Source organism: Phaseolus vulgaris, chromosome 5, assembly GCF_051622355.1.
Source record: "Phaseolus vulgaris cultivar YP4 chromosome 5, ASM5162235v1, whole genome shotgun sequence".
Classification (NCBI taxonomy): domain Eukaryota; kingdom Viridiplantae; phylum Streptophyta; class Magnoliopsida; order Fabales; family Fabaceae; genus Phaseolus; species Phaseolus vulgaris.
This window is the reverse complement of record NC_143502.1, coordinates 12,526,544-12,598,632: the sequence shown is the minus strand read 5'-3', so window position 1 is coordinate 12,598,632 and position 72,089 is coordinate 12,526,544. Positions and strand designations below refer to the sequence as shown.

Below are 72,089 nucleotides of genomic sequence, written 5' to 3'. Positions count from 1 at the left end.
TAAATCTGTGCAATAGTGCACACTGAATGAGATGAAAACTTTTTACTATACACACTTCTACCGTGTACTGTGATGTCCTTGTTTTGGCTTTCTTCCTTTGCTGAATATTTATATTATTTTCCTATAAGTTCTGAATTTATTTCACACTTCCTTTTGGAAAATCTTTATCTTTGCATTCTGTGTGCTCATTCATTTTTTTTTCTCATTAGATTTGTTTTTTTATATAGCTGAAAGCATAAATAACCATGGTAGTTAGAATCTTACGATTCGTACGATACGAATTGCGATTCGATTCAAAACAGGACCTTATCGATTCAAATCGGGTCCTGAATCGTTTTTGGGCATGAATCAGACCATGAATCGTGTGAATCATGGATTCTCGATTCTATTTCCGATTCGGTTCCGATATTTTCGAATCAATCATATTCTGGAAAATTCGAAAAAGGAAACGAAAGATAGTGAAAATCCAAAAAAAAAAAAAAAAGATAGTGAAAATCCGAAAAAAAAGAAGATAGTGAAAATCCAAAAAAGAAGATGAAAGATTTAATTTTTTCCAAAAATCTAAAAAAACTTAATAAAAAGAACAAAACGGACAGTCACAGAGACCATGAATTTGCCTATAAAAGTCAAGAACGCCGTGGAGAAGAATGCAGTGGGGAGAATAGAAAAGTCATGAACATTTTAACTTCATATTTTGATTTTTGATTTAAAAATATATCATATTTTATCTATTATGTATCTTAATATTCATAATAAGATTTGATTCACAATTCAAAAAAATCGAAAATCGAAAAATGATTCACGATTCGAATCTCGATTCTATAACCATGTAAATAACAATTTTTTTTTTTGCAGAAGAGGCAAGGGCAAGCTAATTCTCAGAGCAGGAGTGAGAAGTTTAACCCTCATCCTGAAGAAGTTGCTTCTGGATTTCCCATTGATCCCCCTAGACCATCACAAGCTGCAGCAGTAAGTGTGGATCCCCCTGTTCATCAACATAAAAGAGCCTCCCATTCAGGTCCACTGACTCACCGTGCAGCATGGGCAAAAGCTGGCAAGAACCAGGACGATGCTCCCAAGATTTCAATGGGAGGAGACTTATCAACAATATCAGGCTTAGTTGCGGCAAGGAGGAGTATGTTGTCTGATGATCGCAGAGAAAGGTCTGGATCATCACAAGCAGAGGCTCAAAAACTGATAAGCAGGTTCCCAGGATCCTTCAAGGAGGCCTCTGAGTCAATGTTGCAACAGGATCAGAAGCATCATGCACATGCTCCTCAAAAGGAAGAAGGAAGAGCCAGCAGCAACAAAGACTCAAGTCTTGTAAGTAGTTTCATTTCTTCCTTCCTTCCCTTTCCATCTTGATTTTTTGTCTTGAGTGGTTATGTCCACTTGGATACATGGTTAATTATGTGTAAATATGATTTACTTTTTCTCACAAGTGCTTAAGAATAAATACACGTAATTATAGTGACATGAGTTTATTGAAATGCTAATGGTGGTTAACTTTGCCTCGCAAGTGGTTAGTAGAATCAAGTTATTGAGTGTCACATGTGGTTAACTACATGTGTAAATGGGTGGAATTTGCCTTACTAGTGGTTGAGATCAAATAAATGTGATTGTATATAATCATTGATGTGGTTAATAACATAACAACACTATTGAAATGTTTATCTGTAGTTAACTTCTTCTTGCCATCATCTATTTCTATCTTGATATTCACATCTTGATTCTAGTTTTGTCTAAATGTTATGCTTGCATTATCTTATCACAATCCTGCAGGTTGGTTATGGCTCCAAGGGTCATAAAATTCATTATTCTGGCCCTCTGCTAGTTCCATCAAGCAACATGGATCAGATGTTGAAGGACCATGACCGCCAAATCCAAGAGGCGGTTCGAAGATCAAGATTAGACAAGGCAAAGATGAGAAGACTCCAAGCTGAGGGAAACCAGATAACCAATTCATTATTTGTTTCTGGTCGTTGAGTGTAGAACCTGATGCTGCAAAGCATCTAAGCATCATTTTAAGAATATTTGATTCTTTTTTTTGCCCCTTTTTTTTCTTCTTTTCTATTTTGCCTGTACAGGGAGTTAGTATCCCTCAATGCCCTTCTGTGGCCATGTTAGGTAACTCTAGCTCAGAACTCTTCCCTCCACTTTGTCACATCCCCATGTATTTTCCTTCCACTTACAATCATTATATGGCCATTCTTGCAAAGCTTATCAACATAAGCTGTAGTAGAATATTGGGAAACCTTGTCTTACTTGTGTTTAACTTACGATAGAGTAATTATCACTGTTGTTAAGTTGTTAAGATGGCTATGCATTTATGTATATATATATATATATATCTGTATTCTGTGTCACATGCCCTTCTCTCAAGGATGCATCATTTTGGTACATGATTGCATAATATATATTATAAATGCAATTAACAGAATTCCAAGCCTTTTATGGTGGCAATAATTTTTGGACATACTAAAAAGAGATGTTGTTGCCGAAAAGGAATCTGGGTATAACTAGGTGTCTACATGAACTCAGTCTATTACTTAACATAGATCTATATTTTGAAGAACTTCAAACATTTTTTTGGCTGATTAGACCTGGTAGAATGAATTAATTACCCACAATTTTTTTTCTCATCAACACACTTTAGGGGATTACTGCACATGTTCAATCTGCAATTCCAAAACTAATATGTTGCATGCAAATACCGAAAGTATCTTTAGTGATATTAATGAATATATGTTTTAGTACATTCTTTCTAATACTCTTTATTATTGTTTGGATTTTATTTAAAATTACAAAATAACGGTGAGATCCATTAAATAAGAAACTAGGTCGCTAATTTTTTTGTCTTTTAACAAATATTAGTTAATAAATAAATTGTTTCTAATTAAATCTCAAAAAAATTATTGTCCAAGAGTGTTACTAACATTTTTTTAGATAAATTAGTTACTTATCTCAACACTCATTCCTCCAAATTAAAAGCGTTTTCTTTGTAAGCCCTGATTTAAAACATTGCATATAATGGGTGTTTCTTCCTCCACCCCATCAAAGTTCTTCCTACACCCCCTCAAATAAGTGAAAATGTCCCATCTAATTCTATCTTAGTTCGAAAAGTTCTTTAGAATATATTCTGAAAAAGTTATTCTAGAAAACACATTCTGGAACGTGTTATATACGTTTCGAAAAGTTTATTCTGAAAATATTTTTTCAGAAAATGTTTTCCAGAAATTTTGTTTCTTTCCAGAAAACGTTTTCTAGAACACATTTCATAAATTCTGAAGAGGGTGTTCCGAAAAAGTAGTCCGGAAGTCATTTAAAAAAGAGGTAAAATAGTCTTTTTGAAAATTGATGAGGTGTAGGAAGAGTTTTGATAGGGTGCAAGAAGAAACACCATGCATTTAGTTTATCAGCAGATTATACATGGCAAATGCTCCCTGCACCCAACACTTTTCAACACTTTTGAACCTGCACCCAACATAATTTCAAAAATTCCGAAAATATCCTTTATTCCGGAAATAAAAATCTGAAATTGAAAATAATGCATTCCAGAAAAATAAATCTGGAAGAGATTTTTGTGTTTCAGATATAAAAATTCGGAAAAAGAAAATCAAAATCCCATTCCGGATAAAAAAATCCAGAACTGAAAATAATACATTCCGAAAAAAATTATCCGAAAGAGATTATTGTTTTATGGAAAAAGGGGTCCGAAATGTAATTTTATATGTACCCTATTTTTTTAAGGGTATTTTCGGTTTTTCCCTGTGATTGGGTGTAGTGATATGGTGCAGGAAGCAATTGCCATTATACATTTGGGTTAAGAGCCATCATATTCAGGTTCAGTGCAAAAATAAAAGGCACATTCTCCCTACACCTCTATACCTTCTCCCTTATCTCCATAATTTTTAATTTCAACACCACCTTTTTGAGTATATGTTAGGGTTTTGTTTTGGTGGAGAGTGTAGTAACTTCTTCTTCATGTTCAAGTGGTCTTGGGTGCTTGTGGTGGTTGCTGGTGGTGGACGTTGGAGGTTAAGATCAATTTTGTGGTGTTTTTAACATTCGTTTTATGTTCACTTATTTTTTTGGTGTATACTAGATTGTAAAATCCGTAACACCCCTTACTATAATATGTATTTCGAATTGTACAATCTAAAAGGTAATTCTGGATTTAGAAATATCTTTCGGATTATACAATCCAAAATACATTTTAAAATTATATTTTGGATTGTACATACAAAATATATTTTAAAATTATATTATGGATTTTCAGATTGTACAATTTAGAATGTAATTAAATTTGTAATGCATTATGGATTTTACAATCTAGAAAGTACTTCCGAATTGAGAAATACCTCACCCTCCTATAGTCTCATATCGACATGATTGGCAAAACTAACTAGGAGAGACCAGTCTCAACATCCTCCAAAAAATCTTTCACGCCGATAATATAGTTGTTCTGCATCATTCATATGACGACCAGTGTGATCTCTACATCTTGACGACGATCTCCTCTACAAATTGATGTCGTAGGCCTCTCTCTACCGCTAGGTTGTGGTCCACCACCTAGTCTTAGTCATAGATTTCTAAAAAAACCATAAGCAAAATAAAATATTTCAATTATGCTGACAAATTCTCTGCAAAATTTCAAAAAAATATATAACATAAATTAAAAATATATTTTTTAAAAAAATGAATCTGGAAGCAATAAAACAAAGAAAAAAAATATCATGTGCAAGAAATGGGTGTAACAAATGGAGTCCAAAACAATTTGTTTTACCTTCGCGTTGTTATAAAGAATGCAACTGCTCAAGCCTCTTCAACTCCTTTCAAATATGTTGGATCAACCAATAACCACAAAAATACATTAATTGAAAAATGCCTCTCTTAACTTTAATCATTTCAGAAAGGAAAATTTTTAAAAACTGAAATGAGTTTTTCCATAAATTAAAATGATGAATTTTGTAAAAATTATTTTCTACAATTTCTCTGCTTTTTAATTTGTTATAAATTAATTTTAATTTATATATAATTCATATTTTTTCCTACAAGTGTTTTATGAAAAGATTGTCTAAATAATCTAAATCATGTTTATGATATAACCTATATGAAATTCAGAATATCACTAAAATGAAAGGGACTTGAGTTATCATTTCCTTCCACAAACAAAAAGCACAACATGCAAGATTGAAATTAAACTAAAATCTCAACCATATTTGTATAATGATAAATTTAAACACAATGTTATTGATACTTTTAGTAGTTCTCTCTAACAATAAATTAGAGTTTTAATTTATACGTATATATGCTGATATTTTGAATATAAATATTGATAACAGGAATTTGGAAACCGAAAGTGATTGAGAAAAACTTATAAATATTGCATTAAGTGATGCAATGAAGGAGAAAATGGTTGAATCCAAAGTTAGAGACGATTGAAGAGAGACAAATTATTGATGTGGTGTGGGACTGTCTGCATTCATGGCGAATATAAGAAATTGTGGTGCCATTTCAAAGATCAATGGGTACACATTAATTCACTTGGTTCTCCAATATTAATAAAAATTAAAACTGCTATATTACTGTGGTCACTAACTTTTTGTTTTTATCTTCCTTATAATAAATGAACACTCATAATTTTTCTATTATAAATTATATTTTTGAGGGATATGTAAGAAAAATATGTAACGGTGTCAAAAGTTCGTTAAATTATTTATCAGAAAATAAATCAATATTTAACTAAGCCTCATAAATTAATTATATATTCTATATTGTAATTTAACCTTATCTTTATTTTATGTTATTCTCCTCCAACATTATCAAACATCACAAGTTTTCAGGACACACTTTTGATAAATTATCCCAAATATAAGATAATTTTTTCTTTTTCGTTTGGGGTGGTAGCCTTCTCTCACTCAATTGGGTGTGTCTTCTTTTTTTCAAATATCCATTTAGATAGCAAAAAAAATTCAAAACTTTTTTTTTTCATAAATAAGACCCAACAACATTTAATTTTCTAATTTATATATGGGTTCAGTATGATAATGAGATTCTCCATATGCCTTTACTGTTTATGTGAATGCATTTCTTGATCTTTCACTTTCTTGCATTAATTTTTGAAAATTTTGACTTTTGTAATACATTTATCGACTTTGGTACCTTTGTGTCCACATTTTTTTCAGGTGATAAACTAAAGATTTTTCTTTCCATTCATTTTTAAATGTTTTTTGGATAAAAAATGTAATCATTTTTTTGTACTTCAAAAAATATTTATAAAATCTTCTATTTTATCTTTTTCATTACTACATTATAATGAACGTGTGTATATATATAAACTAATTAAAGATTAGATAAAAAAAGGTATAAATGATAAAAGGGCACATAATGTTTTTTTTTAAAAATTATAAAAATATTTTGCCTTTATTAATGGTTAGTTGTATATATATTTCAGCCCACTAATTGCTTTTGTTTTTATATAACTTGATATGAATTGAATCAGTACAAAATTGATAAAGAGTTAATTAAGTTAAACTGAAGATCATGCTACACATGTCAAGTCATTGTTCAAAATTGAGAGGCTCTGTACGGCTAGAAGTGGAGATTCTCACGTGCATGGATGGTGGAAAATGTTTGGAACATTGCCCTAAGCACATGTTTATGGTCTTTTTGTGGCCCACACTACAAGAAATCAAGAACCCTAACTTTTAATTTCCAGAGTCAGACATAAACATTTGAAGAAAAGTCACCTTCTCTTTTCCTTCACCAAACTTTCTACCTATTTCTTCTTTGTGGACCTTTCGATCAATTAATATCAAATAAGTAATGCTGATCACACGATACTTTCATTAGAAATTTGTTGTCTTAACTTTCATTTCTACATGTTGATCAACCTTGGTATTGCAGAAACATATAAAGACTCTGATTTTATATAATGATCAAAGTTTAGACTTATATTATCAATAAGTTTGTACTAGGTGTGTGTTTGAACGTACGATGAATCAGATTAAAAAATCATAGTTTATTTTACATGAGTACCATGTTTTTTTGGTGACTATAAATATAAAAAAGTGTCCATTGTGTTTGGAATATGATGATTGTTTCCCATTTATTTTTCACATGCCACTAAGTGAATTTGGTTTGGAAGACATGTTACTTTTGGCTTAATATATATGAAAAACTTGCTTTCGCAATATGTTGTTGACCCTATATTTGGCAACATGTTATATATATATATATATAAGTATGAGTTTTTCTTTAAAAAAGAAAATAATGTTTATTGTATAAACATATAAATAGAAAAGTCCAATAAGTAAAACAAAGAAAGCCTAACTTTTTTAATTTTGAAATTTAATATAATAACTCTAAAGAACATATTTTAATGAAGGGTCAAATCCGACTTATATAAATTGACTCATTATGAATTGAGTTAAAAATAAGTTAATTTAATGTAGTTTATTTTATATTGATATACATTTTTTTGTAATTCAACTCGATCCACTTAAATATATTTTTCTCTCAACTTATTTAATATAATTCTATTAAAAAAAAGTGATTAACTCGATCTATCTATTTACAATAATATAATTAATGTGTTCACCTATTTTACAAAGTATTAACCATAATTTGAAAATACTATTATAAAAGCAGTAAACACAAATTAAAATATTAATTTATATAGTTAGATAAACAAATAAATTAAGTATCTCAAAAATTTAAACACAATCAAACAAAACTTAAGTATAAAAAAATATTAACCTACATAGTTAATTATAATTAAAAAAAGATAAATGATGGTTATTGGTGAGTTACAACTTACAATCAACCCATCTCTAATCTAACTCGAATCCCTCTAACCCATTATTTATGTGAATTAAGTTATTCATATTTTAAAAAAAATATAAAATTTCCACCTTTACGCGAACTGAGTGGACTCCCAATAAATAAATATATTAAGAAAGCAATAAAGCAAAAATCGCCTAACTCTTTGACTTTAAAGCTCAATATAATATTTTCTAAAGGTTTCACTACATAAATAATACTCTAAGTCGAGCATAATATAACCAATGATTTTTTTTGGAGTTCGTAATAGACTTTAAGACTTGCCATAGTGGCGTATTTTACGGAGTGAATAATAGTTATTCACCACTTTCAAATAGAAGAAGAAAAGAGACCAATATTCAATGTTTTATTTTATTTTAATATAGTTCATAATCTTATAGACAGTTTAAAAAAAAGACAATAGTGATTTTCTTAAGAACATGTACATAATTGTCGTCAAGTTAAAACGGTTTAAATATGTCCTTTTAATTCTTTAGATAACGATATCTCTCAAATGAATTTTTTTCTTTTCAAAATTGAATAAAATCTAACGTTAATCCTTAAAATACTAATGTAACTAAATTTTAATCCAAACCCAAAACTCCTAAAAATTTATTTAATCTCTCAAATTTAGTGTTTAAGAATTAAAACAATATTATTTTTAATTTTAGAAAAACTTAATTAAAGCAATAAAAAAATAATAACTCCATCCATAATGTGTTGGATCCCACCCAGGCCCTCACAAAAAGAGGATAAGTTTCAAGAATCCAAAATTGTTGACAAGTTGGTGTACATTGTGTTCCAAAGAAGGTTGAAGAAAAGCTTGAAAGAAAAGATATGTGTGTTAAAAAAGGAAGAGATAAGAGTCACACTTTAAGGACACGTGGAAGGAAAAGAATGAAAAAAAGGAGAAGCAATAAGAACAGGTAGATGCATTTATTAGATAGGTTGTGTTGTCTGTTACATCCTCAAATCTAATGTTGTGGTCGAAATCAAAACATGAGGCCCTTTCCTTTCCACGCTCACACACACCATTGTACCCAACACAATTTCCAATCTCTCCCTCTCTCTCACCTTCATCAAACATTATTTTTTTTTCTACTTCTTTTGGATTGTGCAACGGAAAGATGGGAGGATAGAAACTAGAAAAAAAAAAAGGAATGTAAGTGGTTTTCATGGAGAGAGATGAGAAATTTTTTGGAGAATTGATCATCGATCGTATATAACAACATAATCAATTATATTGATTAAATGAATTTCATTTGAAATATTTTTTGTGGGAACATAAATTATGGCATTTCATATTTTTAAGACGAAGGAAAGAGATAAATGATTGTAATTATGAGTTTGATTGCATATTTCAACTGTGAGAGAAATATGATAAGAAGGAGATGAAGAGTTTTAATGAGTTTACTAAAACATGAAAGTGGATGATCTATCTCTAGTGGGTGGATCTTTAGATGGTACAGATAAAATGGCAGGACAAAAAGCAGAATTGATAGGATGCTAATATCATCTAAATGGTTGGAATGATAGTATGCAATTCATTTTAAATACCAATATTTATCACCATTGTAGCATCAAGGTCAAAAGTTCAACACAGGAGACCGAAACCTTTTAGAGCGTTGGATTCATGATTTGCATATAAAAAGTTCAATTATTTTGTAAAGGAGGCTTGGTAAGTTAGTTAAGTGGAAGGTAAGGGGATATGTCTTGAAAGAAAAGTTGAGAGGTCTAAAAACCCATGCTTAAATAGTGGAATGAAAGCCAATTATAAACTAAAAAAATTGTTACAAAAATTAATGAACTTGAAAAATAGGAGGAAAAGACTTTGTTGATGGTATCTGTAAGGGAAAACGTATGAGTTCAAGTCTTATATAGGTCCTTTTGTAAGGACATTTTTGGCACCCACCATAAGGTCGTGTAGGATTTTGTACCATGGTAGCCACAAGAGGGAGAGCAAGTTCAGGGATACCCTAGTTGGAGAGGACAAGAGAGAACTATGGTAATCCAATGTTATTGCTGAATGAACTCCGATTGGAGTTGGAAACCTTGAAAAGGAAGAGTACAAGGAAATAGAGGCATTATAGGCCTAGAATATCCGTATGAAACAAAGATTAAAAATTGAAGAGATATCCATCGAATCTGCGCCGACTAGTTTAGTAGGAATAAACAAGCAAGCACCCTATAAGAGCCATAATGAAAGTTTTGGAGCTACATAAGAGGAGCCGGTTTGCTTGTGAGTGCTTCCAGTGACATCATCAATTAACCTTTCACATATCCGATAATGAATACCTTCTTGTCGGCTAATTGGAAATGCCCCTCATTGGCAAAGTATGATGGCTCCACGAACCCTGATGAACACCTAACTATCTATGTTACACAAGTTAGCCTATACACCTCAGATGATGCAATTTAGTGTCGAGTGTTCCCAACCTCATTGAAAGGGATGAAATTGAGTTAGTTCACCCGATTACCCCTCATTGAATAAATTATTTCGAGATGTTGAATACCAAGTTCGGGTCTCAATTTGCTACGAGCCATTCACACCATCTTACTTTTATAACTCTAGTCATCATTCTTTCCTTTATAATCGTGGTTGTAAGACTCTTATTGATAGGGTTTCTTGAAGAGTTGGGTGTGTTGAAATAGGGTTTTTCAGCTAGGCGTGCCTTGTTCTTGTAGAGTTCAAGAACATTAGGTTCTGTAATTGGTGTGTTCTGTTTTTAGTGGATTTCACCTTGGAAAAGGTGAGACTGGATGTAACTCATTTGAGTGAACCAGTATAGTCTTGTGGTGTTCAATCTCTCTTAATCTCTACACTCAATTACTATTGCGCATGCTGATCTGTCTGAAAATAAACCTGTTCAATTAAAATTGAATCTGTTCTTTCTGGGTCTGTTCATACTGTTCTTGATTTCTGATAAATCAATCTGAATAACTTGTTGAAATATGAGTAACTAATTTGAATATAATTGAAGCCCAATGTTTGCAAAAACCAAGCATATCAATTAGCACGAATCATTCAAAGGTGTTGTGTGGTTTGACATTCATAAATTGTCTTTGGATTCAACTATCTGTTTTTCATCTTTGCATATCAAGGTGATTCTTTGCTCTCTGTTACAATCACTTAATACCTTAAAATCAGATAACTGGAATACTGTCTTGATGAAGTAAGCAGAAAAATAAATCTGTTCTTTCCAAAATAAATCGATTCTTTTCCTCTGTTTTGTAAAAACACTGAATCTGTGTGAGAATTTTAAAAACTCAATTCACCCCCCCTCTTGAACTTTGTCACTATTGAACCCAACAATTGGTATCAAGAGGTAGAACTTGTATTTTTCTCAGGTTTGTGTGCAATATGTTTGAGTTTAAAGTGCTTTTTGCTGAGGGTTCGTCTATTAATAGATCCCCTACGTTTAGTGGGATAAATTATGCATTATGGAAAATAAGAATGAAAATTTTCATGGAATCTATTGACTCGTGTATTTGGGAGGTTGTGGTCCATGGACCTTTTGTGCCAATGCAGGTTGTCAAAGATGAAACACTGGCGAAACCAAGATCTGAATGGAATGAGAGTGAAAAGAAAAAGGCTCAATATGATCTAGTAGCTAAGAACATTATAACTTCTGCATTGACAATGAATGAATTCTTCAAAATATCTCAGTGCAATTCGGATAAGGAGATGTGGGAAGTTTTGAAAGTTACTCATGAAGGCACGGATGATGTGAAGAGATCAAGAAAACACTCACTCATTCAAGAATATGAACTTTTCAGGATGCAACCTGAAGAAAACATTGCTGATGTACAAAAGAGGTTTACCCACATTGTAAATCATCTTACTGGACTGGGAAAGGTGTTTGACAAAGAAGATCTCAATATAAAGGTGTTGAAGTGTCTTGATAGGAGCTAGCAACCCAAAGTGTCTGCTATATCACAAAGCAGAGATCTGTCAAAGCTGTCCACTGCTGCACTGTTTAGAAAATTAATGGAGCATGAGCTAGAGCTCAAAAGGCTTAAAGAGCAAGAGACAATGGAGAGAAAAACTAAAGGACTTGCATTGAAAACAAGTATACAGAATGATAACAGTGAGGAACCAAAGAATGTTGAACATGATGAAACATTAAGTCTACTTACAAGAAAGTTCAGCAGATTTCTAAAGAAGAAAGGCAGAGACATGACTCAACAAAAAAGGAGGTATCCTAAACCGAATGAATCTACTTCTTCTAACTACACTTGCTTTGGTTGTGGTAAAACAGGTCACATAAAGATGGATTGTCCAAACAATCAAACAAAAGAAAAACCAGCCAGCAAGAAGGTTGAAAGAAGTAAGGGGAGAAGAGCCTATATCTCTTGGGAAGAGAATGAAGTGTCTTCAACAAGCAGCTCCTCAACAGAAAGTGAAGAAACAAACCTATGTTTCATGATGAATGGTGAGGTTCAATATCTGATTCGGTTAATGATTTCTCTATGGAATTTGACAATTATGATCAATTGCTAGTTGCCTTCAAAGAAATTCATGATGAGGGAAATAGGCTGGCTGTTATATGTACTAAATTGCAAAATGCAAATAATGTTCTTGCACCTTAGGTAAAATCTCTTGAGGAGGAACTACATAAAGCTAAAACTGATCTTGTAAGTCTTGAATTGACATGTTTGCATGCTTTTATAAAGACTTGTGAAAATTGTAAAAAGCTGGAAAAACAAGTTGAGTATTTGCTGAAAACTTTATCTAATTTCACTAAGGGAAGAGATAATCTTGAGACTCTTTTAGGGTCACAAAATGCTGTTTTCAACAAAAATGGAATTGGTTATAATCCTGGAAAGAAAAACAATGTTAAAAAGTTGTCAAGTTTCTTTGTTCCTTCAAAAACAAGTTTTTCCTCTTTTAGCAGTGGTAAAAAGGTATATCCTGTTACTTGTTTTTATTGTATGAAATCTGGTCATACTTTGAGAACATACATTGTTAGAAAATACCTTGTTCCTAAAAGATTGGCCAAATAGCTTTCAAAGGAAAGGTATTAATCACTGCTGGACCATAGACTAAAAAGGGTACCATGTGTATTATTTTTGTTTTGCTTTGCAGAAAAGCAGCAAGAGAAACCAATGGTATTTGGACAGTGGATGTTCAAAGCATATGACTGGTGACCTAACTAAGTTTACTAGTCTAAAACTCAAGGCAGAGGGACATGTCACTTATGGAGACAATAACCGTGGAAGAATCTTAGGGAGAAGAACTGTTGGAACTGGAAGTTCAACCACGATTGAAAATGTTTTATATGTGGAAGGACTAAGGCACAATCTTCTAAGTATCAGTCAATTGTGTGAAAAAGGGTATAAGGTAAATTTCAAATCAAATGGGTGCACAATCTCACATGATTCTTTTGGTAAGGTTCTGTTTACAGGTAAAAGAGTAAACAATATATATCTGTTGGATATCTTGGAAAATGATTCTGAAAATGAATGCCTTTTGTCAAAAAGTGATGAGTCTTGGTTGTGGTATAAAAGGTTAGCTCACATTCATACAAATCATTTGAATAAATTGAAATCCAAGGATCTTGTTTCTGGTTTGCCTAATATCAAATTTTAGGATAATAGACTATGTGATGCATGTGTGAAAGGTAAGCAAATCAAAACTTCTTTTAAATCAAAAGATATGGTATCTACTAAGAAACCCTTGGATGTGTTGCATATGGACTTGTTTGGACCTTCTAGAATTGCTAGTCTTGCTGGAAATCTCTATGCATTGGTGATTGTTGATGATTATTCTAGATATACACAAACTCTCTTTCTTGCTTATAAAAATGATGCTTATATGGCTTTTAAGAAATTGGCAAAAGTTTTGCAAAATGAAAATGTATGCTGTGTAAAATCTATTCGTAGTGATCATGAGGGTGAGTTTCAAAATGCTAAGTTTGAAAGGTTTTGTGAAAAACATGGATATCACATAGTTTTTCAGCCCCTAGGACTCCCCAACAGAATGATGTTGTTGAGAGGAAAAATAGATCACTAGAAGAACTTGCTAGGACTATGTTGAATGAATCTAAGCGACCTAAATATTTCTGATAAGATGCAGTTTATACTGTTGCTTATGTGCTAAATAGAACTCTAATTAGGCCTATCCTTAAGAAAAGACCTTATGAGTTGTATAGGGGTAGAAATCCTAGTGTAAGTCATCTTAGAGTGTTTGGATGTAAGTGCTTTATTTTGGATAAAGTCTGATGAAGGTATTCATATTGGCTATGCTTTGAATGGACATGCTTATCGAGTTTTTTATAAAAGGTTGCTAACTGTGGAAGAATCTATGCATGTAGTGTTTGATGAATCTGACAATTACATGCCAAAACCTGTTTCAGATGACTTAGAATGTGATGATTTAGGAACTGTTCTGCATAAAAATGATATGATTAATATAGATGCAAATGACTCACATGCTGTTAAAGAACCTGTTGTTTCTGCAGAATTACCAAAAGAATAGAAGACCCCAATGTTGAACCTTGTGATGTTCAATGTTTTGAAGAATCCAAATCCTTTGAAGGATGTTGAAGCCTCTGCTTTGCTTGATGTTGCTGTGCTTGTTTAAGCTTTGTTCTGGGGTAGTTTATATGTTGTAATCCACCCTTGTATTAAATCTCAAGCAATTAGCATCTCAATTTTATAAAAGTAAAATGTTTTTCAAACTAAGTTGAAACAACCGATTGTTTTGTCGAAACAACCGATTGTTTATACTTAGCTGTTTTGAGAAAGATTGAAAACTGTTTTCAAATAGTTGAAACTGTTAAGTACCAAAACAACCGATTGATTCGAGGAAACAACCGATTGTTTGTTTTGGGACCATAACAAAAAAACTATTTTCTTTGACTGAGCTTTAAATGCTTTAACTGTATACGCTTCAGTCATTAAATGCTTTGACCAATCTTTTAATGCAATTTAAGAGTTTGTTAAGATTTGATAACAAACTATATCTTTGAATATATTCAGAAAAACAGATTTAAGAATTAAGAATCTTTTGACAAAGTTTTTTTTTCTAAGAGAGTTTTTCAAAGTGCTGAGATTGCTTAAGAGTTTTTGTGATTGATCAAGGTGCTGGAATAGGATTCTACTTGTATTGATTTCAGATATTCATCTGTAACAAGTGTAATCTTTGTAATCTGTTGAACAATTCGTTTCTGTGTTTGCTGAGATTGGCTGTGTGTTCTTGAGGTGTTCAAGATCAGCAATCTTAGTGTTGGCCAAGGAGAGTGTGTTTCTTGAGGTGTTTCAAGGTCATTCTCTTGGTTGTGGTGTAAGTGATCAAGTGGTGATTGGTTAGTGGATATCCTCAGGGTTTCTGAGAAGACTGGATGTAGCTCTAGTTTGGAGTGAACCAGTATAAACAACTGTGTACAATCTCTCTATCTCTAACTCTTTAAATTCAGTTTATTTGTTGTTTGCTGGTATAAACAACCGATTGTTTCTATGAAACAACCGATTGTTTTTCTGGTACTACAGTTTTTGCTTGCTGTTTTGGCTAACTGAATTGCTGAATCAATTGGTTTCTGAAATAAGTTCATTCTAGTTTTGAAAAGATTGCGAAAACCCCTTTAAACAATTCACCCCCGCTCTAGTTTAAAGCCATCTTTTCTAACACCCAAGAGATCTCACACTTGACAATGTCATTGGAGATATTGAAAAAGGTGTTTCAATTAGGAAGTCTCTAAATAATTTATGTGAGACAATGACTTTTGTTTCTCAAGTGGAGCCTAAGAATCTGGATGAAGCTTTAAGAGACAACAACTGGATTCTGGCTATGCTGGAAGAACTGAATCAATTTTCCTTGAATGAGGTATGGTCACTTGTTTCAAGAACATATGAAATGAACATCATTGGAACAAAGTGGATATACAGGAATAAGATGGATGAGCATGGAGTGATCACCAGGAATAAAACTAGACTTGTGGCTAAAGGATATAACTAAGAAGAAGGAATAGATTAGGATGAAACTTATGCACCAGTGGCTAGACTAGAAACTGTTAGACTTCTCCTTGCTTTCTCATGTATAAAAGGTTTCAAACTATTCCAAATGGATGTGAAAAGCGCCTTCTTGAATGGATATATCAATGAAGAAGTATTTGTTTCATAGCCCCCAGGATTTGAAGACCATCAACATCCAGAACATGTATTCAAACTCAAGAAAGCACTATACGGACTTAAGCAAGCCCCTAGACAATGGTATGAAAGACTGAGTGTTTTTCAGACTTTACAAAGGTATGATAGAGGCACATCTGATAAAACATTGTTCATTAAGAGAAAAGAGGAAGACATAATTCTGGTTCAAGTTTATGTGGATGATATCATATTCGGATCAACCAATGAAGAATTGTATGAGACCTTTGTGGAAATTATGAAAAGTGAGTTCGAAATGTCCATGATGGGTGAACTGAATTACTTTTTAGGTTTGCAGGTCAAACAACTCAAGGATGGCATATTCTTAAATCAGGCTAAGTATTGCAAGGACTTGTTAAGAAAATTTGGAATGGTTAAGTGCAAATCAATCAGAACACCATTCTCAACCAGCTGCCATCTTTATCATGATGTGGCTGGAAATCCAGTTGATGAGACTAAGTACAAAGGACTTATTGGGTCTTTATTGTATCTTACTGCCAACAGACCTGACATAATGTTTGATGTATGCATGTGTGCTCGTTTTCAATCTGCTCCAAAAGAATCACATTTCAATGCAGCCAAAAGGATTCTGAAATATCTACAAGGAACAAAAGATGTTGGCTTGTGGTATCCAGGTAATGTTTCACTATGTCTAACTGGTTACTCTGATTTAGACTTTGCAGGTTGCAAGATTGATATAAAGAGCACCAGTGACACATGTCACTTGCTTGAATCAAGCTTGATCTCTTAGCAATGCAAAAAGCAAGCATGTGTTTCTCTCTCTACTGCTGAAGCAGAGTATATTGCAACAGAGAGTAGCTGTGCTCAAACTCTATGGTTAAGACAACATCCAAATGATTTTGGTATCTTGTTAAATAAAATACATATTTTGTGTGATAATACTAGTGCCATCAATTTAATAAAAAAATCCCATTATGCATTCAAGAACTAAGCATATTGAAATAAGACATCACTTTCTAAGAGAACATGTATCAAATGGAACATGTGAAATTAAATTCATTGGTACTGATTTGCATCTTGCTGACTTGTTTACTAAACCTTTGGCCAAAGATAAGTTTAATTTTCTGCTAAATGAATTGAGTATTATAAATGTTAATTGTCCACTGCAGTGAAAAATAAATCTGTTGTCTATCAATTAAACATATATTTTTTTTTTCGATACTGGTGTGCATTGATGACTAGGAAAGAGAAACATTAATATCTGTTCCTTGACTTTTGACTGACATTGTGGGTATTAACCAACAGATCTTTGACGGTTTCTGTCTTGATATTGTAACTGATTTGATGCATTGATTACACAATTGGGAGTTTGATGTGTGAATCGTGCTTCAAAATATTTTATGCTCCTTTTCAAAGATATTTTGCACATGCACAGGGAATCAAATATTCACATATCTCTACTCTTAATTGCTTGATCAAAATAGTATTATTTTTCTCTATAAATCTGTTTCCAGCATTGTTAATTCTTACCATTCACTTCTTGACTTGAACCTGGTAAGGTAATCGTGTTCTTTGTTTGTTTGTTGCTGTATATTTTTCATTCCACACTAATCTGTCTTCAAGCTTATTAATGTGCAGACTTAAGATTGTTTCAACAATGGCATCCTCCTCACGTAAGAAAAAGAAGAACCAGGAGAAGCACAACAACTCTCAAGGGATTCTGGAAAATTGGTTTGCTGGAGATGAAGAGGCCATAATTGCCTACATACATGAGATGAGTAGAAAAAAGATCAACATACCCATGGTCTTGGAGTTCACATGGCTAAAAATTGAAAAACTGATATGCACTGAAGCATAAAAATCTGAAGCAGTTTCTAGAGATGACTGGGAATGTGTATCCAGACCTCCTGAAGGTCTTCTACACCAACTTGAAATTGGATGGAAAGAACCTTGTGTCATATGTGAAAGGTATTAAGTTGAAAATCTCAAATGATGTGTGGAACTCAGTGTTTGGAATCAAGTACTCTGGATGGAAGGTTGGAAAAGGAAACACAAATGAAATTCAGGAGTTTAATAAAATCCAATACTACAGGAGCTGTGTGAGGAATCCAACTCAAAGTGTTAACAGGTTCCATGTAGGTAATCTGAATTTAACTCTTAAGATTAATTGCCTATATTATTGCAAGGCAACTTATTCCCAAAGGCACTAACCATGCTGTTATGCATAAGGAATATCTAATCCTCCTTTATTGCATTATGAATATGATAAAAGTTAACTGGGTATGCATCATAATGGAACATATGCTGAAATCAAAGAGGTTAGTTGGTTACACATTTCCTTATGCTATTCTTGTATGCATTCTTTCAAATCATACCAAGAGACCACGACTGACCTCTTGTTTAGCCCAATGTCCATTACAGTCTTATGCCACCACTGCATGACATAGTCTAAGAATTCTAAGGAGGCTAATTTTACCTTTTGGTCCACTTGGAGCTCATGTACATTAAAAATTTGCTTTACCTTATCCTCCCATCCTAAGTAAATATTGGGGTCACTTTCCCCACTAAAACTAGGCAATTTTACATAGGGAAAAGAAATTTTAGAAGGATGGTATTGATGTTGGCGCCTTTCATCATATTGATTCATTCTTCAATCTTCTTCTTCCTCATGGCTGTTGTATTGAGTAAAACTCCTTGAAGCTCTCCTATGCTCCCACCTCCTTGGTTGTCTTACTTGTGCGGTTTCAAGACTTTGGAGTCTCTCCTCCATTTGCCTCATTTCTTCCTCCTTTTGGGCTAGGGACTTTTTTGCCGTCGCCAACTCAACCATAAGGAAAGCCTTTTGGGGAGATTCAGGTTTTGATGATTACCCTAAAGAAAGATGAGCCATAGAATACAAAGAGTGAACAAAAACTTAGTGAAAGAAAAGTTAGATCACTCTCCCTCAATCTTGCGTCACTCTTGTGTAAAACAAAGAAGAGAGGACACAAAGCACTCAACAAGAAATTTTCCTCTCAACAAAGGTCTATCTTGGTGTTGAAATCTCTCAAATGAAAAAAGGACAAAGCCCTTATCGCTTGATCTCAATAGGACCACAACAAAACTTAAGGAAAATTTAAAGGACAAACAAGAAAAACACAAAACAAGAAAGCTAAACCAAGTTTGAGAAAAGATGTATGACAAAACTTTTAAAGAAAGATAAGCAAGAAAAAGGCACACAAAAAGACTCTAAGATACTTACTAAATCTTTTAACAATGAAATTTTCCTTTCTTTAGAAATTGATCCAACAAAAGGATAAAAATTCCACAATGTTGAAATCAATTTGCCAATAAAAATGAACCCACTATTTTGAAATGTTGCTATTTGAAAAGGTTGGAACCAAAGGCTTGCGCAACTTCTCTTACTTTTTTTATACTTGTTTTTGGATTATTGAAATGAGATGTCCATAGTTTTGATCATGCATATTTTTATAGACCTCTAATTATCACAAAAAGTTTGGGAAATCTTTTTGTTTTGAACTTAAATATACTTCTACTAAAACAAGTTTCTAATTACTTTTAAACTTTCACAATTAAAAGCAAAGTAAGTAGAAGAAAATATAAGGACTCCTAAAAACACTAAAGAACATATGACTCAAAGCAAAAGGGGCAAGAACAAAAGTAGACACAAATTATCATCCAAAAGTGAAAACAAAGCTAACGACAAAATAAATGTTGAATTGAAAAGCAAGAAAGTAAAGGGCTGAATATTAATTTGCTTGAAAAGTAAAGTGCCAAATCAACTCAAAGAAAAATAATCTCAAGAACCTAAGCTCTGATAACCACAAGATGTGAGTTGATTTTTAGATGGTTCCATTTTATGGTGACACTTTACTTAGAGTTGGGATTTTAGCAATTTATGGTGAAACTTAAGGAAGGTTCCCGCTGGACACGAACTTAACCAAATGGTTAAGTAAGTGTGAAGGTGCACTTCACAAAGGCAAAGATGAAAAATCAATATAAAGTGATAGATGGGATGCAATGTGGAATGGAAATGGCAAGTAGGTAAGCATCAATGGTGGTCATGGTCGTACCAAATGATGAACCATAAGCATATAACAGAAGCAAAACCAAGAGCAAGAATTCAAGACAATGACATATATGAAATAGAAATGAATTGAAAAGAGTGGAGGAAGAGAAGCTTATGAAGTTGTGAGAGTGGTTCACGCCACTTGGGGTGTGGTAGCCACCAAGATGAGTGAAGGGCCGCCACTTGAGAGTCTCACACTCCTCAAGATAAGACCTAGCCAAGAGGATTCAAACCTCACAAACTTCTCACACAATTTGTGCAGAGTAACTTTTCTATTCAAAATTAACATGTGAAATACAATGAGGTAGGTGTTCTATTTATAGGTGAAGGAGCCTTGGAAAACAAGCATGAAGGGTAGGATGGGAAAAGCTCATGAAAGGTGCGTCCCTAGCATTGACGAAAGTCAATACCGCACTATAAACCTACACTTCTAGAAGATCCTAAACCTAGATGCCTTGTCATGAAAAAGTGGGCTTGAGACAAGCCCATTTCGCTATGAGCGCTCCTATAAATGCTAAAGGCACCTAATGTAACTTATGTTGCTATTTGGACCCCTAAAGAAAGCCCAAAACTATCTACAAATTGTTTTATTCTTAAGAAGACTAGTAGGAAGAACAGAAGATGCTCTGATTTGTGTCAATTCCTCCTTCTGGTGAGGTCTGCTAGATCCTTGGTGAGGTTTTCACTTGATTGTTGATATGACTTCTCATAGTATGAATGGTACTGTGCATCCTTGGTTATCTCCTTGTGAACTTGGTTTGTATCACATCTTCTTCATTCTGTGGTGTTGGCCACTCTTGGATGACTTTGATTTCTGAGGGTCAATATGTACCCCATTTTTATTAACTATGGAACCTAGAAAGATTACACCATCAACAGAAAAAGTACATTTTTCTACATTAGCAAACAAATGATTATTCATAAGAACTAATAAAAATTCCTTAAGATGAAATAAATGTGATTCTAGACTAAGACTATAAACTAGAATATCATCAAAATATGCAAGTACATATTTACCTATACAATCCTTAAGGACATGATTCACAAGCCTCATGAATGTGCTAGGTGCATTAATAAGACCAAAGGCATTACTAACCACTCATATAGTCCAAATTTGGTCTTAAAAACAGTTTCCCACTCATCCTCTTTGATTCTAATTTGGTGATAATCACTTTTTATATCAATTTTAGAAAACACAATGGACCTATGCAATTCATCAAGCATATCATCAAGTCTAGGAATTGGATGCCTGTATTTGATGATGATATTATTGATGGCTCTACAATCACAACACATTCTCCATTTGCCATCTTTCCCAGGCACTAACAAAACAGGTACAACACAAGGACTTATGATTTTTTGTACCCAACCCTTCTCCAGTAATTCCTGAACCTGAGATTCTATGTTCTTGGTGTGTTCTGGATTAGTTATGTATGCTGGTATATTTGGTAGACTAGCTTCAAGCACTAAATCTATTTGATGTAATATACCCCTGGAAGGTGGAACTCCAATTAGTCTTTCCTTAGAGAATACACCATCAAATTCTCTTAAAAGTTTTTTTAACTCCAAGAGGTAAAACACTGGGTTCTAAAAGTGTGGCAGTGCATGTAAGTGCCACTTTACAAAGAAGGAGGCTTGGAAGTTGTTTAGATAGAAGAATTTTTTTAATCTATTATTTTTATTAAATTTGTTTCTATCTGAATAAACTCGTGGGAAGGAGCACTCTTCTCCCACGCCTCAGCATTGTCCCTAAGGACTACCCTTTGGTTTTCGAGAACCTTTTTTTTTCACTATCTTTTTTTTTTTCATTTGTACTTGGTCCTCTACTACTTGTGAATGTGTTAGAGGAAATAGTACAAACTTTTTATTATGATGGGTAAAAGTAATCTCGTTGGTAAGGCCATTGTGAGTAGTTTTCTTGTCAATTTTCCAAGGCCTTCCCAATAAGATATGACAATCTTCCATGGCTACTATGTCATATAGAATATTATCATTATAGTTACCCACAAAAGATTGGATTTTACCTTTTTATTGAAAGTTAAATCCCCCTTTTCATTTAACCACTATAATTTAGAAGGCTTAGGGTGGGAAATAACTGGAAGGTTAAGTTTTTTAACCAGCCTAATGCTACAACAGTTGCAGCAAGAACCACTATTAACAATGAGAGAATAAGCGTTTTCTAAAACTTTACATCTTGTATGGAAAATGTTTTCTCTTTGTGACTCCTGTTTCACATTAGGTTGATTGTTGAGGGTTCTACAGATCATCAATAATTATCCCTCACAAGGATATGCTCCCCCACTCTTCTCTTTATTCGAAGCTACATTGTCACTAGTTTCTTCATCTTGGCTACTATATTCATCTTTTCCCCTTAAGATCATAATTATTCTATTGGGACATTGAGATGCTACATGACCTCTACCAAGACACTTAAAACATTGAATTTTATTACATGTTATTATCATTTGTACTAATTCAAGAAAGAGAGTGATAATTGCTTAGTCGCGTTCAATTTTTCAAATAAAATACTAAGTTTCCTCCTAATTTAATATATGGTCAACCTCCTAAACATGTTAATTGGATCCATTGTTTAATATTATTTTCTTCACAAATTAACAAGGGGGAAATTGGAATTGAAATAAAAATGTAAAAAAAGAAGAGTAGCAGTGAAGTCTAGACAGAAAATTATAAACATGCAAATTGTAACTACAATAGAATATCTAACATGCGGTCGCGAATAAGAACGTCTAATGAAGTTTATGCCCAATGAATTATGCAGAAAATTTGTAAATAATCATGTTGGAAAATATAGCATGTAATCACGAACTAAACCGTCTAACATTACCTATGCTATATGACCTTCGCTTAACTATTAAACAATCTGAGAACAATTAATTAACAAATTGTCTAATGGGAAAGTGAAGATGAATAGTAACATAAATTGCAGAAAAACGTAAATGACAAGAAACATAAGTTGCTTGAAAGGTAAAGTGCAGAAAATTAAAGTGTTGGAAAAAAAAAGTGCAAAGAAAGTAAATTACAAAACGGTAAATTGCAAAAATATAAAGTGTTGAGAAAGTAAATTGTTGGAAAGGTAAATTGCATAAACGTAAAACAGGACATCATAGAAAATGTAAATGAGAATGAATTAAAATGTGATTGAATTGAGAAAAACTTGTAAACTAGAAATGTAAAGTACAAAAATCAAACATACAATAATTAAGATGAATTGAAAATGGGAAAAGCGAAATTCAGGTTTGGAATAAAAAAAAGGGAACAAAAACCATGGTTAGTAATCTTTGTCTTCAATTCACAAGAGACCCAAATCTGAAATCTTAAAAAACTACTTTCAATCGAAAAAAGAGTTCTCAAAAAGATTTTGAAGAAGAAAACACCAATATAGAGCATTGTCTAACATGATTTTCATGTCACTGTTACCCATTTCCATAACTAAATTCAATTTTGAACAATGATAACAAAACCTAGAACATAAAGAGAAGAAGAAACGATGGGAAAAACGTAGAAGACAAAGAACTTTTATTAGAAATAAAAATGTCAAAAACAGAAAACGAACAATAGAAAACTAAACTAATATACTTCACTGTCGAACTCCCTATCTATCTCTAATATTTTTTTTCTTTCTCTATGTAATCAATTCTATTTATAGAGTTTCTACATTGGAATCAATTTAAGCTTTAGCAGTTAATGCCCCCAATTCCAGATTGCATCCTAACTAACTTATACAAGTTTCTATTTTCAAGCACCATTGATCGTCTAGAACTAGTTATTGGTATTGTTGACTGTCCACTGTTTGTTTTCGGCGAAGGGTTAACCTTATAAAGCCCATTTCTGCATTTTTTCATCAATTTAGCACCCACTTTCCATGTCTCCCTTCTTCAACAACTTCTTCAATGATTCTTAGGTCAATCGTAACTCCAAATTAGCAATTCAAAAGGTCAAAACATTAAATTAGACAATTCAAGCAAAATAAAAGCTACAAGAAGTCATTTTAAGACTTTTTTTTAAAAAACTCTATTGTTTTGGAGAAAATACAAATATAATCTAAAAACATAAAATAAGAACAAAGAAACCTGAAGGACATGCAATTATTTTAAAGAAATATTGAAAATCTAAGAGTTTTGAGAGAGCTAGTATGTAAATACATACTATAATATTTTATCAAACAATTTTAGAACTAAGTTTCTACCTTGGATCAATATTTGTTGATTAAATGCAAGAACTAGGATATGATCACTTGGTAAGGTAAACACAAATATATATGATTTAATTGAGTCGTGAAATTTGTGCCTGATGTAATTGGCCTGACTAAGAGAGTTGAGGATTGATACAATCCAAGTAGTCAAGAAGATGACCAAGGACACAAGAGACAATTTACACTGTGAGCAGTCATCTCAACAATCAAGTCAAGATCCCACCAAAGATCAGACGAATCTCACTAGAAGAAGAACTAGGCATAGACCAGAACACCAAATGTTCTTTCTTCTGGTCTTTTTAAAAGAGAAAAACATGTTTGTAAATAAATTGGGCTTACTTTAGGGGTCCAAATAGCAAAATAGGCTAGAGTAGGTTCACATAGCATAAAAAGGAGTGTACTTAGCAAAATGGGCTTGTACCAAACCCACTTTTTCAAGACAAGGCACCTAGAATTAGGGTTTTTAACCTACCTTCTAGAATATGTTCCTAAAGGTGTGATTTTGACCACGGTTAACACCTTAGGCAACCCCTCTCCCTTTGTCCATTTTACCTTTTCCCATCTTGCCCATCAAGACACTCATTCCTATAAATAGGGTGCCTTGCCTCATGTATTCACAACTTGATTTTGAACAGTAAAGAAACTCCGCAAGAGTGATTTTGTGAGACTTTTGAGCTCTCATGTTGGGTCTTATCTTGGGTGGGTAATATTTTAAGTGGCGGCTCAAGTTATATGGGTCTTATCTCGGGTGGGTAATATTTCGAGTGGCTGCTCCTGCATCACTCATCTTAAAGTCCCTCTGCTCCAAGTGGTGTGACTTCCTTTCTTCCCATAAGATCTCTTCATCCCTTCCTCTTTTATCTTTTATTTACAACCTCCTTCCATTCCATACATGTCTTCTTCTAATCTTTAATTTTTTTCTTTACTTTGTTCTTCTTCTTTAATTGTTCCTTATCTTTAATTTTGCTGCATCATTTGTCACCTTATAATTGTCTTTTCTCTTTGCCCATATGAAGTGAACCTTCACACTTACTTAACCACTTAGTTAAGTTCGTGTCCAATGGAAATCTTCTTAGGGTTCTCACCTTAGATTGCTAATCTCAAAATCATAAACAAGCACTAACACAAAATGTATAAAGAATGACTATTTATTTAATGCGGTTTTAAGTTTAGCTGCTGTCATTTAAAACGCAGTGACATTTTTTAAATTAATTTCATTTACGAATTCGGCTATTTGTAATAGCCACATTCTTAAATCAAAGCGCATCATTTACGAATGCAGCTATTTATAATAGCCGCATTCGTAAATCAAAGCACATGATTTAAGAATACGGCTATTACTAATAGCCGCATTCTTAAATCATTTTTTACCCTAATTTTGAAGCGCGCCACTTACGCTTTCATATTTTCTTTCTTTTTGGCGCTTCGCGTTTTCTCTTTGCTTCTGCTCTAGTGTTCCTTTCTTCTTCTGCGAGTTTCATTGTGTTCTCGTACCATTGTAAGTTCGTTTCGATTCGCTCTCTTTCTTCTTCACCAATGGTTTATAAATTTTTTTCGTTTCACTTATTTGTTTGTTTTCTTGCATTGATGAAGGCTTCTTTGACACTTCATTTTCTCTTTTGTTTCTGCTCTCGTGTTTCCTCTCATTTTCTACGAGCCTTCATTGTCTTCTTTGTGCCATTGTAAGTTCGTTTCTAGTTCTCTTTCTTTTGCACCATTGGTTTATATATATTTTTTCATTTCTCTTATCTATTTGTTTTCTTGCATTGACGAAGGCCACCACTGCTTCATTGCCTGCTGTCTGGGTTTTTGCTATGCAGTATTTGCTTTGTTGTTGCTGCTGCCATCGCTATTGCTGCCTTAAGGTTTAGGGTTTTAATTTTTTTAAAATAAAATAAATAAGAATGCGGCTATTTACCATAGCCGCATTTATAAATTGCATTTACGAATGCGGCTAAATAGCCGCACTTGTAAATCTTCAATTTAAGAATGTGTGCTGATCAAGTGCGGGTATATAGCCGCCCTTATAAAAGTAAAATAGCCCAACTTGTTTTGTCTTTCTGCACTAGTGAAGGGCAACCAATTAAAAATGTGCAATTCTAAAATTAATTCACATAATATGGTATTCAGAGCATGATTATTTTGTGCTTATTTTCTTTGAGTTGATTTCGACCTTTTAAATTCTAGCACATTTAAATTCTTGCATTTACCTTCAAACAATTTCAATTTTGCGTTTAAATTCTTATCATCTACAATTTCGTAATTTTATTCATTAAGCACTTTAAATTGAGTTTTCAAATATGTCTATTTGACTATTTTGTTATAAGATGTTGATGATACGACCTTTGTATTTCATCAAAAGAAACTTGTTGAGAAATGTTTATGAAAATATATTTTGTTAAATCTATATTGTTCAACTAATCACCAGGCTCAAATTTTCATTAAGTAGGTTTCTAGTTGTTATTAGAATCGTTCAATAATTTGATGACACAATATAACACAATGGATAAAATAAGTATTAATCTCGTACATTCAAAGTTAATACTATTTTTCAAAAAATCATCTAGTAATAAAAGTTTGAGTTTTTTTTTAGGCAATTAATAAAACTTGCTAAATAATTTTGTATAGTTTTATATTATTTAATCAATTATGTTAGCTTACCATATATGCTTGCTTTTGTTTATAATTATAATGATCATAATTGTACTGGACCAGCACGCTCAAAGCTCAACGCTCAATGGTCGGTCCTTAGTACTAGCCATAGGCAGGTCAGCTCGGCTCTTGGGTCAAATTGGTGGACCATGAGTGATATGATTCCACTAGCACAATATGAATGATTCTTGACATTCTTAGGAATCATCTTGAGTTGGATATGAGATAGGCACTTTAAGATAGAAATGGATCAATGTTCTATAATCAAGAACTCACCAAAACTATTACCAAAACCCAAACTCATATGGAAGTTCCATGTATTGTCAAATTGAACCGATTAAAATGGAACAAAAGACAAGAATACCGAATAGAATTGCTGGAAATTTAAAAGCACTGAACCAAAATCAAAACAAAAGAAGAACAACCAGCTGAAATTAAAAATGCCGAACCAAGAAAGGCAAGAACACAAGCTAAGACATGAACATAAACAAAGAAGGAAGGAAGGAGAAGAGAAAGCTCATGAAGATGGAGGAATGGTTGGATGATCACGCCACATAGAGGATGGTGACTCCAAGATGAGTGTGCAAGCCGCCACTTGAGGTAACCATGGAACTCTCAAGATAAGACTAGTGACGAAGGCACAAAGCTCTCCAATGCTCTCTCAAAAATTGACTATAGTTTCTCTAATCAAAATTCAAATCTGAATTGTACAAGCTAAGCACCTTTATTTATAGCCTAGAGGTGCTGAAAAATAGGTGGGAAAATTCAAATAAACTCATTTGAAATTCCCACCAAAAACAAGTCACATGGGAGGTGTGACCTTTTTCTACTATGACACCTCCTAAAAACTACACCTACACCTACTCTCCTAAGTCACATGGATAATGTGACTTTATTTTACATTTTCACACTTCTTTATTTAATATTCACACCTCCTAAGATTAATTCAAATGATGCTCTTTTATTTAATGCTTGGCCTTGCCCCTCATGGGATGGACTTGGGCTTGTTGGGCTTTGGCCTTCTTGGGCTTGGGCTTGGGCTTTGGGCTTGGGCCTCATCTTTATTTTATGTCTTCTTTTAATTTTGAGAAGACTAGAAGGAAGAACTTCAAATGTGAGGGTGGATGTCCTCTTCCTTCATTAATAAAAGCCTCCTTTATTTGATTCTCATCAATGAGATTGGGCCTCAGATGTATATATTAGTTAGTTATTCGTATAACCCCTTGTGCATAAGGCCTAAGCGGCTAGCGAGGGGTAGTTTTGGACCTTGGGGTGTACTTAGTATGCAGGGGGTCTAGCTTAAGTAAACGTTTCCTTTTAAAAAACCTAAGCCCATGTGTGTTAGGACACATAGAGGCTAGGTTGCATGTGTTCAAAAGATAACGTAGCACCACGCTGAGGGTGGCTACGTAAACAAATTGGACCCCTAATGTTGGTACATGAGTTGGTATCCTGGTGGTTATTTTGTTATGATTTTATGCACTCCATGAGGGAAATATTCTGTTATATTGGAACACCGTAAGGGTGTACCCTTGAGAAAAATATTTTCCTGTTGAGTATGCTTTCAGTTGAGATTATATTTTCGTGATAAAAAGCTGTTACAAGAGGTAAACTAAAAAAGGGACTTGAGATCCCAAGTTAAGGTACGCTGTTTATAAGACTGAAACTTATTACTTCTTGTTTCTTATAAGCCCTGTACTGACTTGATCGTGGAGTGCAATCAACAGGTAAGGCCCCCTCTGTCTCAATGGAATCGCGTTCCAACACAGTAAAGGGAAGATGAGATCCCAACAGAGATAGACGGAGCCAGAGCTTGTCGTTGGAGTCAACTGACGAGCAGGTCAAACAACAAGAACAATATTCATGTATATTTGAGGATTTTTTTTAATGTATATACATGTGTAAATATTAGTTTTATTTTTGGATGGTAGTAAATATTTTCATGAACCACTCATGAATTTTTTTATACATGTTTAATATTACTTAATTTTATTATAGTTACAATTACATTACTACGAGTAATATGTTTAAACTCTTTCCTAATAAAATTTTTGTAATTCAAATGTAAAATTTGTAGAACTAACCAAAAAATCTAATAATAGATTATCCTAATCATTATTAGAAAAAAGTTTGCTTTTTTAAGGAAGAATAAATTTTGTTGATATTTTATAATTCAAGTCTAACTTAATGTGAAAAATTAAATTAAGAAGTTATAAAGATATGTAACATACACACTGGCACGAACACTGATACGATACATATAATCTCTAAAATGTAAGACACGGGATACAAATTATATAATTATGAATTATATAAATTGACAATAAAGATTTGTGAGCACAAATATGTTTTAGTTTTCTTTTAGTAGAAAAATGTTTCTCATGGTTGGTTCAAAATGATTTGTTCTTTATTTTTATAATCATAATAGAAATTTATATAGTAAATTTGAATTTTTATAAAAAAATTAATGTATTTCTCCTTTTTGAAATTGTGTTAGAACCGTGCTAGAATAGTCAGAAATTCAACAAATATTTTTTGAATTGGACACTTCACCATTACATATCCTAGAAGTGTAGTATACAAGTGTAGAAATTAACTCATTTAAGTAATATATATATATATATATATATATATTATTCCATAAAAACTGATTGAATTTTGAAATAGATGTGGTACAAAATGAAAAGATAACTAAGTACCAAATTAATAAGACAACTCATTTAACACGGAGAAAAGTGCAAAATATACCTTACTCAAATAAGTTGAGAGACCTTATCCAATGGCATCTTTATGTTGGGGAACCAAACCACATGCTCTTGGATTCATCTCAATGATAACGTCACAAAACAATTCAAATTTGTCATATAATATATAGATTTTAAAAGGCTATTAACTAATTGGATGGAATTGATTTCATCTTGCTATTTGTTACTTGTTATTACCTTTTTTCTTCTCTTAAATCACAATATTTTATCAAAGTGGGGACAACCCAGACAATAATTATTGGAAAATTGAAATTCTAAGGCTAATGAAAGTCAAAAAATAAGAAACATGATCATAAAGAAAGTCTTATCACTCTTTCACATTCACTATAGTTTTTGAGAGACAACTTTTTTGTTTTTGTAACATATAGTAAAGTAAAATAATAATATTAATAATAATAATATTAATAATAATAATATTAATATTATTAATAATAATAGTAATAATATTAATACTAATACTAATATTAATATTAATATTTTTATTATTATTATGAATATCATTTTAATTATTATTATTACTAATAATATCAATATTATTATAACTATTTTAATTATTTTAAATTTTATTATTATTAATAATAATAATAATATTATTAGTTTATATTCATAATTATAATACTAATACTAATATTAATAAAATTAATAATAACTACAATAATTATAATATATTAATATTAATATTAATAATAACAATTATAATAATATTATTATTATTATTAATTTTATATTTGTACTGGACAGAGTGCTCAGGGCTCAGTGTTCGGTGGTAGGATCTTGGTGCATGGCATAGGCAGGTCAGCTCGGCTGTTGGGCCAGTAAAATTGGCCATGTGGTTGGACCCAGTTTGGTCAGTAAACCCGTCTTGACATAATTGAGATAACCTTTTACAGGTAAACATACGACTTCTAGTAAATGGTATTTGTGAATCTAGGGGTGCGCTTAGCACGTATGGAGTCTAGGTCAAGTAGATGTATTCTTTTTAAACCGAAGCCCATGTGTTTTAGGGCACGTAATGATTATGTTGCATGTATAACGAAAGATAGTGTATCACACCATGAGTAAGGTGCCCACGTAAGTAGAATGGACCCTTGATGTTGATACGTGGGTTGGTGCCCTGGTGGTTATTCTGTTATTATTTTATGCTCCCTGGAGGAAAGATTTTGTTTTGTTGCAGCACTAAGAGAGTGTGCCACTGAACAGAATATTTTCTTGTTCAGCATGCTTTCAGTTGAGATTAGATTCTCGTGATGCAAAGTTGTTACAAGAGGTAAGCTATGAAAGGAGCTTCAGACCCCAAGTAAAGGTACGCTGTTTCTAAGATTGAAACTTACTACTTCTTAAATTCTTATAAGTCATGTACTGACTTGATCGTCGGAGTTCAATCAACAGGTAGGACCCCCTCTGTTTCAACGAAGCTACGTTCCAGAGCCACAAGAGTGAAGGACAAACTCGTGAAGAAACAGACAAAACTAGAGCTTGTCATCAGAGTCAACCAATGAGCAATTCAACCGACAAGAACATTTGGCGCCCACCATGGGGCCCGATAAAACCTAATCTTATCCACAATTGTGTTTGAGTTTTCTGACGTAATGAGGAACACGAGGCAAGGTCCACTGGGATCTGAAGGGAAAGAGGACCCCACTATGCAGCAAATCATGGAGAGAGCCCTCCAAGTAGCAAACGAAGAAGCCAAGGCTGACCAATTGAGGCCATTCCTCGAGCGTGGAATGTGGCAAATCTCAAGTTGTATTTGAGCTAAGATATTCTTTCTTAATGCTTTCTTTTTGAACAATGTGATGGTTAAGTTTTGTTGATCTACTTGAATTAGCACACGGTAAGTCGACCTAGCTCGGTGTTAGTATGACCACTCGAGTATGGGCGCCCTGTGAGTAAATGATTACCTAGTGGCAGGTAAGACGGGGGGCATGTGTATCGTGTAGGAGAGCTCGTCATCTCAACCCAAGTGTTTGGGAAAGGTCATCTCGGTGTTTGGGCCCAAGAGGTGAATCACGAGCTGGGCTCAGATGTTGGTCAGCCCAGAAAAGGTAATTAAGACAAAGGAATATTTTATGTGTTGATATATTATTCTGAAGATAAAAGATAAAGGAATATTTTATCATGATATTCTGAAGATGACGTGAATGATTAATTATCATTTAAATTTGTTGTGATATTGTTATCATGATCTCTCACATGAGAGAAGTTATTCTTGTTACTGGATATAGAACGCAGTAGTGTAAAAGTACATGTATAGGAAAGTTCTGGCAAGGAAAGCCTTGGTATTTAATCGCGTCCATTGGTAACCCACCTCTCTTTCCTGGGAACTTACCTGGTGTACTAGTTCATAATCTACAATAAGCAACAAAGATAAAACACTTTGACAGATTTGCCAAAACTCATGAGTTGAGAATGACAAATGATTATGTCCTACTGTAGCTTGACAATAAGGGGCAATACAACACCAAACTTTTATACCATACATGTTCATAGAAGTGTTTGGTGACGAAGCCTATCGGCTGGAAATTCAAGACGGTGGAGCCATTCCTCGAATGGGGAACACGACAAGCCTCAAGTTCTATTTCAGTGATTGTTTAAAGCCAAGTAAAGCGACTTGTCTTGGTAGAATACTCGAGCAGGCGATCTGTGCAAATTGTTTTCAGATAAGGCGACCTGTTTCAAGTGCAGGCACTCTGAAGTTGTGATTGTTTAATGCTAGGTAAGGTGACCTATCTTGGTAGAATACCTGAGCATGAGTTTTGTGCAGATTGTTTTCAGATAGGGTGACCTTTTCTTGGTAAGATTCCAAGTCTAGGTGTTTTGCAGTTCATGGTGATTCAGATGAGACAACTTTTTCTTAGTAACATTCTGAGTTCAGGTGCCCTGAATCATGTTTAACTGTAACTAAGATTGTTTGGCTAAAGGCAAATAAGACGATCTCACTCGGTTAGAATACTTGAATAGGTGCTCTGCGGAAAAATTGTTCATCTATGGGCAGGTAATACGACCCACCTCGGCATTGGTGAAACCACCCGAGCTCGGGTGCTCTAAAGATGAAAGTTGAGATTAACCTTGTGCCGTTGTAATGCACCGTGAAGGTGTTAGTTTAAGAGTTGACTTGGTGTGTAAGCCAACACCCAAGTCAAATGCTCTAAACAAAAGTAAAAGGTTCAAAGATCTACACCTATCATACTATCTCACTGTGAAATTCACACAACTATGCGCATAAATAATCTCAATATCATCTCCTAGTATGACAGAGTTAACTCATATAACAGGTTAAGTTAGTTATCTTTCAAACGACTTACCCATTCATATGAACCTCCTTTGACTCTCACCACCTGAATAACTTAATCTATATGATTCCATTATCTCAGGAGAGTCGGGATATCTCCTTTTAGAAGGATCCCTAATTAATGCACATCCTAAACAATCTTAACACAGTGTTTTCTTTACTGAAAATACTATGTCTTGATTAAGATTCATATTTCACATCTCACAATATCCAAAATCACACAATTAAATCATACTAAAGCTTAGAATTTCTAACCACACAAAAAATTCATCTAATAATCACATAAATATCTAATTAAAGGATTTTTCAATTAAATATACATAATTTTTTTTTACATAATTTATAAGTAAAACTATAAAATAGAAATAAACCAACCTTTTAAAAGGATTTCCGTTTTTTATTTTTTTTAAGAGAGTCTAGCTTGAGCGAAAATTTACTCGCTTGTGTGAGAATGGGTCTCGCTCAAGTGAAAATCCCCTCGATTGAGCAAGAGTAAACCCAAGAGCAATCCCAAAATTTACCCCATTTTTGCCTGAGCGAGATTCTTTCTCGTTTAGGTGAAAATGGACCCGAGAGCACCCTAACTTTCCATTCTATTCTCGCTTGAGCGAGAATTAGCTCGCCTGAGCGAGATATGCAGAGAAATATGCATAATTATACCTAATATGCATAATTATACCTAATTTCATCATTCATAGTAAAACATAAACAATTTCAATAAGTCATTTCACTTCAAAAGTAACTTACACTATATCAACTATATAAATGAATCAATTTTTCAGATTCAAACAAAAATATCTACCATAAATCATCCATATCAAAATCAACATATTCACATTTTATTTCAAACAATATTTTGCATTACTCATAAACAATCAATCCTGCAAACAAAATTTGGAACTGATGACCACGTTAGCCCCACATCCAGATCTTCTAGCCTATGGTTCTATTGAAAATTTAAACTAGTTTCCCTCACTAGAACTTGAGCAAATACTCACTAAGAGCTCCAAATCTACCAAAATCTTAAAGATAACTTAACCTGCAGCACAAAGTCCTGATAAAAAATATAACTATATCACTAGGACCTTGAGCTAATAGATATTAACCCTGAAGCAAAAAGGGTCACATGCAAGGCCTAAACAGAGACAAACCTAACAAGTTCAAAATTTGACTTAAGGAGAAGAACAAAAATGAACTTACTCTATTAAAGATTCTGATCGGGTTGCCAATAGTCTAATGACGAACTCCGATTGTTAAACTGATAAGCGAGAATATGAGAATCTTAGAGAGAAGGTAGAAGAAAGAAAAAAAGGAGTTTTTAGAGAGATGATGATTCTTTTAAAATGAGTTTCTATTTATATGTTCTTTTAAATTTAATAATAAAATATTTATATGTCATTTTAATTATACCACTACTATCCTAAGACTATTTTTTCTTTCCTTACAAAGGGTGTGTTTGGAGTTCAAATTGTGATTATATGGCATAATAGCACGATCATTTAACTTATTTTTTTTACCCTGATATTTTTGGATGTTTCTTCCTGTTTTTGTGATTCTATACAATATTAGGTTTGGGTGTTATCTACTTTTCCCCCCACTTTTGTGGTTGTATCTCTTGAACTATTTCAGATACTTATATGTATCCAAGTTAACACGTTTAGTTTTAATTTCATCCCTAATATATTGCTAAGTGCCATTATGTTGTTTCCTTTACATACATCACGAGAAGTCCAAATATGTAGATTAATTGATATTTATTTATTTATTTTAGTTTAATTAATGATTTAAGTGTATAATTGTATTAATATTTTAACTTTTCTTTATTTGTAATGCTATTATAAATTCAAATAAAATTAATTTAATAAATATACTTATCCCAATTTAATAAATGAATGAGTCAAAATATCTTTTTAGAAGAATGATACAACTAAAATATCTTTTAACAAGAATGATAGAACTAATAAATAAGTGTATAAGTATATCCTAATAGTAAATAAATATAAAATACTAACTTAAGTGTAAATAATAATATGATGTGACTGTATTTAGTTATCAAGTATAATAAAAGCCATGAGTTTACAAATTATGAAATATTTATCTCCTGCATTGAAATTGGGAATCAAGTAGACAATTTAAAAACCAAACCAGGAAAACTGATTATAATGTTTATACTGTTCAATCAGTATATTTATTAAGATCGATGCAATATGACCAATTAAGACCGCACTTTGCCTAACTCTAAATTAATTGTTTATTAGCTTAATGTCTCCGTCACTAATAACCAAGAGGATTTGATTTTTCCACTTTCGGATAGGGCATGTGTTTCGAAATCTGATACCACATATTATATATTTGCTACTCCCTCTGATTCTATCACATTTTATTTCATCTTTATTCACAGTTTATGATATTAATTTTATATTGATCTATCTTTATTGTATTCTTAACTGTTTATTATGAATGAGTAAATAAAAAGTATATATGAGAAGAAAAAAAGTTTATAATAAGATTTATAGAATTTTCAAATAAAATGTTATCATAGATGAATAAAAAAAATGTTATTAGAAAAGAAAGAACAATGATTATAGGAAGCTATAGTACTTGTTAGCAGAATCTTAATAAAATAATATATGTGTGCGTCACTTTTTGGAAATTTCAAAGATGACCCACGAGTTATAATAATAGAAAACAGTCTCTCTCATAGAACCCTTTGAGGCCATGGTAAAGCCACGTATGAAGCAAGGGAAGATAACGAAGATGAAGAGGAAATGAAAGGCAGAGTCCTTGACTCAATGCTCAAAAGGGTAACAGAATAATAGATACCCAACGTGGAAACAAACTGAGCCTGCGATGAGAGGTTAAAGAGTATGCAAAATACGGCAACACTTTACTTTTGTTAATTCTAAAACATTTTCTTTATTCCATTATCAGTTTTTTTTTATATTATTGTTACTGTTGTTTGTGTTGGGGAGGTGTTGTCTGTTCTGTACTTTTGTTTTATTTTTTTATCGTCTTTTTTCTCTTTTTTGTGATTTTCTTATAATAAGAAAAATGTTTGGAATTTATGAGGCTGTGGCGCTTCAGTGTGCTTGTGTGCAGCTAGAAAGTTTTTGTTGTGTGGTTCTGTTGCGAGGTTGGCCTAGCAGAAACAGGAGATCCTCCTATGGTGTCATTGGTACACCTCTCTCTTCTTTCTCTCTTTGTCTGTGTCTCTACAACATGTATCTCTCTATCTGCCCATTTACTAACTCTGATAGGTGGGTGGTGGGAGATTTTGATCAATTTGGATAAAGTTTGGTACTTTTTTTTGAGGGTCTGTGTATGTTTCCTCTAGTGTTGGAGTTAGAAACCTTTAACCTTTGTGGAAGAGTCTATGCATCTTTTTCTTTTGGTTTGGTTTGGTTTCCTGAATTTTAATCCGTCCCTGTTAAAAAATTGTCTTTTTTTTTTGTTTTAATTATCTAAATATACTGGTTTTTGTTTAAAGGGATAGGATTGCATACTGAAGAGTTTGTGATTTCACGGTGCTGACTCCACAGGAAGTTGTGATCGTGTTAAGTGTGAAAAGGCTGAGAGGTAGATTTTGATACACGGTCTTTGTGGTTTTTTTGGAGCGAGTGAAATGAGTTTTGAGTTATAATGGTGATGGTGGAGGTGCCAGAGTGTGAGGGAAGTTGGAGGAGGATCATAGTTTTTGGATGTGTTGTGCTTGGCCTACATGCAACTCTAACTGGATAAAGATGGAGGGTTCTTCAGGGTCTGCTTTTCAGAATTCTGGCAGTTCCAGGGCTTTGAATAGTTCTGGAGTTTCGGATAGGAACCAAAGGGTTCACTATCCTGAAAGGAACCCATTCTCGGGTGAGGGATCGCAGGATTCGGGGTTTAAAAGGGAAAGAGAAAGGGTTCTGTTGGCTCAAGGTGATCATGCTAAAACTTTGGGTGGTGGGTTTTCTGGGTTATGTGAAGATGAAGTGGAGGTTGACCCCTTTTATGGTGCTGTGGAATGGGGTGATGTTAGCTTGAGGCAGTGGTTGGATAAACCCCAACGATTTGTGGATGCCTTTGAATGCTTGCACATATTTAGGCAAATAGTAGAAATTGTTAGTGTAGCGCATTCTCAAGGAGTTGTAGTTCATAATGTGAGGCCTTCCTGTTTTGTCATGTCGTCTTTCAATCATATCTCGTTTATTGAATCAGCATCTTGTTCAGATACTGGCTCGGATTCTCTAGGAGAAGGATTAAACAACCAAGGTGGTGAGATCAAAACTCCAACATCTCTCTGTCCCCATGATATGCATCATCAGAGCTTGGGAAGTGAAGATTTTGTGCCTGTCAAGACTTCTACAACTACTGCTCGGTCAGATTCTAGTTGCATGCTGTCGAGTGCTGTGTATGCAGCTCGTGCATCTTTGATAGAAGAAACAGAAGAAAATAAAATGAAAGATAGGAGGAAGGATGAAGAAGTAGAAGGAAAGAAGCAATCATTTCCAATGAAGCAGATATTGCTAATGGAGATGAATTGGTACACTAGTCCTGAAGAGGTTGCTGATGACTCTAGTTCTTGTGCTTCAGATGTTTATCGATTGGGGGTTCTTCTTTTTGAGGTTCATAACAGAAACTGTACAACTCTTAAGTTCTTATATTTTAATAGGGTGCTTTGATATACTTTATCTTCTTCACTTTGTTCTTACAGTGGATGTAATATACAGTGTTGAAAGTCCCTATTTACATTTTTATGTACTCTAATTCTATTATCTTGTATGTGACCAGCTATTTTGTCCGCTAAACTCAAGAGAAGAAAAGAGTAGAACCATGTCTAGCCTTAGACATAGGGTTCTTCCTCCACAGTTACTTCTTAAGTGGCCCAAAGAAGCTTCCTTTTGCTTATGGTTACTGCATCCTGACCCTAGTAGTCGTCCAACACTGGGGTAATTATCTTCATCACATGGTTTTTAATTTTTTCACATTACATAACCAAATTCCAACTTGTTTGTGATATGTCCCAATTACCTTCCATTTGAATGCCTGGTTTTCTTATCCCTTTTTGTTTTCCAATTCTACAATTTATGAGATACTATAAGTTTTTGATTCTGCTAATTGGAAATTTATTTTGAATTAAGTTTTTATTAGCTATTTTTACATTAAATTCCTGAGATTATATAAGCTTAAAGTGTCTCTGATTTACTTATCTCTCAGATGCAAGGTCACTATGAAGTGTCTATTCCATAAACTAATTAAATAGGTTTAATAATAGCATGAGAGTTTATGTTGTAACTTTGGCACTAATCTTGCTGTGTTGGATTGAATTAGTTTTGTTAAGAAGTTTAATATCTGATATTTATAATTTTGTTGAAGGTGGACGATAGGTAATAAATCATTTTCCGAAACAACTATGACAATATTGTATTGCATTTGCTTACTTGTTGAAATATTTTAGGAATTTCTACCCTAAATAAGATTTTTTAAATATTTCTCTCTATAAGCATTCATGGAAATTTGAAGCTTTAATTGGCTTTTGTCTCATATGAAGAATCAGCAACTTTTTTGCACCACGTGGTAGATGATTTCAATCCTGTAAGAAAGATTACATAATTTTTAAACCAATTGTTGACTTGTGTTGCAGGGAGTTGTTGCAGAGCGAGTTCCTTAATGAACAAAGAGATGATATGGAAGAACGTGAAGCAGCAATAGAGCTGAGGCAAAGGATAGAGGATAAGGAGTTGCTGCTAGAATTCCTTTTATTACTTGAACAGAGAAAACAGGAAGTTGCTGAGAAGTTGCAACACACTATCTCTTTTCTGTGCTCGGATATTGAAGAAGTGACTAAGCAGCAAATTAGATTTAAGCAGATTACTGGTACTGAACTGGGGAGTGATGATCGTTCAGCATCAAGTTTCCCATCAATGACAATTGTTGACAGTGAGGATTCTGAATATCTAGGGGCTAGAAAACGAGTGAGACTAGGGACACATGTTAAAAACATTGAGGAATGTGATGATTATGATGATGATGATGGAGGAGATGATCAGAAAAGTAACGGAGGTTTTCTTTCAAAAAGTTCACGGCTAATGAAGAACTTTAAGAAACTTGAGTCAGCATACTTTTTGACACGATGTAGACCGGCCTATACCTCTGGGAAACTGGTGAGTACGCATCCTCCTGTAACAAGTGATGGTAGAGGGTCTGTTGTTTTGACTGAAAGAAGTTGCATCAATGACAAGAAATCAAAAGAGCAGTGCAGGGAGGGTGCAAGTGCTTGGATAAATCCTTTTCTTGAAGGTTTGTGCAAGTATTTATCATTCAGTAAGATAAAGGTTAAGGCTGACCTAAAACAAGGGGATCTTTTGCATTCATCCAACCTGGTATGTTCACTCAGTTTTGATCGTGATGGAGAATTTTTTGCTACTGCTGGTGTGAATAAGAAAATTAAAGTGTTTGAATGTGATTCAATCATAAATGAGGATCGTGATATCCACTATCCAGTTGTGGAGATGGCTAGCAGGTCAAAGTTAAGCAGTTTATGTTGGAATGCATACATCAAAAGTCAAATTGCTTCAAGTAACTTTGAAGGTGTTGTGCAGGTAAGTACATTGCCATCCATGAATTGTTTGTTTGTGGTATGTAAGTACAACAATATTGTAACTTGTCTTCTTATTCAGTTATGGGATGTGACAAGAAGTCAAGTAGTCTCTGACATGAGGGAGCATGAGCGGCGAGTGTGGTCCATTGATTTCTCGTCAGCAGACCCAACAATGTTGGCAAGTGGGAGCGATGATGGTTCTGTCAAGCTATGGAGTATCAATCAGGCAATTCCATTTTTGCACTTGGTGGATGTCAGCTTTGAAACTAAACGTACTGCAGTCATCTGTTGCATGTTTTATGTATATTATGCTGGATGTATAATGAGTTGTTTCTCTCACCTGGGATGTTTCTGCAGGGAGTTAGTGTTGGCACCATCAAAACCAAGGCAAATGTATGCTGTGTTCAGTTCCCGCTGGATTCTTCTCGTTTCCTTGCATTTGGTTCAGCAGATCATCGAATATATTACTATGATCTTCGCAACCTTAAAATGCCGCTGTGTACTTTGGTTGGACACAACAAGACTGTCAGCTACATCAAGTTTGTAGACACTGTCAACCTTGTCTCATCTTCCACAGATAACACTTTAAAGCTTTGGGATTTGTCTACGTGTGCATCTCGAGTTATAGACTCACCGATTCAATCATTCACAGGTCACGTGAATGTCAAGGTAAAAAGTAACTTGTGTCTTTACTGTCACGAGTTCTCTCAGTCATAAGGACTTTTGCATTAATTCACCTAAACCCTAAACCCTAAACCCTAATATCCTGCTCAAATTAATTGATGGACCTGTGTGTGATTATGCACCAAGAATTATATTCAAACTTAATTTCCATTCAATTTTTATGACACTTTTTTCAGTTTTGAGGCATTATATATTATCTTGCTGATGCATCTTCCCTTTGTTGCAGAACTTTGTGGGATTATCAGTATCTGATGGTTACATTGCCACTGGTTCAGAGACAAATGAGGTATTTCATTCATGTCCCTTATCTATCTATTAGTTTTCCTGTTGGTTTTACAGTACTACTGAAGGTAACATTCTGTGTGGATCAGGTGTTCATATACCACAAAGCCTTCCCCATGCCTGCTCTGTCATTCAAGTTTCAGAACACAGACCCTCTTTCCGGTCACGAAGTGGATGACGCAGCGCAATTCGTTTCGTCAGTTTGTTGGCGGGGTCAGTCATCCACCTTGCTAGCCGCAAATTCCACAGGGAATGTCAAAATTCTGGAGATGGTTTAGGTTGTTGGCCTCTACACAGCATTCTACAAATGATACAAAGTTTGCTGAGCATGAGGTGACAGAACCTTTGTTTAAGATCAGCTTCTGTTGCCACTAAATGCTATACAAAGAAGTATATAGATTCCTCGATTATGATTTGCAAATTGTAACATAACAAATTTTTGCATTAGTAGTTCATAGCGGAAGCAGTTAAAGAGAAGAGCGAGGTTGATCTCTTGCAAAACAAAACAAGTCCTGTAGATAGTGTCACATGGAAAAAAAAGTGAAGGTCAAAATCTATATGAGATTTTATTACGTTTATGATCCATATTCAATTTGATAGTACTACATTCACCTAGTGGAATCTACTATTTTTGTGTAGAATTCGATAATAGCTACAAATAAAAATCTATTGTTTTTAATGAAGTTTCTCCGTTAAGAAAATTTAAATTATACACAAGTTACAAACAACTTTTTTAATTATAGTTATTCTTAATGGAAATAAGTTGGAATTGTTCAAGGTTTATTGAGAGACACTTTGAGAAGATCAAGTTTTGGTCGAGTTTTGGTCGAGTTGAATCTTCTTTAGATTGGTTGTTGAACTTTGTTGATGAAGCATCCCATGAGAGTTTATTTGTAGAAGATTTTTCGATGTTTAAATTAGTAATAGTTAGAGAAATATTTTAGAAGCATTTAATGATTAAGAACAAGATCCAGTGACTATTCTTTGGAGAAAGTTTGGAAACCACAAATGAGCTTTGCTACCTTAATTTTTTTGTTGAGCTTGATTAAAGTGAAAATTTTCAAGGTTGTATTTTCACAACCTTAAAGGCTCATGCTTTGCAACCTTAACCAGAAATGAGATGTACTTGGTGTACGACATACAAATAGGTGTTAATGGTATAATATGTCATTTAGACAACTTAACATTCTTTTTTTCATGTCACATAGCCCTGGGATATGATGTTTGGATCTTTTGGTTTCATGCAAAATATGAAACGTTTGAAAATTCTTAAAATCTTTTTGTATTTGGTTTTTTCTATCTTTATTGTTTCATCTCTCCTTCGTTGTGCTGCCTTCGTGAGAGCTTTTCTCCATTTCTTCTATTTATTGTTGTCTCTATTTTTGTGTCATCCTTTAAGTATGTTTTCAATGGATTTTTTTGTTTCGATTCTTCTAATGAAAATGGACCTTTACTCTCATAGGGGATGATTAGTCTTTTGTGTGAACTCTTTTTCACATAAGGTAGATATTGAAGAAAAAAATTATTTCTCTTCCTTCCTCATGTTCAATGCCACAATTGTAGTTGGCCCTTCAAAAGCAGGCAAACATAAAGTTCCCTCTCAAGGTGGGTATGAGCCAAACGTACCAAAAGGAAAAAGGAAGGACAAATTCCTTCCAATCCTTGATCTTGAGTACTTTTGGGTACTCAAGGAGGTCGCCTCTTACCTTTTCGAGTTCACCTTTAAAGAACTGGTGGAAGAACTAGTTTCTTATTTCACGATTAGTTCTGATAACCTTTCCAAGTTTATTGTTGCTGAGGCATGCATTGGCGAGGATAAAGTATATAGGAAACCTACCATGAATGATGATGATTTCATTTTTGTGTACGAGTTCTTTTTCAAGGAGCTTGATATGTTTCTTTGTGATGAGGGACCTATAGAACATGGGAGCTTTAATGTTTCAAATTCATGATGAAACTGGAAGCTATGATGCTTTTTGTTTTGGGTTTAGTCTAGGGTGTTTAGAATCTTTGTATGATCTTTCCTAGTTCCTTGCACAAGCTTGCTCAAATATGTTTTGAAAGAGAAAAGTGTTTTTCTAAGCAAAGAGAAAAACAACCTCTTTGAGCTGCAAGTGCTACTACCAAATGAATTGGCTCCATACGTGCTACATGTACAAATACTTCAGTATAGTCTACCCCATGTTGTTGAGTATACCCCTTTGTTACAAGTCTGGCCTTGTATTTTTCGACATCTCCATTTTCATTGAATTTAGTCTTATAAATCCATTTTACTCCAACCTTCTTTCCTCCCTTGGGTAATTCCGTCAATTCCCATGTGCCATTTTTTGTTTATTGCTTCTATTTCCATATCCATGGCGTGGCTCCATTTCTCACTTTTCAAGGCATCTTCATAGTGAATAGGATCAGTAGCTGCATGTATGGCTAAATGAGCTTCATTATCTTCTTCAGAAAGACCTTCCCCTGTTGTATAGTCTCTCATCCAGACTGGTGGTCTTCTATTCCTTTCTTCAGTTAAGCTAGGAGAGCAAATGTCCGCCAAAGATTCAAAGGAAAAGTTATCCCCTTCTATATTAGCTTCGAGATCAGATTCACTTCCCATCTTCATTTTCGTCAAATGCAAATGTATTCTCCTCACTATCACCCCATTCCAATTCGCACATAATGGATCCTTCATAAATATTATCCCAATCCCAATTCATGTCTTCTTCAAATACAACATCCCGACTCATTATGATCCTTTGAGAAGTTGGATCATAAAGTCGATAAGCCTTTGATCTTCACTAACTCCCATTAAAACACAACTTAAGCTCTTATCATCCAGCTTGGTTCTATTGCTGTCAGGCACATGAACATGAACAATACAACCAAAAACTCTAAAATGCTCCACTGAAGGCTTGACTCCACTCCAAGCTTCTTTTGGGGTTTTATTTTTGACAGTCAATGTTGGGTTGTGATTCAATACATGCACGGTCCAGTTGACTACTTCAGGCCAAAAAATCTTTGGAAGTTTCTTTGCAGAAATCATACTACGAACCATATTCATAATAGTTCTATTCTTTCATTCCGCAACCTCATTCTGTCGTGGTGTGCATGCAGTTGTCAATTGTCTACGAATACCATTTACTTCACAAAAATTATTGAATTCTTGTGATGTAAACTCTCCTCCTCGATCACTACGTAAGGCTATAATAAATGAGTTTGTTTTCTTTTCAACATGAGCCTTAAAATTTTTAAAAACAGCAAAGGCTTCTAATTTCTCTATTAAAAAATAGACCCATGTTTTTCTACTAAAATCATCAGTGAAAGTAATCAAATACTGTTTCTTGCTGTTAGAAATGGGTGTGATCGGTCCACAAATGTCAACATGCACCAATTGGAGAAGTTGTGAAGCTCGCCAGGTGCTCTTCCTTGGAAACGAGTTTCGTTGTTGCTTACCCACTGATCCGGTCGGTCATCGGTAGTCGATGACGTCAGCAGCAGATAACCACGTGGACCACTCGCACGGTGACACGTGGATCAGGTGGCAGAGAAATCGGGGAGGCGATCACCCGGTATGGTTATCGGAGGTCAATAACCGAGTGACCACCGACAGATCAGTTCCAAGATAAACGGGTGACACGTGGATCAGGTGGCAGAGTAGTCATGGAGGAGATTCCCCGGTATGGAGATCGGTAGTCAGTAACTGAGTGGCCACCGACAGATCAGTTCCAAGATAAACACCCGGGGGAGAACGCGAGAAGCAATAGAGCACCGATCAGTCATCGGGTGCATGGTCATCGGGGTTTCGTGTTACATGCAGTTAAACTGGGACTGAGATTCCCAGCGAGAGCGTTACGCATGGACCTCGCATGATCATACCTCAGAGAAAGAAGAGCTCCTCGTCGGTATAGTCGTGCACGAGAGTGGCCTGAGGGAGTCAGTAAACCGGTCAGTGATTGGTTACTCTCTCAACCCATTACGTGCATGGCATCGTGAAGGGGAAATCGTGTATTCAGAGAGCAATGCTTGGTGAGTGTGCCTAGTCCAGCCACACCTGGCGTTCTCCTGGGAATGTGCGATTTCACCCAGATGGAAGAAACGCGCTAAGTTACTCCGCAAGGGAATAACTTAGGCGCACAAGAGATGCGCTAGAGCCCTTCAGGTGGAGGCATGTGAACGGTTAGATGCGAGTTGCATGCCTCCACGTGTCACTGTCTGAGAGGGGCGCGACCGAGATAAAGGTGCACTCCGTGTCGTGAAAGGTACAGACAGAAAACCCAGACACCCACGACCCTGACTGTGGTATGTTTTCGTACAAAAGCATAACAGAATTCTGACACGCGCAGAGGACAGCGTAGCAGAATTCTGTTAGGCACAGACACAGAGGGGGATAAAAAGAGAATCAGAGAGAAATACACACACTGTTTTTTTTACACACATTATTTTCTAGTGATTCTGGGATCTAACTTGAGCGTCGGAGTGCAAACGGCCGCTAGAGGCGCCGTCTGTGTGTTTGCAGGTTGCGTTTGGAGTTCCCAAGGAGGAGGTTCTAAGAGTGTTCTTGCAGATAGCACAGTTGCCAGAGGCGGGTCAAGCAAGCGACAAGGCAATTCCTGCACGCTCGAGTTGTCGGCAGGATCATTTGGCGCCCACCGTGGGGCACGTATAAAAGGTGTTTCCCAACCATAGTTTGTGTTGGTGGTGCTTCGAGTGTTTTCTGTTCGACTGCTCGCTATCGCAGTCGACTCCTGGAGTTTTCACCGTTTGTCCGGAGTTCTTTGAGCTGCTGAGTATGCTGAGGAAGGATGAGGACAACGCGCTCCAGTTCAGTTGCGCCATCAACCGACGAAGATGCTGTGTCCATGACGCAAGTGATGGACATGATGAGGACGCTGCAGGAGAACGTGGCTGCATCGCGTTCTGAGCAGGAAAGGATGCACGAGGCGCTGGTGGCCTCGCAAGCAAGGAATGAAGAGCTCAACAGGATCAACGAAGAGCTGCGTAAAGCCCTTCAGGAGCGGGAGGAGCGTGCGGCAGGGGACAGACCCCCATCCCCACCACGCAGCTTTCCTATGCCATTTTCCCAAGAGATCATGGACTTGGTGGTCCCGGCTAACACTGTGGCAGTGAAAGCGTCTTTCACTGGGGTGGAGGACCCTGAAGCCCATCTCACGGCGTTTCATACTCAGATGATGCTCTCAGGGGGCTCAGACGCGGTGTATTGTAAGGTGTTCATGAGCACTTTGAGCGGGACGGCGTTGGACTGGTTCGTCAGTATACCCACTGGCCACATTACCACGTTCCAACATTTTTCCAAGATGTTTGTTGAGCAGTACATAGTGAACAAGGCGCCACCTTTGGTGTCTTACGACTTGTTTGATATAAGGCAGTACCAAGGGGAGTCCTTGAAGGATTTCCTGAACAGATTCGGAGCTCGGATAGTCCGTTTGCCAGGAAAGGACGAAGAGATGTTCGTACATGCCTTCAAAAAGGGTGTGTTGCCTGGGCCTTTTAGCGAGTCGCTCATCAGGAGCCACCCCGTCACGTTTGCCGAAATCCGGCGACGTGCTGTGGCTCATATAGCCGCCGAGAGTGAGGTCACCGAGAAGAGAGGAAATGTGGCCCCAGCTAAACCGCGCACCCAAGCAAGGGTACAACCTCAGAGGGTAATGGAGGCGGTGGCGGGAAAGAGAGATCAAAGGACGCATCATCCTTACGACCCTAAGAAAAATAAGAGTAAGGGACCAGGGCGCCCCAGGGAGAGTAATCGCCCCCCGAGGTATGAGTTTGTGATGGGTTTGGCTGATTTGATCGCCATCCCAAACATAGCTGCCAGGCTCAAAGTGCCTGAGAAAACGGCGGAGAAGGTCTTGGGGGCAAAACCAGACGCATGGTGCGAGTTCCACAAGAGTTTTGGCCACTCTATCAACTCGTGTTTGGCTTTGGGGCACCAGCTCGCCGAGTTGGTCAAATGTGGTTTCCTGAAGGATTACTTGCTAGAGAAGCAAGAGGAACAAGCATCAGGGTCTCAACCGGCGAGCAGCGGAGGGCAACAACACGAGGTGCCTATTCACGGCGAGATCCACACCATAGCTGGCGGATTCTCCGGCGGGGGGTGCACAGCGTCGCAACGAAAGAGGTATGCGAGGTCGATAATGTCAGTAGAAGTCTTTGAAGATCACTCGCCCGATGTGGACATCACGTTCACCAAGGAGGACCGCAGGGACGTGGTGCCTCACGACAACGACCCTATTGTGATCTCGCTTGTCACGGCGGGAAAGACCGTCCACCGGGTGCTGGTCGACCAAGGAAGCTCAGCAGACGTGATGTTTTGGCCAACCTTTGAGAAGTTACAACTGTCCCCTGATCAGCTAAGACCATATGGGGGCTGCTTGTACGGCTTTGCCGGCGACCAAGTGGAGGTGAGGGGGTATATCGAGCTGAGGACGACCTTCACTGACGGCTTGGCCTCACGAACGGAGAAGGTCAGGTACCTTGTTGTAAACGCCCCGTCAGCGTACAACATAATGCTGGGGAGGCCAACGCTCAACAGAACAGGAGTTGTGCCTTCGACAAGGCACATGAAGGTCAAGCTGCCGTCTATGGAGGGTATGATCATCACTATTTCCTCCGACCAGAAGGAGCGAAGAAGTGTTACAAAAACAGCCTCAAGAACAAGAGGTCTGTGTGCCACGTAACCACAACGCCTCCCCCTGGCGTGGAGCCGGAGCGCGAACCCCGGCGAGTTTCGGATGCGGCGTTAGAGGTGGTCGCCGAGGGCGATGTGCCGATGGGGAATGTAGAGGCAAGGTCGGAGAGAAACTGCTCGGAGACCGCCAGAGAAACCGGTATCGCGAGGGCGCTGATCGCCAGCGAGAGGAAACCTCAGCCAGTAGAGGAATGGCTCGAGAAGGAGATCAGTGGTAAGGTGTTTAAGTTGGGAAGAACCCTGGATAGCAAGACGCAAGACCAGATAGCCGAAGTAATAAGTAGACACTTGGATGCGTTTGCGTGGGCTGCTTCAGATATGCCGGGGATCAACCTCGATTTCTTGTCCATCGTTTGGCAATGGACCCCCAAGTCAGGCCCATCCGCCAAAGAAGAAGAAAATTCAATGAGGAGAAGAGACAGGCGATCAAAGAAGAGACACGGAAACTGCTTGCAGCAGGCCACATCAGGGAAATCCAATATCCAGAATGGCTCGCTAACGTCGTCCTGGTCAAGAAGAGCAGCGGAGAATGGCAGATATGCGTTGACTTTACAGAGTTGAACAAGGCCTGCCCGAAGGACTCTTACCCTTTGCCAAGCATTGACACTCTAGTAGACAGTGCATCAGGGTGCAAGCTGCTCAGTTTTCTGGATGCCTTCTCGGGGTACAACCAAATCAGAATGCACCCCATGGACGAAGAGAAGACCGCCTTCATGACCGAAAGGTCATGTTATTGCTACAAGGTAATGCCCTTCGGGCTGAAGAATGCAGGGGCCACGTACCAAAGGCTAATGGACAAGGTGCTCGCGCCCATGCTCGGAAGGAATGTGCAGGCATACGTCGACGACATGGTCGTGACGTCCCTGGAGAAAGACAAGCACGTCACAGACTTGGAAGAGTTGTTCATCACAATAGCCAGGTACAAGCTCAAACTGAATCCTGAAAAGTGCGTTTTTGGTGTAGAAGCAGGGAAATTTCTGGGGTTTCTTCTGTCAGAGAGGGGAATTGAGGCTAACCCCGAGAAGTGCGCCGCCATTTTGGCAATGAGGAGCCCCGCCAATGTGAAGGAGGTGCAGCAACTCACGGGGCGGATGGTCGCCCTGTCTCGATTTGTATCGGCAAGCGGAGAGAAGGGCCACCCATACTTCCAATGTTTGAAGAGGAACAACAAATTTGTTTGGACAAAGGAGTGTGAGGAGGCCTTCGTAAAGCTCAAGGAATATTTGGCGAGCCCTCCAGTTCTGTGCAAGCCCCAAAACATAACACCCCTCAGGCTGTACTTTGCCATAACTGAGAGGGCGATCAGCGCAGTGCTAGTGCAGGATCAGGACCAGACCCAAAGGCCTATATATTTCGTTAGCAAGGTGCTGCAGGGCCCGGAGGTAAGGTACCAGGCCCTAGAAAAGGCAGCATTAGCGGTTGTATTCTCGGCGAGGAGATTGCGTCATTACTTCCAGAGCTTCACGGTACTGGTGATGACTGATCTGCCGATCCAGAAGGTTTTGAAGAAGCCCGATGTGGCTGGAAGGATGGTGAAGTGGGCGGTCGAGCTTTCGGAGTTTGACATCAAGTATGAACCCCGGGGATCGATCAAAGGGCAAGTCTTCGCCGATTTCGTGGTCGAGTTGTCCTCCGAAGTGGCACAAAACGCCGAGGGTGACTTTCGCTGGGTACTCTCTGTTGATGGGTCGTCCAACCAGCTGGGCAGCGGGGCTGGGGTCATCTTGGAAGGGCCTAACGGAGTGTTGATAGAGCAGTCATTGAGGTTCGCTTTCAAAGCAAGCAACAACCAAGTAGAGTATGAGGCTTTGATCGCTGGAATCCTGCTGGCTAAGGAAATGGGGGCGAGAGTGCTGATGGCCAAGAGCGACTCGCTATTGGTCACGGGACAGGTAACTGGCGAGTTCCAAGCCAAGGACCCGCAGATGGCAGCCTACTTAGAGTACGTGCAGGAGCTAAGAAGATCTTTTGCTTCATTTGAAGTGGTGCACGTGCCAAGAGAACAGAATGCCCGAGCTGACTTGCTAGCCAAGCTCGCCAGTTCGGGAAAGGGGGGTAGGCAGAGGACTGTCATTCAAGAAACTTTGAAAGCGCCTCGAGCATTCGTGGCAGACCACCAAGTTCTCCATGTTTGTAGATCAACGGGAAGACCGGCGAGAAGTCATAGATCCCTAACGCAGGAAACTCTGAGGGCGCCGAGGGTCAGAGCGCGCCCAGCAGAAGAAGGGGCAAGATCGATGCAGATTTGCGCTGTCCACGAGCCAGACACGTGGATAACGCCTTACCAACGTTATTTAGCGGATGGTGTGCTTCCAGTTGACTCAACTGAGGCCAGAAAAATAAAGAAGAGCTCCAGCAAGTTTACCCTTATTGACGGCGAGCTGTACAGGTTTGGATTCACACACCCCCTTCTTGTATGTATACACGGAGAGAAGTGCACGAGGATTATGGCTGAGCTCCATGAGGGAATTTGCGGGAGCCACATTGGAGGCCGATCGCTGGCGACAAGGACTATCCGTGCAGGCTATTATTGGCCCACGATGAGAGAAGATTGCAAGAGATACGCCCAGCGTTGCAAGCAATGCCAGCAACACGCCGATTGGCACAAGGCACCCCCAGAAGAGCTGAAGTCGATTTACAGCCCCTGGCCGTTCCATACTTGGGGAATTGACATTCTGGGACCCTTCCCATTGGCAATCAGGCAGATGAAGTACTTGGTGGTGGCGATTGAATACTTCACCAAGTGGATCGAAGCGGAGCCAGTGGCCCAGATCACCGCACACAAGATCGAGAGATTTGTATGGAAGAACATAGTGTGCCGGTTTGGTGTGCCTAAACGCCTGGTGTCAGACAATGGGACTCAGTTTGCAAGTCACCTCTTGAAAAAGTTGTGCGAAGAGGTGGGGATACAACAGGTGTTTGCATCCGTCGAGCACCCACAGACAAATGGCTAAGTGGAGTCTGCCAATCGGGTGTTGCTGAGAGGATTAAAGAGAAGATTAGAGAAAGCTAAGGGATCGTGGGCTGAAGAGGTACCCCGCATAGTTTGGGCATACCATACCACTGAGCAGTCAGGAACCCACAAGACCCCCTTTAGTTTGGTTTATGGATGTGATGCGATGATTCCAGTCGAAATCCAGGAAAGCTCGCCGAGATTCCAGAACTTCGTGGCGGAAGACTCGAACGAAGAAAGAAGAATGAATCTGGATTTGCTGGATGAGGTCAGGGAGGAGGCGAGAGTGAAAGCCGAAGCAGTAAAGAGAAGAGTTGAGCGAAGGTACAACTCTAAGGTAACGTCAAGGCAGTTTAGAAGCGGCGATCTGGTGATGAGGAAGGCCCATCAGTATGAGATGCAGAACAAGTTATCGCCCAAGTGGACGGGACCGTTCAGAATAACCGAGGCGCTCGGGAATGGCGCCTACCGCTTGGAGACGTTAGAAGGAGGGGCGATTCCTCGCACTTGGAACGCCACACATCTCAAGTCGTATTACAGTTTATTACAGTTAAAGCCTTGTAAGTAAAGACGAATATGAAGAGATTTGAATAATTTCTGTTAAAACAATTTCAAGGGGGCACTCTTTTTTCCCTAAGGAGGGTTTTTAATGAGGCCACCCAATAAAGAAGAGTTTTTCAAAGTTTAAAGCTTCTATGTTTGCATGCTTATGGCTTCGAGAGTTTAGGAAAAAGGCCTTATTACTCGTATGTGATCTAGAGCAACAGTAAAATCGTATTGCATGCTCTCAGTTAAAAGTTTTTAAGTCCCCATCGTTTTTCGGCGATCGGCGGCATCAGTTAAAAGTTTTAAAGTCCCCATCGTTTTTCGGCGATCGGCGACATCAGTTAAAAGTCTTAAAGACCTCGTCGTCTTTCGGCGATCGGAGGCACCAACAATGATTAAAGACCTCAACGCCCTCGCGCGTCTTGAGGCGAGAAAGAGATAAAGTCCTCCTCGTCTTTGTGCGAGTGCAGACTAGAACAGATTAAAAGACCTCTCTGCACCAGCAGATAGAGGCAAGATTAAAAGTCCTCAGTGCATCCAGGGGGGGTGGAGATGTACACCCTGGGCAAGTTGAGGCACCGGATAAAAGTCCTTCTCACCTTAGGGTGAGTTCAGGCAAGATAAAGTCCTTCTCACCTTAGAGTGAGCCCAGGCAAGATAAAGTCCTTCTCACCTTAGAGTGAGTTCAGGCAAGATAAAGCCCTTCTCACCGAGTGAGTCCAGGCAAGATGAGCTGAAGGGGCAGGGGTGTTTGTGACCTTAAATGGTGGGAAGGGAAGGAAAATGCCTTTCCCCCTTTAAGTGAAACATCAATGTTGACCCAGTAAGACCAGATCATTGTTCTGAAACTCAGGGAGGTAGAGAAGGATCCAAAAGACGCCTCTACTCCCAGATGAGGGAACAATGATCAGGTCATGAAAAGAAGAAAGGTGACATCGCCAGAACCTTATGGCGTGAAAGTTGAGACAGTGAAGGGGTTGTGCGGCGAGTACCAGATCAGAAGAGTTCCGGGCGATGACAGAAGTAGGGGGGATTTCACTTGGCAGATCAGGTAAACTGTATTTTAATACTAGTTTGAGTCAGAACCTGCTGCCTAGTAAGTGATTTCATGTTAAGATTTGTTGCCTTAAGTTCACAAGTTTTATTGGACGTCATCGCCGAAGAGTTGATAGTTGCTCAAGTTTACTTTGAGTTAACAGTTTGCCAAGTTTGTTATAAGGTTAAACAACTTGCTCGAGTTAGAAGCGGTACATGGAGGGTCAAGTTCAGGTATTGCTGAGTTCACGCAGTTGAGCAAGTTTCGCCAAACAAGGTATCACCTCTGACGATCGATGTCCTCTATGCACTTAGCGCTAGAGCGATAGAGAAGCAAAGTGAAGTACGAAGAACGATGACTGATGAGTTGTCGGTGGGTACGCTGCCCGAAGAACGATGACTGATGAGTTGTTGGTGGGTACGCTGCTTGAAGAACGATGACTGATCAGTCTTGCCTTGTCGGAGGAAACTTTTCCAAACAAATTCCTACACAACAAGCTAGCAGACAGGCTATGCCTTGTCAGTCATCCAGTACAAAGCAGTGCACAAGAACTGTTAAGGACGAAGCTAAGGGAGTTGTTAGTCGTGATCAAAGTAGAGGCCAAGATCAAAGAAGGCAGATCGCGCTAAACCTAAGCTGGTTAACAGTTAGTCGTGTGCAAAGAGAAAGACAAAGCTTAAGAAAATGCGAAGAGAAAGATATGCGTCTGAAACTAGTATATATTAAGCGACAAAGTTTATACAAGTTCAAGTACAACAAATTGTGCAGAAGTGTAAAATTACAAAAAAAAAAGAGAGAAAGAGCTCAAGGAGGAGGGATGAGTTTTCCATCTACCACTTCGTGATAAATGCTGAACTGGGAGAGGTCCAGATCTGGGAGAATGCATTTGATCTGCTCGAGTGCCAGCTCGAACCCATCAGCAAGGGCTTCAGCGCCCACGCCCATAAGGTCAGCATTCTCCACTTCGAGCTTTTGCTTGGAGGCCTCCGCAACATTCTTCTCGGTGGTAAGGGAAGCAATGGAAGAAGCAGCTTCTTCCAATTGGCCCTTTGCCTCAGACAGCTTGCTCACCGCCTCCTCAAGCTTCTTCTCCCCAGTAGTGGTCGTTTCTCTGGCAGACTCGAGATCCCCCGCCAGTTGTGAGTTCAGTTGGCGTAGGGAGGAAGTCTCGGCCTCCAGGTGGGTCACCTTGCCCCGCAACTCCACCACCTCGCAGTCCAAGACATTGATGGCTTGTCCCATCAAGATCTTAGTCTTGATGGTCTCTTGGACCTGCGCCAGGTACTCACCCCTGGATTTTTCCACCATACCCCTCAGCAGGGCTACGGACTCTTGGGCAGCTTCGAAGTCACTCTGCAGTGACCCTTTGTCGTGCTCAAGCTCCTTTACCCTCTTCTCCAGGGCTATTTGCTTGCAGTGCTGGGTGGAAAACTCCAGGGAAAGCACTATCTGCTTCGCCAGGTGCATGTCCACCTCCTCCCCGTTCCACTCGACAAGCTCCCAGCTGCGAATGAGCTGTCGGACCAAAGCAATGACTCGGCTGAAGTTCTCATTGCTTGCTCCAGAGCCGCTTGGTCGAGAGCTGGCCCCGTCGCCTTCGGCGGTAGCGGCGGAGGTTGGCGGTGGTGGTGGCGTCACGAGAGGTCCCGGGAGATCCCCCGAGCGAGCAGAATCGCCCCCAGCAGGTGGAGTGGATTGACCAAGTGGTTGGCCTGCCGGGGAAGGAGATGGTGATCGAGGAGTTGGGGATGGCAGTTGTTGAGGAGAGGGAAAGCATGTTGGCACTGGGGCAGGTTGAATAGAAGGAGGCGAGGGCGAACCTTCCTCTATCTCCACTACCTCAATCTCCCCAGGCTGAAGAGATGAAGCCCCCCCAACCGCTGGAAGTTTCCTCTTGCGGTGTACGAGAGGAGAGCCAGAGCTCTCCTCTTCGGTTGAGGGAGCAGGAGCAGCAGCAGATGAAGGAAAGGTCTTCGCCAGCTTTCTTCTCTTCCTTCCTGGCTCGGGGCCTTCAGCTGGCGCGATCGAGAGAGGAGGAGCGGCGATAGGATCGGTGGTGGAAGAAGAGGAGCCAGTCCCTTTGGCCCCTTTAAGTTTGGCAAGCTCCAGCAAAGCTTTCCTCCTTTCCTTCCCTGACATCGTATCTACATCGAAGGGAAAAAGAAGAGTTAGATGGCATAGTTATGCAAGTGAGTCAAAATGTATGCAAGCATGCATGAGAATGTGCAAGTATCCTAAGAGGTGAAAGAAGAAGAGCCTACCTATGTATTTTTTCAAAGCCAACACATCAAACTCATGTTTGATGAGAAGAGCAGAGTTGTACTTGGCCCCCAGGAACAACCCACATAGCTCGCGCTCGTAGGGGGACATGGCTTCGAGACCCCGGGGTTTCTTGAACTCAACCCTAGGAACCCAGTAGAGGGGGTACCCCTCGAGCAATGTTGGACTTTGTGGGGTGGCAGATATCATGTAGAACCTGCCTTTCCAATCTTTGAAGGATTGCTGATACAGGCCCAAGAGCACCTATCCAGCAACCCCATTCAGACTAACCCAGGACCTGTCCCCAGGGTTCTTCGCCTCGAAGAAGTAGAGAAACACATCCACGGAGGCGTTAAGCCCGAAGTAATTGCAGAGAATCTCAAATGCCCGGATGAAAGCCCAGGCATTTGGATGGAGTTGGCAGGGTGCGACGTTCAGCTCCTTCTCGAAAAAGGTGAAGGGCAGGCGCAACTTCAACCTCTTGAAGATGGCGGAGTAGACGAAGGTGAAGGGCACCCCATTGGTGGCCCTCTCATCCGCACAGATGGGCATCCCTCGAGGAGGAATGCGTATACGGATATTAAAATCGTTTTCCCTGTCGACGGCACAAGAAGGCTCATCTAGGTCGTTGCTCAGAAGGGATTTAAGGTGACCCTGCGGTAGTAGGGTGGAGGTTTCGGCCAGCAACGCCAAGGGAGCCCAGTCGTAGACCCTGGCGTTGTCATGGTAGGAGGTTGCATCGGGTGGCGGCGGCGCCGGTGAACTTGTTGAAGGCTGTGCACCAGAAGACGAAGCGACGATTCGAGCGGTTTGTTTTAAGCGAGCCATTGTGAGATAACTGCAATGGAGAAAAATGAAGGGTCAGAGGAATGGAAGAAGAAGAAATGATGAATGGTTCGGTGAAAAACAGAGGAAAGGAAGAAGAAAGAGATGTCCAGGCAAAAAAGAGGAAGAGGGAAAAGCAGAAAGCAGAGTGAGGGGCGCGAAAACCCTAGCGCGGGTCGAGAAGAGAAAAAACAGAGAAGATGAATGCATGATAATAAAAGGGACGAATGCAATCGGTGAAAAGAGCCTAAATAGACCAAGGAAGAAGAAAAACCATACCTTTGAGTGATCGCGAAAGGTTGGGAGGTAGAAAGCTTGAAGGGAGATGGGCGCGAAGAGAGGGAATTCGAAGTGAGCCTGAGAGTGTTGAAGAAGATGATGAAATAGTGAAAACGCGCGCCTATTTGAATAAGGGAAGCGCTAGCGGCACTCCACGCTGGCCGTTGATGCGGCCACGTGTCGCAAGATTAAGAAAGGAAGTTGTAACGTTAAAGGGCAACACGTGAGGTGGCACGTGATGCGGCCCCACTTGCCACGTGGATCGAGAGCGCGACCACTTAGTCTCTTCGCTGAGAACGAGTTCACAGCTCGAGACTAGGGGGCTTGTGATCCGGTCGGTCATCGGTAGTCGATGACGTCAGTAGTAGATAACCACGTGGACCACTCGCACGGTGACACGTGGATCAGGTGGCAGAGAAATCGGGGAGGCGATCACCCGGTATGGTTATCGGAGGTCAGTAACCGAGTGACAACCGACAGATCAGTTCCAAGATAAACGGGTGACACGTGGATCAGGTGGCAGAGTAGTCATGGAGGAGATTCCCCGGTATGGAGATCGGTGGTCAGTAACTGAGTGGCCCTTGACAGATCAGTTCCAAGATAAACACCCGGGGGAGAACGCGAGAAGCAATAGAGCACCGATCAGTCATCGGGTGCATGGTCATCGGGGTTTCGTGTTACACGCAGTTAAACTGGGACTGAGATTCCCAGCGAGAGCGTTACGCATGGACCTCGCATGATCATACCTCAGAGAAAGAAGAGCTCCTCGTCGGTATAGTCGTGCACAAGAGTGGCCTAAGGGAGTCAGTAAACCGGTCAGTGATTGGTTACTCTCTCAACCCATTACGTGCATGGCATCGTGAAGGGGAAATCGTGTATGCAGAGAGCAATGCTTGGTGAGTGTGCCTAGTCCAGCCACACCCGGCGTTCTCCTGGGAATGTGCGATTTCACCCAGATGGAAGAAACGCGCTAAGTTACTCCGCAAGGGAATAACTTAGGCGCACAAGAGATGCGCTAGAGCCCTTCAGGTGGAGGCACGTGAACGGTTAGATGCGAGTTGCATGCCTCCACGTGTCACTGTCTGAGAGGGGCGCGACCGAGATAAAGGTGCACTCCGTGTCGTGAAAGGTACAGACAGAAAACCCAGACACCCACGACCCTGACTGTGGTATGTTTTCGTACAAAAGCATAACAGAATTCTGACACGCGCAGAGGACAGCGTAGCAGAATTCTGTTAGGCACAGACACAGAGGGGGATAAAAAGAGAATCAGAGAGAAATACACACACTGTTTTTTTTACACACATTATTTTCTAGTGATTCTGGGATCTAACTTGAGCGTCGGAGTGCAAACGGCCGCTAGAGGCGCCGTCTGTGTGTTTGCAGGTTGCGTTTGGAGTTCCCAAGGAGGAGGTTCTAAGAGTGTTCTTGCAGATAGCACAGTTGCCAGAGGCGGGTCAAGCAAGCGACAAGGCAATTCCTCCACGCTCGAGTTGTCGGCAGGATCACCCACCAGGCAATCTTTACAAAGTCTTGAGGGAGACTTAAGTTTTGGTAATCCATTCACCATCTTCTGTTGTAGAGTCTTCAAGCCTTTAAAGTTCAAGTGGCCATATCTACAGTGCCAAAGTTGCTCCATATCTTCTGTAATTGTATTGAAACATGTAGATGCTATAGGTTGTGATATAGCATGGAGTATAAACATTCAATTTGAAGTCATCTTGGTCTCCATGATTAAGCCTCTCTCATGGTGAAACACCTTACATTTTCCGTTTTAGGGTGTGTTTGGATTAGAGGGTGTGGGGGAGTGGAAAGTTGAGGGTGAGTGGGAGTGGAAGTGTGAAGAAAGTTGAGGTTGTTTGGATTGGGGTATGTTAGAGTGGATGTATGAAGAAAGTTTATTGGAAATTGTGAATGGTGTGATAGTTGTGAGAGTATTTTAATATATTTTGAATAGTAAAATTTGTAAGATTACAATTTTACCCTTTATATAAAAAAAGAATAAATAATGATTAATCCTATTTCATATTTTAGTTAATTATAATTTAAAATTAAAGTATAATTATATTATTTAACATTTTATTAATTAAGAATTATTTTTTATTTAAGTTAATTTATTTACATAATTTTAATATTAGAAATGATTTTATAAATTATGTTATGTTATATATATACAAATATAATTAAAAACAATATGATTATGTAAATAAGTAGCATGAAAAGTAGCATAAAACCTTAACAATAACAATGTCAACGTCAAAAATAACAAACACAATTCATCAATGTTCAACATGAAACTTAGAAATAAAAATAACAATGACAATAACATAATAATAACACACTCAATGGCCTTGATGACGTCGAATGTCAGCCAGAGTAACCTCCATTCTGTCCATTCGGGTATTCATCTTTTCCATGCCGGACAAAATTTGATTTAACAATTCCCTTTGAGTGGGGTTTTCCTCCTCAGGTTGACCACCTTCATCATCTTGTGGTGGCAATTCATCCTCTTCATCATCTTCTTCGTTTGCATGTTGTGGTCTACCAAGTTGCCATATGCCATTGACCTGGAATATATTTAATTTTGTCATACTTTTTTTGCCAAAGTAATGATTCCAGCCTAGCATTGTTGCTTGTTCATTGGACAAGTCAAAGCCATACACCTGCAAGATCCTCGTTATCAAATTTGCATATGGGAGAGGCATCTTGTTATCCCGGCATTTGATGATCTGTTGCATTATGTAATGAGGCCAATTAATGCGTACATTATTCTTGATTAACCACATCATGAAAATATCTTCATTCAGCAGTTGTGCATAGTTGCTTCCTCGAGGGCACAAGATATGCACCCATGTGTAATGCAACAGTCGGTCATTCATCTTCAGACTACCGACATTTTTCAGATTTTCACCTTGAACATCTTCACGAATCATGGTGGATAGTGCTAGTGCTCGATCAAAATTCACTTTCTCAGGGATCGTCCCGGGGGTTAACTTAAGACTGTCATATTGTAGATGAGCAATGGTCATCCAATCCACTTCTTTGATGTGTATCATTTTTCCGCAAATCTCAATGGCAAGGTGACCAGCAGGTGTGAATTTTGCATTTGTATAAAAAACCCTTACCAAATCCTCATAATACGGAAGATTAATTCCGAGGAAAGGTTGTAAACCTTGCCAATTGAGAAGATTTTGGAATTCAAATCCTGGACCAGCAAAAAATGGAGTATTCATCACTTTTGGTGGTAATACTTCTCTTGCGTGAAAATTATTTTCAAAAACCACCATTTGACGCCTGGTACTGAAGTATCTTGAATAATCAAGAACTTCTGGAATCCTCGTTAGTGGAGGAGGAACGTCAACATCTTCTGCTGGAGATTTACCCTTACGGGTTCTGTTACGTTTGTGGGATGATGATGCCATCTATAATGAAAACCTATCAAAATATTTTTAAAATTTATAATTCCATTCTGTCAAAATATATTTTTTTAAATCTGTTTAATAAAAAATTCATTTTAAAATAAATAATTACTTTCTACATTTATAATTAAAATATCAATTATTTGGATTCTGTAAACTTATTTATCTTTGTAATAATTTATTATCAATCCTAAAATAAACTTTTTCTAACTTTTTAAATTACTATAACATTTTTTTTTAACATTTAATTTTAACACCAATAATTTATGTAAAATACAAATTAAAAAAAATAACTCAAAATAATATTTCTACTTTAAACTTTTACTGTTATTTTTAATTAATACAACATTTTTATAATGTTTTTTATTATAACATTACTAAATTATGTTTAATCTACAAAAATAAAAACCCTATCAAAATATTTTTAAAATTTTTAATTCCATTCTGTCAAAATAAATTTTTTTAAATCTGTTTAATAAACAATTCATTTTGAAATAAATAATTACTTTCTACATTTATAATTAAAATATCAATTAAAAATAGCACTTCTAAAATATCAATTACTTTTTAAAAAATCTACAAATTAAAAATTTCTATTTCCACTTGTAAAAATATTCATTTTAAATACATTTATTTTTATCTTTGTAATAATTTATGTACAATCTAAAATAATATTAATTACAGATTATTAATTTTTATTTGGATTCTGTAAACTTATTTATCTTTGTAATAATTTATTATCAATCCTAAAATAAACTTTTTCTGACTTTTTAAATTATTATAACATTTTTTTTAACATTTAATTCTAACACCAATAATTTATGTGAATTACAAATTAAAAACAGAAATAAATATAAAACAGAAATAAAAAAAAATTAACTTTACATAAAAAAAATTAAAAACCTGAAGATAAGCAACAACAGTAGCACAAGCTACACAATAGGATGACTTAGGATGAAGAACACTGCCTGAAAATCACATAAAAAAAATTCATAAACATAGAATTCCAAAAAAATATAGAACATAATCGATTATGCTCTCAGTTATGGACAGAGGATAATCGATTATCCAGGGATAATCGATTATGTGTGTAGGCAAAAATACACCATAATCGATTATGGCACACAATAATCGATTATGGCCCATTTTCAACACACCAGATAATCGATTAGGCCTGTAAACTTTTACAGATAATCGATTATGTGTGTAGGCAAAAATACACCATAATCGATTATGGCACACAATAATCGATTATGGCCCATTTTCAACACACCAGATAATCGATTGTGCCTGTAAACTTTTACAGATAATCGATTATGTTCGTTGAAAAATCGATTATCTGCCCCATAATCGATTATCTGACTTGTTATAATTGAGGCATAATCGATTATGCACCATTTCAGACTTTAGCTCTCACCTCAGACGAACCCAGATCAACCCAGATTAACGCAGATGAATCACAAGAACAACCCCAGGACGTGAGATGAACAAGGTATACTAACAAAAACGAAGATGGCTTATAGGAATCTCTCCAACCACACTACAATCCACTCTCAGATGGCTCGGTTGCTTTCGTTTTCTGTGAATGGAGGAAGGAACTTCATGCTGTTATATAGCCACGCCCACCTACCTCACCCACTCACCCACCACTACATTCACTCTCCATTCACTCTCCTTTCACAGATTCACACAGAGTCAAACGATTCCTGAGCCAAGTCAGGAATCTCATGGCTTCATGTGGCATGCATGCGCAGGGGCACTGTTTCTTGATTCCAGCAAAAGCAAGGGTAAATTTGTAACTTGCTTCGGATGACTTGGCACTCTCCATCTACAGTGCAACTTTCTCTTCTTCTTTGCGCAGATAAACAATTCGCTCAACTTTCTGCTCCCCTCCACACTCACCCGCAACCATGCATGGATCCAAACGGGGTGCTGTTGTGACATCCGTCGTCGCCAACAGTGGCACCCCTGGATCCAAACGAAGCCTTAAAGCAGAATCGTAAGCCCTTTTTCTTGTAATTGCCCAATACTCAACAAATTGTTCTTCAGTTCTGGAACATAGAATACCCCTGTAATTTTCTGTGCTATTCCATTTACATGCAGTCATATATTACCCTTACCTAATACGACCATGCTTGTGTTGTTACCCAGGTTCACTGATTCTCTGAAACTTTCATCAAAATCTGAGAAATATTCCTTCTTCCCACACATATGATTGTTGCACCCTGAGTCAAGAAACCACACATTTATTGTATGGGCTTTATTCATATCCATGTAAGCCATCAGTAACATTGCTTCTTCAGTTTCTGCATAGTTGGCCTCCTCCTTGCTTGGACATTCCCATTAAAAATGGCCTAGCTTGTGACAATGATAGCACTCTACTGTGGCCTTGTCGAAGCTTTGTCTACCTCGTCCTCGTCTCTTCCTTTTCCACGACCTCAACCCCTTCCTCCAGAGTGTGTTGCGTAAGTAATCTTCAAAGCATGTTCTTCTTCTATATGATAACTCATGCGTTGTTCATGCACGAGTAGGCTGCTTTGCAACTCGTCAATGGTCAAGGTGTCAGTATCCTTAGACTCCTCAATGGAACACACAACATAATCAAATATGGGAGTCAAGGATCTCAAAATCTTTTTCAACTACAGCAATGTCTCCCTTGTTCTCACCATTTACTTCCATCTTGTTGGCTAGGGTAAGGGTCCGAGCAAAATACTCATTCACAGATTTGCCTTCCTTCATTGAAGAATTTCAAACTCCTTTCGAAGAGCTTGTAAGTGTGCACACTTAACCCGGGATGAACCTTGATATTTTTGCTTCAAAGAATCCCATATGTTTTTTGTTGTATCCTTGTGAATGATCGTCTCCAAGATAGAACGATTTAATGCTTGAAATAGATAGTTCTTTTCTTTCAAATCTTTCAACTTCTGATCGTCAATGTGTTTTCTCTGGGCATCTGTGAGGCTAACACCTTCTGCTGTTGCAGGAACCTCATTTTCAACCACGCCCCAGTACTCTTTAGAGTGAAAAAAATTTTCCATGAGCATTGTCCAATGATCATAGTGCCAATCAAATTTCGAAACTGTTGGTTGCACAAATGAACTTTCTGACATGATTTTCTCTTGTAGAAGAATACTGCTTCAAGGTTTGATCAGGCCCGGTAACCTGGCTCTGATACCAAATGTTAAAAAACAGAGAAGCTCTTCTTTAATAGTGGATATAATAAGAAAAAGTGCTCACTTTTACTGAATAATAAATGGCTATTATATAGCCTTTACAAAATGACCTAAACAATATTATAACACCCACTAGTAACAGGAACAAAATTGCTCATGACTAATCAAATCCTAAAATTGAATTAAATCCCATAATAATAGATATTTATTGTTGACCCGAAGATAAAAACCTAAAGTCTATAATCTTAATCTTAACATTCATGCATTAAAACCTCGTTAGAATGTAACATTTTAATGTTTCTTTATATTTTTCTTAACAATATTTATAGTTATTATTATTTTTCAGGAAAGTAATAACAATTTACAGCATGATGATTCCCACAATGAATGATGACTGAAATTTGTTTTTTACCCACTTATCACTTTTATTACATTTCTATTTTAAAATTTTAAAGACGTTCTTAAGAATCTTAAAACATAAGCAATTACATTTTTTAAATATTGATCAAATCCTAAGAATAATATTCGCACGAATGTGATTCCAGGAAAGTCTCATAAATTGAAACAAATTCGCCAGAGCTAAAAAAAACATTGTTGTTTAACTGTTACCTAATAAGAAGTCATAATCTCAGACCTACCAGAAAATAAGCAAAAAGAATGGATAAGATTGTGCTTGTTACCCAAATTGTTTAATCATGTCATAAAGTATCAGTTAATCATTGCTACTAAACTAGAGAAAAATAAATAAATAAATACAAAGCCAGATGTGTATAATCCACTAAAATATTGATCATGATAAATAAATTATCCAAAATTGTTGTCTATCAAAAAGATTGTGACCCGTGAGACATAAAGTAATGGAAAACATAAACAAAAAAGGTATAAAATTCCTGGATCATGATGCAGCTAAAAAATTGTTACCTCTAAGTAAACAAGACCTACAAAAAGAATTATGAGACTCGTGCCATCTTTGGTACTTCACATAGAGGCAACTAACTACGGCTAAGTTCGGGAATGATCACTGATTTGGTATATTATGAATGTGCAATTTCACTCTAACATCAAAAACTTGTCTCCCTTCAACTAGGTGCTGGAATACTAATGTATCTGGCTATAAACATAACCTTCATCTATTCAGCTCTTCCATCAAAAACCACAAAAGTTCTCAGCAGGATCTATGTACACTGATTCTCACCAGATTTAGCCTTCAAAATTAGCCCCGTGACAAGGCCATGAAGTCTTTGAGACCCTGGACCAGGTTTGAGTTTATAAATGTTCCCAATCTCAGAACATTTGGGTTTTCCAGTGCACCAACCGCCAAGAGGGAATAGTCCATTTCTCCTACGGAGAATTTTCTTATCAATCATATCCAATGATGGATCGTCTTGACTAAATTTTCTAGCAAAGGCAGCACCACTTTCGATCATTTTGTCTGAGTCATTCATGTTAAGAACATGAGGGTGCTGTTTAGGAGGGTTGTCCCAGGAAATATAATGCAAGTCAGTATTGACAAGGGTTTTAGCTAACTCTGGCACATTGCATGCAACAGTCTGAAAGTAGCCTTCAGGGGAAGACAGAAAATTGGTGTAGTACATGAGAAGAGTTCTTGGAAGATTGTCCCACCCCCATATAATATATTCAACAAAGTCATGTGACAAAACCATCCATGCTGAACCTGCAATGTGTGTACAATACTTCAACACAAAATCTTCAGAAGGCAAAGTAAGGACTTTTACACTGTCAACCAATAAAAAATTATCGCGTATATCTTAAAAACCATCTCTTACATCATTTATCACTGGTTAACGGTGTAGAGATATTTAATACTGACAGGTGCATAGATTTTAAACTCAAGTAAATAACAACGAAAGTGGGAAAATGATGGTAAGCCAGAAACCAGTTATTCGGCAATTTATATGGAGTAGAAGGGGAATTATTTGATTTAAGGTTAAAGATTGATCAGTCTTCACTCCTCAGCCACAAAGGGGAAAACAATTTTTCCTAGTCCAAAAGCCCAAACGGAGAATCTTTCATGAAACAAACACATTTCCCGGATTGTAAGAACATAAGTTATTTAAAATACACATGCATACATTTCAATTCCGCCCTGAGAAGCCATATCCTTCAAGAAAATTAAATGAACCAGATAACTTATTAAGATATCAGAACCAAGGTGAATCTGCTAAAGTAATTTGGTAGTTTTCCCATGTCTGATTCATTCAGAACGTATTCATATACATACATCAATGAGGCTATATTATCATGCCATATTATTCCTAAAAATGTATCTGTAGCAATCCTAATTTAATTCCTATATTAACGGATCAAATATACACGCATATTATTTCCCTGATTATATGATATATACAGATACTATCTTAAAATATAATGCTGTCAAATATTTCTGCAATAATGCCAGATTTGGATTTGATGTATTTGTATAGGATCAGACTTGGAATTGATGTACTCGTATCAGATACTTTCTTATCAAAAGTAGTCTCTACGAGAACAGCATATATCTGATTTCATTCACTAAGACTATATTGTTCTCCAAATTTGTATGTGAACCTTTAGAAAAGTGACCAATGACAGAAATAGACGGTAAAAAAGGAGAAAACTAACCAGTGAATAGTTTAAATGCTGTTGGCAGAGGTCTCTTAGGTTCGACCCAAAATACATCAGATTTGGTTGACATGTAGAGCCCGGGGTCTACAATTAAAGGCATTGCTCGTTTATCACTGCATATGGTTCAATTTATCATTATGTGTAAATACAGGTCTCCTATGTCATGGGAGGAGGGCACAATTCATTATCTATGTCAAGGCCATTGGTATCATGTGACTAAGAGAAGAAAGAACTTACAACTTCCATCCTAACTGACTTGTGTGCTCAATGAAGTTAAGGCCTCTATCTAAATCTGAAAAAGTATATAGTAGATCTGCACAATTGTAAATTCATATTAGTCTTACAATAATTGAGCAGCAAAAGTTGGAATCCTAAAAGGTTTGAGTCAGAACAAATTGTAATAGAAACAAACAACCATGTAGGATAATAAACTAACCATCCTGAGTCACAAGAGGATAGTCTGAAGCACTAAGATTAATGAACCAATCCCAATCTTTACTTCTCTTGAGCAAAATGGCACAAGCATGAAGAGTATTAGAAACCATCGTTGGTCCTCGGTAAGTGACCATGTTAGCCTTTGGGATGACATAAACGTTTCCAACCTCAGCGAAGATATGTTGTCTTTCAATTCTATGTGCAATCTCATTCCTTTCCTCTATCGGGGATTCAAGGTCCATATGAACAACATAATGGTTTAGTGGATGATAAAGTGCATGGAGAGTTCTCCAAAGCTTTTCCAAATCACCTTTTGAACCAGAAATCAAATAAGCAAACCGAGGAATCGCAGGCCTAGCCGGTGCCGGAGCAGGAGCAGGAGAATCCCTCTTCTGCTCCCTCTTGTCCGTAAAAAGTGGGGAAGTCTGGTTTGAAAGTAAATGAGATGGGAGAAAGAAGAACAGTGAATTGATGGAGTGAATTGAAGAGACAAGACCCATGTTGAAGGATGTGACTAGTAAGAGCATGCATATGGCAGAACAGACTAGGAAAGAGTATAACCACTTCTTCTCTATGTTTAAGAACCCCATAACTGAGAACTATCATGGATAATACTTCACATTCTAGATTCCATTCATAACTTCAACACAAATTGACAATTCACTATCAAACCGCCACTAGAACACACATATTTAGCACCCTCTTCAAATATCTTCTCAACAGTCTCTGCCTTGAAATAGTGTCTGTTGCATCAAAATCAAATGTCATATTCAAGAAATTGTATAGTTCTCTAATTATTTCATAAAAGAAGGAATCACAGTTCCGTAATCAAACAGGTTAAGCACCAATAAATAAATCGGTAATTAGAAACACTAAAAGATACGCATCTAAGCATGTCTGGTGAAACGAGACAATCCTGAACATAATAAAAGAATCGAAAAACATAGGCCACAGAATGTTAAAAAATTAAACAACAGATTTTGTTCCAGACAATGTCGAGGGAAGAAGAAAAAAAAATGTAAACGAATGTTGGAACGGAATTGATCACCGCAAAACAATAGCTAGAAAAGGCAACGATCTCTAACAAATCGATAATCACTGGAATTGAATCAAGATAGATTTTAGCTCAAACAATGGTCCAAAAATATTAATCAACAGACTATGATCATCAAAAGAAACAAAACAACAAAAAGAAAAGAGAAACCCCAGATGAACGATTCATTGATTCAATCTTTCACAAGCCAAGAAACAGCAGAAACACACAGGAACAAAGAGAGAGAAAAAAACCTGCATGAGGAAGAACAACACGAGCTGAAACTGAAGGGTAAGCATACTCAAACAGAAAACATTAAACGAAACATGTTTAGAGTTAATTATTGTTATTTTTATGATTATGCAGATCACAGTCATGAATTTACTGCAGAGATAAAGACGAGAGACAAACCAGTTTTGTGATGTAGGAGTTGTCCACGTCCAAGAATGACATGAGAGAGAGTGAGAGAGTGACAGAGAGAGAGGATCGAAGGTTGAACACATAAATTGAATAAGAGAAAGGTGTCTCTTTTATTGTGTGACTTGTGAGTTATAGCTTGGAAGATGTACGTTCATTTCATACTGCTTCAACCTACGTGTCAGACAAAGCGCTTCCATTTCTTTTTGGACCTATATATGTGTGATAAATTCATATATGATTTATAATTTTTTTAAGTTCTACCAATATAGCTACTCATTATTAATGCTTTATAATATAAGATACAATTTGTTTGTACAAATTTAGTATATGCATTTTATAGATAGAAAAATAAATTAATTTATTTGTATATGAAAATGTTGTGGACTAAGAATGGCATTCAAATTTTTTTAATATTGTGTGGACTCTACAAATTTTTTTTTTAGGGTTTAGGGTTACCTTTTAGATTTATTCCGCATTTTCGCTGGTGCTGTTGCTTCTTCTTCTCCCCTTCTCTAGCTGACGGTGCTCTTGGTGTGCCGATAGTGTAGTGTCATTGCTCTTGCTCTACTTATTAGTTCTGAGGAAATTGCGTCCAAATATATTAGGTAAATAAATCATTTGGTTTCAGGACAAAATTAATTTTGCTTTTAGAAGAATGAAAAAATATTATTAATAGTCTTAATAACTTTTTAATTAAGTTGTCAAAATTAGTTCAAAACTTTAAGTTAATTTACTTCACTATATAGATGAGCACGATGAAGTGGAAAAATATTTTTTTTATAAATATCGATCAAACTAATTTTTATTTATTTAGTTTGGAGGTGGATTAATGGGTAACCTACTAACTATAATATTTTATTATTATTTTCATAATTTCTTTTTTCTGTTTTAACTACTAGTTTTAATATTATGCATCTTGATATTTTAGTTTTTTTAATACTAAAATGTTATTCAACAGTGTTTAAATGATTTAAGTATTTAATTAATTTGTTTATTAATGTAAGTTATTATTTTAATTCTTTTATAAAAATAATTAGGCTAACTCTATTCACATGAAATACAAATGTATAAAGTGACTATAATAATCAAAATTAGTGAGTTGATGATGATTGTACACATGAATCATAATTGTTTAAAAATTCGAAATTAAATGTCTACAACTACGAGCTTTTTAACTGCAACAAATTAAATATACGTTACTGGAGATAGAATTATCATAGCTGTTGGCACCAGATGTAAGGATCTAGAAAATGGTCTTAGAGTGGAAGTGGTATATTTTTAATGACACTTGAATAGTTCTTTTTTCCTTTCCTCTCCCTTCTCCCTAAGATTTTGACCTCCTCGTTCATCGGTTTGACGATCGGAGTCTGCCATTGGACTCCTGACAGTGAACTCTACAAGATTGTCCGATCAAAATCTCAGATACAATAAGTTCATTCTTGGCTCCGTTTCCTTTGAGTTAGTTTTGATCTGGTTAGGTTTTTATTTAGTTTAAGCTTGCATGTGATGCTTTTATCTTCAGAAGTAGTCTTTGTTAGCTCAGAGTCTTAGTGATATAGTTAGATTTTTTTTTATCAAGACTATGTGGTGCAAGTTAGGTTACCCTTGAGCTTTTGGTAGTTTGGAGCTCTTAGGGAGCATCTGCTCAAGTTCAGGTAAGGGAAGCTAGTTTTAAATTTTCAATAGAACATTAGGCTAGAAGATCTAAATATGGGGGTGACGTGGTCACCAATCTCAATTTTTTTTGTAGAATTGTCTCTTTTAAGAGTAAAGTAATATATTGAATGAAAGGGTTGATTTTGACTATTATATAGTGATTTTTAAGGTGAATAAGTTGATGAAAGTGTTGTGATTGAGAATTGAAAGTGGTTGAATGGTAATATAAATGAGTTGAATTATATTTGTATAGTTTGTTGAATTACTTAAAATATGATGTTTGATGAGAATTGGTTGTTTGACTTTAGATGATGTTTGATTTAGAAAGCATATATGAGTAAGAATTATCATTTTTAATGTGTAGATTGTTAAAATTATGAGTTGAATGATAATTGATTCAGGAATATAATAGTATTATGCAGATTTCTTTGCATATCTCGCTCAGGCGAGCTAATTCTTGCTCAAACGAGAATAGAATGGAAAGATAGGGTGCTCTCGGGTCCAATCTCGCTCAAGTGAGAGAATTTTCGCTTAGGTGAGACCCATTCTTGCTCAAGCAAGCAAATTCTCGCTCAAGCTAGACTCTGTGAAAAAAAAAATACTTATAATTTTTATTTTTGCTTTTGAAAGCCTAGTTTATTATTTCATATTGTTTTTAAGTGAAAAATCTAAATCTTATTTTAAAATATGATTAAAGGAACTTAATTATGTGTTTTAGTGAATTTTAAGATATGTTTGGATTGTTTAGAAAGTTTAAAATATGATGTGATTGAGTGGTGTACTATTGATGTGTTAAATGAAGTGTGAAATGATATGAAATGGTGATCAAAACATAGTATTTTCAAGAAAGGAAATACCGTGTTGAGATTGTTATTAGGGTGTATTAATCTGCCAGGTCCCGATCCAATGAGATGATCTTGACTCTACTGATATAATGGAATCACATAGATGAAGTTATTCAGTTGGTGAGAGTCGATGGAGGTTCATATGACTTTGTCTGCAGTTTGAAATATAATCTAATCTTTCAGGTCATATGAATTTACCTTGTCATACGAGATTATGAGATATTGAGATGTTTATGCGCATGACTGTGTGGATTCACAGCGAGTAGTATGACAGGTGCAGGTCTCAGGATTCTAATTTCAATACATGAGTCTTCCGAAAGTAGAGTCAAGTGTCTATGTGTAGTGAGTCAGTAGAAGTCTGACTTGAGAAAGATGAATTGTAAAGGTTTTTTAGACACTTGATGATTATGTGAAATGCATGAGAATTGATGGTTTTATGTGGATGTTTAAAGTTATATTTATATTATAAGTTATAAAAATAACTAGTTTACCATTTGCTTGTTTTGTGGTTGTTTTCTTTAATCTGTGATGATCGTGTATTTACACGAGAGCAAATGATGTTACAGGTGATAAAGCTCCTTGGTGAGAAGCTGAATGATAAAAATATTTTATTTTCTTTTGAATATTTGTTTTAATTTTATGTAAATATTTAAAGTCTTATGAAGAGAGATATGTTTTGAAATATTATATGAAAAAGTTGTGAACATATTTGTATTATGTTTATATATTTATTTTAATATTTCATACTGATTATGGTTTTTAGATGTGGAAAAATATAGGGTTGTTACACCAGAATGGCCCTCCAATGGATCTTCGTTAAGGGATTTAGATTGTACTCATTCCAATTACCATATCAATGAGCCCGGTATTGTTATTTATTGTCACTACCTCCCCGTGTTAGGATTGGGTAATTTGTTTGTCTATTGCCTTCCTTGGATGTGGTAGCCGTTTCTCCACATAGTTGAACGAGGGTAACCAATAATTCTTTATTGGATAACTTAAGTTCAAAACATTCCTAAATTCATGATTTTTCTTCCATTAACACCTTAGTAAAAATTTAATTGAAATGCAAATGTATTGAGTGAATATAACAAACAAAAATAGGGAGTTGTAGGTGATTGTGCACATGAATCAGGATTGTTCAAAAACTCATACTCAGGTATCCACATAATTAAATGAGGGTAACCAGTAATTCCTTACTGCATAACTTAAGTTCAAAACATTTCTAAGTTTGTGGTTTTTTTCTCTCAACTCCTTAGTACAAAACCAAATGAAATGCAAATGTATTGAGTGAATATAACAAAAAAAATTATGGAGTTGGTTATGATTGTGCATATGAATTTGGATTTTTTAAAACCCCATACTCAAGTGCCCACATAATTGAACTAGAGTAACAAATAATTCCTTTCTTGCATAACTTAAGTTCAAAGCATTACTAGGTTAGTGGCATTTCTTTCGTTAACACCTTAGTATAGAACCAAAGGAAATGCAAATATATTGAGTGAATATAACCAAAAAATTGGGGAGTTGTTGGTGATTGTGCGCATGAATCTGGATTTTTTAAAACCCCATACTCAATTGCCCACATAATTGAACTATAGGATAACCAATAATTTCTTATTGCATAACTTAATTTGAGAACATTCCTAAGTTGGTGGTTTTGTTTTCATTAGCACCTTAGTACAAAATCAAATGAAATGAAAATATATTGGATGTAAATAGCAAGAAAAATTGTGGAGTTGGTTGTGATTGTGCACAATCACTAACGAGTCAACAAATTTTGTTTGTTATCTTCACTCAATACATTTGCATTTCATTTGGTGTTGTACTAAGGTGTTAATGGAAGAAAAAAAATCATCAATTAAGGATTTTTTTAATTTAAAGTTATTATAAGAAATAAGTGGTTACCTAGGTTCTATTAAGTGGATGCTTGTGTGTCGAGTTTAGAATAATCAAGACTCATGTGCACAATCACCAGCAACTCCTCAAATTTTTTTTTATCTTCACTTAATAATACATTTGCATATCATTTGGTTATGTACTAAGGTGTTAATGGAAGCAAAAGTCACCAACTAAGGAATGTTTTAAATTTAACTTTATGTAGTAAGAAATAAGTGGTTACCTTGGTTTTATTAAGTGGACAACTGCGTACGGAATTTGGAACAATCCTCACTCAGGTGCACAATCACCAACAACTCCACCAATTTTGTTTGTTATCTTCACTCAATACATTTGCATTTCTTTTGGTTTTGTACTAAAATGTTAATTGAAGCAAAAGCCACCAACTAAGGAATGTTTTAAACTTAAGTTATGCAGTAAGAAATAAGTGGTTACCTTGGTTTTATTAAGTAGAGACATACTTTGTGATAAGACCCAAGTCCACAAGAAGATGACCAAGGATGCCAACTATGAAGGGTCATCTCAACAATCAAGGGAAGACCTCATCAGTAGGAGGAATGGACAAGGACCACAACACTTAAAGTTCTTCATGCTAGTCTTTTTAATATTTAGAAAAAATGTTGTAAATAAGTTGGGCTCACATGAGGGGTCATATAGCATAATTAGGAGGTGAAGACATAAGAATGGGCCCATAAGAAGTCCATTAGGGTAGAAAGGAAACCATAGTTTCTAGAATGTGTATGATGGTTCAGTTTTTACCAAAGTCAAGACCTAAAACCGCACCACTTTTCCCTTTACCATTCTACCCTATTTTCTTCTTTTCCAAGGCTCTTAAATCTATAAATAGGGAGGTCTACCTCATGTATTCATAAGTTGAATGAAGAGTAAAGTTACTATACACAAATTGTGTTAGAATTGTGAGTGAGTGAATCTCCTCCTAAATTGGTCTTATCTTGTGAGTGTTGTGAGCTCTCAAGTGGCGGAATCTTCACTTATCTTGGACTCAATTCACCATCCAAGTGGCGTGCACCATTCACTATTCCACCTCTCCTAAGTTTCCTTTCACACATCTTTTTCCATTCCAATTTCAATTCCAAAATATGTCTTGTTTCTTGTTTTTGCTCCTTTTAATTCCATTCGGTCCATATTCTTGCTCACCTTGTGTTTGTTAAATTTTTGCACCATATTTGGCATTCATCTTCACTTTTAATTGTGTTTTTCCTTTGGCCTTATGGAAATGAACCTTCACATCTGCTTAACACTTGTTAAGTTAATGTCGAGTGAGAATTTTCCTTAGGCTTTTCACCTTTAATTGCCTTAAAATCTAAATCTAAGTAAAGTGTCACCAAACAAATGAACAATCCTAAAATCAACTCATATCACTTTGGATTTTGGAACATTCCTCACTCATGTGCACAATCACCAAGAATTTCACCAATTTTGTTTGTTATCTTCACTTAATACATTTGTATTTCATCTGGTTATGTACTAAGGTGTTAATGTAAGCAAAAACCACTAACTAAGGGAT

The 72,089-nt window shown here is 36.7% G+C and overlaps 3 protein-coding genes across 10 annotated transcripts in view; 2 read left to right on the top strand and 1 right to left on the bottom strand.

The window, feature by feature from the left end:
* Window positions 1-2,314, top strand: part of LOC137835272 (Protein kinase superfamily protein) — a 7,746-nt gene extending 5,432 nt beyond the window's left edge. For both annotated transcript variants that reach the window (XR_016520748.1, XM_068643703.2), the window contains 2 exons: window positions 856-1,323; window positions 1,783-2,314. Coding sequence is in view for 1 of the 2 variants with exons in the window: in XM_068643703.2 (XP_068499804.2) it covers window positions 856-1,323; window positions 1,783-1,986 (672 nt within the window). In the remaining variant the exon portion in view is untranslated. The remainder of the gene's footprint in view (window positions 1-855; window positions 1,324-1,782) is intronic.
* Window positions 2,315-35,638: 33,324 nt separating this feature from the next.
* LOC137835270 (protein SPA1-RELATED 3) lies at window positions 35,639-41,052 on the top strand. Of its 6 annotated transcripts, none has more exons than XM_068643701.2 (8): window positions 35,639-35,786; window positions 36,409-37,525; window positions 37,692-37,849; window positions 38,545-39,502; window positions 39,581-39,727; window positions 39,859-40,170; window positions 40,412-40,471; window positions 40,557-41,052. In XM_068643701.2, exons 2-8 carry the CDS (start codon window positions 36,620-36,622, stop codon window positions 40,743-40,745), a joined length of 2,730 nt encoding a protein of 909 aa, XP_068499802.2. In that variant the 5' UTR covers window positions 35,639-35,786; window positions 36,409-36,619; the 3' UTR covers window positions 40,746-41,052. The 6 variants fall into 6 exon arrangements, 3 of the variants coding, with proteins under 3 accessions (XP_068499802.2, XP_068499801.2, XP_068499800.2); XR_011085060.2 differs by having other exon boundaries at window positions 35,652-35,786; window positions 39,581-39,773; XM_068643700.2 differs by having other exon boundaries at window positions 35,708-36,096.
* A 21,363-nt stretch (window positions 41,053-62,415) lies between these two features.
* Window positions 62,416-66,345, bottom strand: LOC137835269 (beta-glucuronosyltransferase GlcAT14A). Of its 2 annotated transcripts, none has more exons than XM_068643698.2 (5): window positions 66,153-66,345; window positions 64,710-65,451; window positions 64,511-64,586; window positions 64,271-64,386; window positions 62,416-63,323 (listed from the first exon to the last, which is right to left on the bottom strand). In XM_068643698.2, the coding sequence occupies exons 2-5, from the start codon at window positions 65,296-65,298 to the stop codon at window positions 62,824-62,826; spliced, it is 1,281 nt and encodes a 426-aa protein (XP_068499799.2). In that variant the 5' UTR covers window positions 65,299-65,451; window positions 66,153-66,345; the 3' UTR covers window positions 62,416-62,823. The 2 variants fall into 2 exon arrangements, with proteins under 2 accessions (XP_068499799.2, XP_068499798.2); XM_068643697.2 differs by lacking the exon at window positions 66,153-66,345 and adding an exon at window positions 65,996-66,135.
* Window positions 66,346-72,089: the final 5,744 nt, after the last annotated feature.

What these genes read in the sequence shown, in the direction of transcription:
- LOC137835270 (XM_068643701.2), top strand. Translation starts at nt 36,620, where the DNA reads ATGTGTTGTGCTTGGCCTACATGCAACTCTAACTGGATAAAGATGGAG. An exon ending in ACTTTGAAGGTGTTGTGCAG is followed by an intron (nt 39,503 to 39,580) that starts GTAAGTACATTG and finishes CTTCTTATTCAG; the next exon opens with TTATGGGATGTGACAAGAAG. An exon ending in CTGGTTCAGAGACAAATGAG is followed by an intron (nt 40,472 to 40,556) that starts GTATTTCATTCA and finishes TGTGTGGATCAG; the next exon opens with GTGTTCATATACCACAAAGC.
- LOC137835269 (XM_068643698.2), bottom strand. Translation starts at nt 65,298, where the DNA reads ATGGGGTTCTTAAACATAGAGAAGAAGTGGTTATACTCTTTCCTAGTC. An exon ending in AGTCAGTTAGGATGGAAGTT is followed by an intron (nt 64,387 to 64,510) that starts GTAAGTTCTTTC and finishes AACCATATGCAG; the next exon opens with TGATAAACGAGCAATGCCTT. An exon ending in AGCATTTAAACTATTCACTG is followed by an intron (nt 63,324 to 64,270) that starts GTTAGTTTTCTC and finishes CACACATTGCAG; the next exon opens with GTTCAGCATGGATGGTTTTG.